Source organism: Rhinoderma darwinii, chromosome 3, assembly GCF_050947455.1.
Source record: "Rhinoderma darwinii isolate aRhiDar2 chromosome 3, aRhiDar2.hap1, whole genome shotgun sequence".
In the NCBI taxonomy this organism is placed as follows: Eukaryota; Metazoa; Chordata; class Amphibia; order Anura; family Rhinodermatidae; genus Rhinoderma; species Rhinoderma darwinii.
The window spans coordinates 159,784,724-159,856,812 of record NC_134689.1 but is presented as its reverse complement, the minus strand read 5'-3'; the positions used below and the strand labels follow the sequence as shown (position 1 = coordinate 159,856,812).

The following is a 72,089-nucleotide window of genomic DNA, read 5'->3' as shown; positions in this document are numbered from 1 at the left end:
ACACTTCTCTCCATTCATGTTCATTTGTACTCAGCACAGCGTGATATCGCAAGATCACGCTGTACTGTCAAATACACCCACATTAACTTTACTGAAGTATCTTGAGAGTGAATAGACATTGCCTCCAGCCAGGTCGCGATGTCTATTCACACTCCCGACACTTCGGTAAAGTTTGTGTGGGACTTAATAACAGCACAGCGTGATCTCGCGAGATCACGCTGTGAATGACAGCACAGCGTGCTGTGTTAGTAAGTCCCACAAAAACTTTAGCGAAGTGTCGGGAGTGTGAATAGACATCGCATCCTGGCTGGAGGCAATGCCTATTCAATATTCCTCTTTAACAATAACCCGTACTACATCAAGCTTACCATAAAGTAGAGCAAAAAGGAGATTCCATTCCTAGATATCAAGATTATGGTGGACAACAAAAATGAGATTCACACAGATATGTTCAGAAAAGAGACAGCCACAAACAGTATCTTAGACGCCAGGAGAATTCATCCTAAACGAACAGTTAATGGTATCCCAAAGGGAGAATAACCAACGCCTGAGAAGGAACTGTTCTACCTTCTAGAGCTTTCAATCAGGCGCAAAAAAACAAAAATAGCGCCTTTTGGACCGCCGTTATTCTGAGCGAATAATAAAAAGGGCGTATAACAACGCGCTTCGTACAGATTAAATTAAACTTCTGTTAGTAAAAGAAAAAATAAAGGACAACACAACTCATTTTATCAACACCTATCACGATCAATGGAATGAGATGAATCAAATCATAAATCGTCATTGGGGTATCCTACTAACGGACACAGATCTAAAAAAGCACCTGAATGAAAAAGCGTCATCAAGCTATAGAAAGGGTAGCACCATGGGTAGTCATATTGTAAGGAGTCATTTCTTTAGAGACGCCAACAACAGACCCAAATACTCAGGGTTCTTTCCATGCGGTCTCTGTACAGCATGTAGAGTTTTGATTAAAAATAAATCTTTTAATGAGAGTTCCGGAAATATCTATCATATTAGCTGTACTACAACAGGAGTTGTCTACTGCTTACAATGCTCATGTGGAATATATTACATTGGTAAGACAAGCCGAGAGTCAGAATATGTGAACATATGAACAACATTAAAAATTATGATAGAATGTTTACGGAATCAAAACGAAGTGGTAAAATCTTGCGAAACACTTTAAGTCCAAACATAACTCCAACCTGAAAGATCTCAAGGGCTGGGCGATCTGCCATTTGAATTTGGGCATACGAAGAGGAGACCTAGACAATGCGCTCTTGAGAACAGAGAGCAACTACTGTAGATCTTCCGGATGAACAGCTTGTACCCAGGAGGTCTGAATGAAACGTTCCATTTTGGATGCTTCTTGTAAACATTTCTCTGCAATTCACCCACAACATATAAGAATATTACATTCAAGCATAAAAATTTAATTTTCTAATTTGTATTTTTGATGCCTGTAAGCACTGAACTTACTTAGACCACTCCAGATTCTATTCCTCTTAAGAGTCACCCATCATAACCCCCTTTTTTGAGATCTGATGACTCGGTGTCCTATGCTATCGCAATCTGCACATGTATATAAAATACTGAAAATATTAATATATACCTTGCTTGCATTCAAATGCTCTCAAATATATTCTCAAAAAGGCTAAAAAGACTGATTATTATTATGAGCACAATATAATATATAACTATCTTTTATATCCTGGCGTTGCTCGGGAGGTTGACTTACGCTATAGATGGCGTCCGTCAAAGCGCCATGCTCATGCGTCAGACACCGTCAGACACATGTTGCTTGATGCGGGACTCCGCACACACCCAGTGCAGCACGAGAACACCCCCGCCTGTGCACAACGCGCACGCGCCAGGGCCGCCCCACATCGCGGGCCTCCGCGCATGCTCAATGCGAAGGCCGGGGGCGGGGCCAAGCACCACACCTCCCGTATCCAGTGGGCATGCGACGGGGCCAACACCAGGAGAAACACGGTGCGGGTCCCTGCGCATGCGCAGTACGACAGGCGCCGGACACCTCAAGTCCAATAACAGAGGAATGATGCAGCTCCAGGTAAAGTGAATGTATGTAGTGGTGTATGCGATAACCGCAATGTGTGCCACGTTATAATAATAATAAATGGTACATAAGAAGTGTGTATTATTAGAGGTTGGAGATGATAGAAAGAATCCATAACCATCAATATTATGTAGGAATAAATACAACTTCTCCCTTGCACATCCTGTTAGTATGATCCATTTTAAACCAGTGAAAAATTGGGCTTCAAACAAACTTTCGAAAATATATATAAGATAACCTACTTATTCTCAATATTAGGAAATTAATTTAATAAAAGCACTTTACATGGAATTGAGCCAATGAACAACAATTCATGGTACAATATAAATATGTAAATACATTATTTTTATATTAACAATGCAGGCTTAGCTTATATTGGAATTAAATTAGGTAAAATAACAGTCCTAATTATTATATTGATTTAAAAAAAAGATGTCTTCTATACTAACAATGATACAATAATATTTACAATAAATATTCAGAGTACAATTTCAATCTTCAAATTTATAAATGAATGGACTGGGCACCTGCCACTCAATTGCCCATGCCCTATCCCCACTCACACAGAATTCTTAGCATCTGATTGGCTACCTGATCTGCCAATCTATCTAGATGCTCTGTGGTAGGCCAGCACACACATGTCAATCATGAGTGGTCAATAAAAGACGCCTGTTTACACCGCGTCCCGCCCCTAGAAGAGGCCGATACACTCGGCGAAATGCGCGTCGGGACGAGCCTGGCTGTTAGGTAGGGAAGATTTTTATTGAGGAATTTTTAGACTTAGCCCTTCCACACCCGGTCCACTGAATTCAGTGGCCAGACTGACAATGTAGCCCAGCGGAGCGGCATCTTTGCATGCCGCTTACGCTGGACTACTTACTCTCTCTGTCAGCGTCCCCATCCGGTTCACTGAATTCAGTGACCGGACCTATAGCTTAGCTGAGTGTGGCAGCAGTACCCCACACTGCTTACGCTGAGCTACGATATATCTCTCTGTTGGCAATCACACAGCTGACAGGCAGTACACTCAACAAATAGAGCGTATATGGATCAAATCGGCAGTAATACATGCCATTAGGATTGTAGTGTTTACTCTGAGTCAGCTATGTCATTGCACAGCAATCTAACAGTATGCTCTCCAACTAGAGCGTTTAATATACTTTAACTGTTGACAATCACAGCACAACATTGTTACGCTACACCACCGAGCTCGCAACTTTGCCTGTCTATATCCCCCTAATCCCACTTGACTAACTTAAAACATAGTTCCTTTAAATTTTGGAACATCGGTTAACCAGTGGGATGTGTCTTAATATATAGGGTGCACTTAAGGGACCGTTCACCCTATCCCTCCATGGTATAATTTACCTTTACAGCCGGGCTAATTTCTTACCATCCGATCTCACACTTCCTGCCCTCATGCTCCCTCCTTTTTTCCCCCCTTCAAATGACTCACGTATGTGATTCACACCAGGGCAAGGCTCACCAGAAGAAGTGTTTTGATCCTAATATTTTATTCACTTAGGTTGTCCAAATAAGGGGACACACAACCTACACTCCCTAGGGTTATCAATTCATCCCTATGTACTCTCTCATTTTTTTACATATACTTAATAAAAGTAATATTTTAATTTAATGTTATACCAGCTTTGCTCTCTCTCCCACCTTCACACACAACTTGTATGACTTTTTGGTGGTGTACACCAGGTATAACTCTTCCAATAATCTAGTACCATTTATATATTGTCTCTCATGTGTAACAGCGCCTTCTATAGTCCTTATATATTTTTCTCTTTTTAATTTTGCACTGTTGGAAAAATCCCTATTGTTAAGAGTGGCAAGGAAAAATAAATGTCCCTGGGTAAAATAAATAACCTACTGAGTGTCCAGCATACTATTAAAAATGCATGTAATATTAGGTGGGAAAAAAAATCTAATAGCATTGTATAAACATATGCTTTAAAGGATAACATCAATTGCATGTTATACATATCCAAGTTCCCCTAAGACATTTTCTTTTATAAATATCTCTATAAAATGATGTGAGTACATAAAACAAATCTGTCACTAGAATATGCAGCATATTATTAAAAAAAAAATGGAAAGAGTGCATCACTCCTAATAAAAATAGATGTTAGTCCATTATTCACTTCAAAATATGTTGCCATGGAAACATGTTTTGGAGTGAATAAAGCACTCAACTTTATTTTCTTTTGGAGTGATGCACTCTTTCCATTTTTTGTATACGCAAGAAATCTGATAGACCCAGACTTTAAATGTATTTGCAACCTTTGCTACTTTGATGAGATCAATTTGGTGGTGGTGCTGATCTTTTACATATTGGTGATCTCTCACCAATAATTGACGACCAGTGTATACAGGCAAATACACCGTAAGGCTGGGTTCACACGACCTATTTTCAGACGTAAACGAGGCGTATTATGCCTCGTTTTACGTCTGAAAATAGGGCTACAATACATCGGCAAACATCTGCCCATTCATTTGAATGGGTTTGCCGACGTACTGTGCAGACGACCTGTCATTTACGCGTCGTCGTTTGACAGCTGTCAAACGACGACGCGTAAAAATACAGCCTCGTCAAAAGAAGTGCAGGACACTTCTTTGGACGTTTTTGGAGCTGTTTTCTCATAGACTCCAATGAAAACAGCTCCAAAAACGGACGTAAAAAACGCTGCGAAAACGGCACGAAAAACGCAGCGAAAAATGCGAGTTGCTCAAAAAACGTCTGAAAATCAGGGGCTGTTTTCCCTTGAAAACAGCTATGTATTTTCAGACGTTTTTGGTCACTACGTGTGCACATACCCTAACTTCAAATCATAGGTGAGAGGGCGGTAGGATTTAGGGAAAGGCAGGGAAAGCACTCTACCTAAGAGTACAGTGGAGTCATAACTATGTATACTTTCTTAGTTGCTATTAACCAAATGACCCAATATTTTTTTTGTGCCGTTTGATCTAGTACTTCTGTGGACATGTCACTATATTACGCTGCCCTTAAATATTGCAGCATATTATGGTGATAGATCACTTTAAGACCTTATACTAGGTTGCAGAAATATAGATCTATTGCAGCTATCTAAGATATAGTCCAGGATCATTGACCAGTCCAGAGGCGTAGCTAGGTTCTCCTGCACCCGGGGCCCAGATTCAGTTTGGTGACCGCCCCCCCCCAACTTCCATCTCGACATCTCTTTCCCCCTCCCCATGTTTGCTTTCTCTACCAATCAATGAGGTGCAATTTTTTTTTTTTACTTAACTGGAGCATAAAACTATAAAATATGAAGTTCACAGTGTACATTTTGCTAGAAATATAGTTCTATAAGGTAGTTAACATAACAATAAATTAAAGAGGTCAGTGTGCCTGACTAAAACAGATTGTATAACTGAGGCTAATGAGACTATATGGTGACATAATAAACATCCTCCTCTTGTAGATGCCACACATCCCCCTTCATAGATAGTGCCACACAGAGCCCCTTGTAGATAGTGCTACACAGTCCCCCTGAAGGTATTGCCACACCCTCCTAGTAGATAGTGCCGCACACACCTACTTGTAGATAGTGCCAAACACACACACACACCCCTGTAGCTAGTGCCACACCCCCCCTTGTAGATGAAGCCACACAGCCCTCCCTTGTAGATAGCGATACAAAGAACCCAAACAATAAAAACATTTGTACTCACCTAGGCCCGTTCCCCCGACGAACAGCTCCACAGCCTCTTCAGCAGCCTATGAGACAGGATCCTTGCATTGGCTGGCGTGATCCATTGACGTCATCGCGCTGGCCTGCGCAGAAATCCAGTCGCAGCATCTTAGTCAATTGCAGAGCAGGGAGCTAGCTCCTTGCTCTGCCATAGTATCCAATTGCATCTGCATCTTAAGGATGCAGATACAAATGAATGTGACAGTCGCCCGGGGCCCTGGATGCCCGGTGCAGGCGACGCCACCGGCACCTGGTCAGTAGCAGCGCCCTCCTTCCTTCTCTCCTAGTTGCACCTGGGCACATGCCCCACCTGCCTCCCCTAGCTATGCCCCTGGACCAGTGTAATGCAGTACAGTACAGAAACAAAATATGAAGTTCACAGTGCACAAAGTACACATGTCCACAATTGTTAAGATGCAAACAATAGGAAGAAAAAACAGGGCAATCGTAGCGCTGCTAACCCTCACAAACGGACTTCCAGGTAAAGATAGTGGTATTTATTGGGAAATAATGTACAACGCATTTCAGCTCCAAAGCTGAGCCTTCATCAGGTCCTAGTTGTCCCTTATTTCCCAATAAATAATGCTATCTTTACCTGTAAGTCCATTTGTGATGTTTAGCAGAGCTATAATAGCCCTGTTTTTTCTTCCTATTGTTTGCAGCTGATTACGGCTATTAGGCCTCATGCACACGACCGTATTTTTTCCCACCCGTAAATACTGGCATAAATACGGGTCCGGTGTCACACGTATTCCACCCGTTTTGCACCAGTATTTACGAACCCGTGCTCGTAAATATGGGTCCGGTGTCACACGTATTCCACCCGTATTTACGAGCACGTTTTTGGCGGCAAAATAGCACTGCACTAATCGGCAGCCCCTTCTCTCTATCAGTGCAGGATAGAGAGAAGGGACAGCCTTTTCTGTAATAAAAGTTAAAGAAATTCATACTTACCCGGCCGTTGTCTTGGTGACGCGTCCCTCTCTTCACATCCAGCCCGACATCCCTGGATGACGCGGCAGTCCATGTGACCGCTGCAGCCTGTGATTGACCTGTGATTGGCTGCAGCGGTCACATGGCCTGAAACGTCATCCAGGACGTCGGGCCGGATGTCGAGAGAGACGCTTCACCAAGGCAACGGGCGGGAGACCGGACTGGAGGAAGCAGGAAGTTGTCGGTAAGTATGAACGTCTTTTATTTTTATTTTTTACAGGTTTATACTGATCGGTAGTCACTGTCCAGGGTGCTGAAAGAGTTACTGCCGATCAGTTAACTCTTTCAGCTCCCTGGACAGTGACTATTTACTGACGTCGCTTAGCAACGCTGCCGTAATGACGGGTGCACACATGTAGCCACCCGTCATTACGAGAGCTCCATAGACTTCTATGGACTGTCCGTGCCGTTATTACGGCCTGAAATAGGACATGTTCTATCTTTTTCAACGGCACGGGCACCTTCCCGTGAGAAAACGGGAAGGCACCCGTCGCCAATAGAAGTCTATGAGCCCGTTATTAGGGGTCGTAATTACGACCCGTAATAACGGGAGTTTTTACGGTCGTGTGCATGAGGCCTCAGTCACAGATCCAGTATCTGAGAAAGTAGCAGCAGCATACATCATTTCACAAAGTTCTGCCTGCTCAGCACATCCTGACCAGGTGAGATGTTCTGCTTTTACTTATGGTCATCCAAACCCACTAAGGTTCCATGCTATGGAGCGCCATCTTTTTCCCTTTTAATCCACAACTGTTAAAAGGCAGGTAACAGTTTTCAAATGTATCCAAGTAATAGGTAGGGGTAAAAAGGTAAGTGATGAGCAACTGCCATCAATCCTCTTAAATTATCCTAGGTAAAACAGGCAGATAGAAGTAAATTTGTCAAATTAGAGTAATTGTCAGAAATGGGATGTTGTTTCTAATCTAATTTGCTATTATAGTAAACTTTTGGACACCCCTCCTAATTATTGGTGTTTCAGACACACCCATTGTAAATCGGTGCATAAAATAAAACACACAGTCATGCAATCTCCATAGACAAACTTTAAACGTGGCACTGTCATAGAATAACACAAAGAAAAAATATTCCGCTCACCGTGCTTCCTATACTATCAGGGGTTATTTCATTCAGATGGTGCTTGAATAAATCCGCATCGGCAGACTGTATAATCCACGAAGAAAGGCAATTCAAAAATCCAGCATTTTGTCCAATGAGATTAAAAACATCTTAATTTATTTCAATACATTAAAAAATTTATATAATAATAGCACATTCTAGGAATCAATGCATCTTACGTGTTTCAAGCCAATGTAGCGTGGCTCTTACTCATTGTGACTAAGGAATGAATGTAAAAATGCTTGTTATGTACACCTGTACAGCCTGACCACTTGAGGAAAAAACACAGTATAATGTTTAACCCCTGCATGTTGTAATAGAATATATGAAAGTATCTTTGTGAACAGAGATAAACAGAATATGCAATACATATCGCTGTTAATAGTACTAAAAAGAACCCTATCTATAGCCATCAAATAATATGTCTAGTTAGTGTTATAAGTACTTATGTATTTTTAAGAAATGTATATATTCAAAGTATCCCTATTTGGCCACTTAGTAAATACAACAGTATGAAAGTGGGACTATTCAGGGTTTAAATTATCAACATTGAATTCTTGATGCAAAGAACTATCAGGACCAGAGAACAGCAAAAAGCACAATGCAACAGTAAACATCAATGTGTCTGAACAAAGTACAATGGGGACTGTGTAATGTGTGTGAACAAGGTCTAATCAGGTTTATGTTATAATAGAATCCTAATTAGTTATAAAATATGAATAGTTTTATCCATTAACCCCTTAAGGTCTAAGCCTATTTTGGCCTTGTGGACACAGCCGATTTTTGCACATCTGATATGTGTTACTTTATGTGGTAATAACTCTGGAATGCTTTTACCTATCCAAGCGATTCTGAGATTGTTTTCTCGTGACATGTTGTACTTTATGATACTGAAAAAATGTTGTCGTTAAATTCAATATTTATTTGTAAAAAACACTAAAATTTAGAGAAAATTTGCAAAAATCTGCATTTTTCTAAATTGTAATGTATCTGCTTGTAAAACAGATAGTAATACCACACAAAATAGTTACTAGTTAACATTTCCTATATGTCTACTTTATGTTTGCATCGTTTTTTGAACGTGTTTTTATTTTTCTAGGACGTTACAAGGCTTAGAACTTTAGCTGCAATTTCTTGCATTTTCAAGAAAATTTCAAAAGGCTATTTTTTCAGGGACCAGTTCAGTTCTGAAGTGGCTTTGAGGGCCTTATATATTAGAAACCCCCTATAAAACACCCCATTTTAAAAGCTGCACACCTCAATGTATTCAAAACAGCATTCAGAAATTATTTGAACCCTTTAGGCATTTCACAAGAAATAAAGCAAAGTAGAGGTGAAATTTACAAATTTAAATTTTTCTTTACGAAATTCATTTGTAATACAGTTTTTTCTGTAACACAGAAGGTTTTACCAGAGAAATGCAACTCAATATTTATTGCCCCGATTCTGCAATTTTTAGAAATATCCCACATGTGGTCCTAGTGCGGTAAAGGACCGAAACACCGGCCTTAGAAGCAAAGGAGCACCTAGTGGATTTTGGGGCTTCTATTTTATTAGAATATATTTTAGGCACCATGTCAGGTTTGAAGAGGTCTTGTGGTGCCAAAACAGTGGAAACCCCCCAAAAGTGACCCCATCTGGAAACTACACGCCTCAAGGAATTTTTCTAGGGGTATAGTTAGCATTTTTAGCCCACAGGTTTTTTGCTAAATTTATTGGAACTTATCTGTGAAAATGAAAAATCTACTTTTTTTCTGAAAAAACATACGATGTTTTCGTTTTTACAAGGAATAAAGGAGAAAAAGCACCCCAACATTTGTAAAGCAATGTCTCCCGATTATGGCAATACCCCATATGTGGTAATAAACTGCTGTTTGGTCCCACGGCAGGGCTCAGAAGGGAACGAGGGCCATTTGGATTTTGGAGCTCAGATTTTGCTGGAATGGTTTTCGGTGCCATGTCGTGTTTGCAAAGCCCTGGAGGGACCATAACAGTGGAAACTCCCCAAAAGTGACCCCATTTTGGAAACTACACCCCTCAAGGAATTTTTATTGGGGTATAGTTAGCATTTTGACCCTACACGGTTTTTGCTGAATCTATGGGAATTATGCAGTGAAACTGAAAATCTAAATTTTTTCTAATAAAATTTAGTTTTAGCTCAGATTTTTTCATTTTTACAACAGATAAAGGAGAAAAAACACCCCAATATTTGTAAAGCAAACTCTTCTGAGCACAGCAATATGTGGTAATAAACTGCTGTTTGGACACATGGCGGAAGTTAGAAAGGACGGAGCGCCATTTGACTTTTGGAGCTCAAGTTTTGCTGGAATGGTTTGCGGCCCCATGTCACATTTGCAAAGCCACTGAGGGGCCAAAATAGTGCAAACCCGGCAAAAGTGACCCCATTTGGGAAACTATACCCCTCGTGGAATTTATATAGCGGTATAGTGAGCATTTTGACCCCACAGTTTTTTTGCTGAATTATTGGGATTATGCAGTGAAAATGAAAATCTACATTCTTTCCACTAAAATGTTGAATTGTTTTCATTTTCACAAGGAATAAAGGAGAAAAAGCGCCCCAATAATTGTAAAGCAATTTCTCCCGAGTACGGCAATACCCCATATGTGGTCATAAACTGCTGCTTGGACACACAGCAGGGCACCGAATGGCAGGAGTGCTACTTGGCATGTAGATTTTGGTTGATTGTTTTTTGGGCGCCATGTCGCATTTGCAGAGCCCCTGAGGTACCCGTACAGTAGAAACCCCTGAGAAGTGACTCCATTTTGGAAACTTTACCCTTCAGGGTAATCATGTAGCGGTGTACTGAGCATTTTGATCCCACAGGTGTTTCATAGATTGTATTAGAATCAGGCAGTGAAAATGAAAAAAAATAAAATTTTCCCAAAAATATGTCATTTTGCACCCAATTTTTTTCCCCACAAGGGGTAATAGGAGAAAAAACAACACATAATTTGTTACCCAATTTCTCCCGAGTACGGCAATACCCAATGTGTGGCCCTAAACTGCTGTTTGGGCACATGGCAGAGCTCAAAATAGAAGGAGTGCCATGTGGCTTTTAGAGCACAGATTTTGCTGGACTGGTGTATGGGCGCCATGTCGCATTTGCAGAGCGCTCTTAGGTACCAGAGTAGAGTGTAAAACCATGAGAAGTGACCCCATTTTGTAAACTACACCCCTCAATGCATTTATCATTTGCCTGGACATATGACAGGGCTTAGGAGTGAAAGGCGCATGTGAGACCTATTTTGGTGATTTTCGCAGCATTAACCTACAACGGCAGGGCTCTTTGTCAAATAGTAAAACAAACCCCCAAGTAGTGACCCCCATTTTGGAAACTGCACCCCTGAAGGCATTTTATTAACGGGTGTAGTGAGCATTTTGACCACACAGGTTTGTTTTTTCTATTAGAAATTAATGCTCAGTGGATGGTGCAAAGTGAAAATTTCAAATTTCCACAGGTATGTGCCATTTTAGTGCACAATATTTTGTGCCCAGTTCGTGCCGCTGAAGACAAATACCTCAAACTGTTAAGCGGGTTCTCCCGGGTATGGCGATGCCATATATGTGGACGTACACTGCTGCTTGGGCATGCTGCAGGGCTCAGAAGGGAGGGAGCGCCATTTGGCTTTTGGAGCGTGGATTTTGCTCGCTAGTTGTTCTGTTTGGGATTTTGCTGGTATTTCAGTTTATGATGTGGGGGCATATGTAATCTGTGCGGAGTACATCAGGGTATAATAAGAGAGTATGATAATGGTGTAAATAAATAATAATCCGTAGATATGTGGCCGGTGTCGCACTGATAAATGGCGCCTGATCTTATCCGCTTTTGGACACTTTGCACATTTTGCATCACCATATTCTGAGAGCCAAAACGTCTTTATTTTTTCTCCCCCGGAGCTGTGTGAGGGCTTATTTGTTGCGGGACAATCTCTAGATTTCATTGGTACCATTTTGGGGTACATGCGATTTTTTGATCACTTTGTATTTCATTTTTTTGGCAAGCCAGGTAACAAAAAACCTGCAAATCTGATGTTTTTTATTATTTATTTTTTTACGGTGTTCGCCATGCGCTATGAATGACAATTTTACGTTATTCTGTGGGTCGGTACGATTACGGTGATACCATATATATATAGTTTTTCTTATGTTTTGCAGCGACTGCGCAATAAAATCACTTTTGTTTCAAATAATTTATTTTTGGTGTCACCATATTCTGAGAGCCTTAACTTTTTTATTTTTCCGTCAAAAAAGCTGCGGGAGGGCTTGTTTTTTGCGGGACGGGCTGCGTTTTTTAATGGTATAATTTTGGGGTACATGCAACTTTTAGATCCCTTTTTTTATTCTGTTTTGCAAGGAGTAGTGACTAACAAACAGCGATTCTGGAATAGTTTTTTAGTTAATTTTTTTACGGTGTTCACCGTACAGGTAAAATAGCGTTATATTTTTATAGTTTGGGTCGTTACGGACGCGGGGATACCACATATGTGTACTTTTTTTATGTTTTTTGGTTTTTCCTATAATAAAAGACTTATTATAGGAAAAAAAGCTGTTATAGTGTTTTTTAACATGAAACTTATTTTTTTTTTATTTTTTACAACATTTTTATTAACTTGTTTTAACTTTTTTTTTGTGTCCCACTAGGGAACTTGAAGGCATGAAGCTCTGATCGCTATTCTAATACACTGCACTACCTACATAGTGCAGTGTATCAGAGCTGTCAGCTATTCACTGACAGCAAGCCTATTAGGCTTCGCCTCCCGGCGGGGCCTAATAGGGTTCCGTACTAGGAAGCTACTGTTAGGCTATGGTTGACATAGCAACTATCGGAACAATCGCGGGTGACGATGGTTGTTATTAGCAACCATAGGGTACGATCTAATCATTTAGATGCAGCGATAGCTGCATCTAAGGGGTTAATCGGCCGGATCGGAGCCTTGCTCCGGTCCTGGCCGTTAGGGCACGATGTCAGCTGTGACAAACCATCGTGGTTGCCGATAGGCTACAAGCCACTTCGATGCATCGATCACGTTGATCGATGCATCGAAGGGGTTAATCGGCCGGATCGGAGCCTAGCTCCGGTCCTGGCCGTTGCAGAGGGGCGTCGGACAGCTGATTCCCGGTGGTGATAACGCTGGCTCAGCTTCTGAGCCAGCGTCATCACATACACACGTCATAGAGCTGTGATTGGTCAGTCTGCTTTGACTGACCCATCACAGCGATCGCCGGCAGGAGACCGCTGTGAATGGTCCCCTGCCGTCTTACTGTGCCGGTCAACTGTCATAAACGGTTGACGGCACAGTTCTGTCACCTTGTCCTTTGACAGGGTGACAGTTTTTAGCCAGGACGCGCCGGTACGTCCCTGTGCCTTAAAGCACTTCAATGCAGGACATACCGGTGCGTCCTGGTGCGCTAAGGGGTTAATATGATAACCAGCATAAATTAATGCAAAACAAGTTGTGTCTATCCAACATGAGCGGTTTCGAAAAGGAGGTGAGTGCAAATCCTAGATGTTGGTAATGTAGCTGATGTGAGCTGTTTGAATTTTTCAAAAGCATTTGATTTTGTACCACATAACAGCCTTGTACTGAAGCTACAGAGGCAGGAACTGGGGGAACATGTTTGTAGATTAATAGAATTTTTTACCTATCTATTCAGATGACTTTTCAGAATAAGCTGTCATATGTGACATGAGGAATAACACTATTTATGGCCATTATATGACTTGTATTTGACATTGTATAGCAAATTTCCCAGTTTCTCTAAGGTAGGGGGCGGAGCCTTACGGCTTTCATGTTTTCTATACAACACACATAGAAAAGAGGAGAATTCTGCTGTCCTATCTCTAGTTATAACACCTATATATATATATATATATATATATATATACACAGTGAAGGAAATAAGTATTTGACACCTTGCTGATTTTGTAAGTTTGCCCACTGTCAAAGACATGAACAGTCTAGAATTTTTAGGCTAGGTTAATTTTACCAGTGAGAGATAGATTATATTTAAAAAAAACAGAAAATCACACGAGTTTTGCGGAGCGGATTCCGCTCCAAAAATCTTGTCAAAATACTCCGTGTGAACAGGCCCTTAATCCATTAAAGAAAGTAAAGAAAAAGGAATATTAGGCTGTTCAAAAAAAATAGCAGTGCCAGCATATTTCTTTAAAAACTCAAAGTGATGTATAAACGAAAAAAATAGTTCAGATTTCTCTTTACTGAACTAATATTTTGTGGCATAACCATCGTTTCTGAGAACTGCTTGACATCTGAGTTGTATGGAGTCGGCCAACTACTGTCACCTCTTGAACAGGTATTCCAGTCCAGGAAGATTGGCCTACATTCCACAGTTCTTCTGCATTTTTGGGTTTTGCCTCATAAACCAAATTTTTTAAGTCACCCCTCAAGTTCTCTATGGGATTGAGGTTAAGGAATTTGGCTGGCCTCTCCATCACCTCAATCATCTTTGTCTGTAACAGAGATGTTGTTGGCTTACTGCTGTGTTTTGGGTTATTGTTGTGTTGAGCAATTTAAAATTATATATTTAAAAAAAATATATGTTAAAAATTGGATATAGGAAAGCGCTACTCGGAAGGAAGGATAAACAGGGTAATAATAATCGGTAGATTTATTATGCAAAGGAAGGCAACGCGTTTCAACGCAGAATATGCGTCTTCATCAGGTCAAGGTTAAGTCAGAGATGTTGTTGGCTTACTGCTGTGTTTTGGGTTATTATCGTGTTGAAACACCCATTTCAAGGGTATTTCTCCTTCGGCATAGGGCATGATGATCTCCTCTAGTTTTTTTATATATTCAAACTGATCAAAGATCCCTTGTATGCGATAAATAGGCCCTATACCATGGTAAGAGAAACATCCCCATATTATGATTTTTGCAGCACCATGCTTTACTGTCTCCACAGTGCTTGGGGGTCATCTGATATACTGTCTGTGGCCACTAGACCCAAAAAGAACAATTTTGCTTTCATCAGTCCACAAAATGTTGCGCCATTTCTCTTTGGAATTCAATTGGTTTCCATTTTTTCAAAAAATACAATACAAAAGTATATAACATCCAAATGATATAGTCTCACAGTATTTTATATAGAACACAGAAACATCTTGAACAGTTAGATATCAGAAACATATCTCGGACACTAACATACTGATGTATTAACAAACAGACAAACATAAAAACAGACAAACAGAGTGGTGGTGAGAAATACAAGCAATTGTACATAGTGGATGCAAGAAAGGAACAGGATGGATCAGGATAATAAAGCATTATATTAGTTGTCACATGCAGATAAGTAGAAGTCCTTGCATATGTCACAAACAGACAGAGTTCTTATGGAGCAGAAGTTGGACATGAGGTAGCTCCATCCAAGGGTCCCAATTAGACAAACATTTCTGCCTATATCCTTCAGAGGTTGCAAAAGTGCAATTTGTAATGGAAGTGAAGAAAAACCCTGTTTAGCACCTCCGAGAGATTCAAGGCCTTAGCTGTTTTCCATGTATTAGCTATATAGAATCTGGAAGCAATAAGGATATGGCTTATTAGCCATCTATATTCTAAAGGGATCTCATCCATCTGCATATCCAATAAAGCCAATGCAGTGGAAGCTAAAAGTTCTGCTCCCATTAATTTGGATATGTAACGGAAGATATGATTCCAGAATGGGTAGACTGGTTTACATGTCCACCCTAAATGAAATAATGTGCCCCTTGCTCAACAATCCCTCCAACACAAAGGGTAAGCCCCGGCTCCGAGAACTCCCGTCCCATATCTGTCTGCCATTGAGACATGTATTTCAATTTGAGAAATGAACTGTGGGTGTTTAAGGCCAAGTAAGATGAGGCCATACCTTTCAGCGATGTAATATCCGAATCCAAGAATCTTTGAAACACTGAAGACGGCCCAAATGTCTGGAGAACTGCTGAACCTCTCTGAAGAAAGTGTCTAATTTGCAGAAACATAAACAAGTGATTATTTGAAATGTGGAATATAGCCTGTAAATCCGCAAACGAGCGTATTTGCAACCTGTCGTATGCCTGACTGGCTCCACACAGAAAGGTCCAGGTTAGGTATCCTTTGAGAAAGGTAGAGTAATGGACAGTTCAGTAATGATGAGTGATACACTTTATATACCTTAAGTGCTTTGCTCCATACCTGGATCATATGCCTTGTCGTAGGTGATGAGCAGGGGTCAGTTCGTGAACCAATTAAGACACCTAATAAGGCAGCTTTAATATCTGATCGAATGGTATAGACACTCTCGATTTGTTTCCAATGAGTCTTTACCTTTGGGTCCTAACAGTACCTAACAGCTGCCAGGGCAGAGGCCATAGCAAATTTGCAGGACGGCACCCTCAGCCGGATATTCTTTGAGGACAACCAGACCCTTGTACCTGAAAGAAGCTGAGAAGGATCCCGTCTTCTAGTATCTGCTTTTCTTTTCATGTGATCCACCACTAGCAGAATAGAAGATCGGGTCTGTTGCCATATTTGCAAAAAGTCCCTGAACGTCGAGTCAGCAGCAGGCACCTGGGACATAGTAGAGACAGGAAGAGGTATTCGAGGATGTTGGCCGTAGACTATGAAGAAAGGGCTGGAGGTGGTGGACTCATTAGTATGGTTATTATAAGAGAACTCTGCCCACGGGAGCAGCTGCACCCAGTCATCATGTCGTCTGGAAACAAAGTTCCGCAGATAGTTCTCCATAATTTAGTTAATCCTCTAGACTTGTCCATTGGACTGGGGATGATAGGGCGAAGAGAAGTCCAACTTTACACCAAGTAGACCGCAGAGTGCTCTCCAAAACTTTGAAGTGAACTGGACCCCTCGATCCGAAACAATATGCAGGGGCAAGCCATGCAGATGGAAGATGTGTTGTATGAAGAGGTCAGCCATTCGAGCAGCAGAGGGAAGTCCAGTAAGGGGAACAAAATTAGCCATTTTAGAGAATCAATCCACCACCCCCCAGATCACACTGCAACCCGCAGAGAGAGGGAGGTCTGTGATAAAGTCCATTGCAACATGCTGCCAGGGGGCATCGGGCATAGGCAGTGGCTGGAGCAGACCAGCTGGTCTGGAGTGGGCAACTTTATTTGCTGCGCATACCTTACATGAGGAGACGAAGTCCATGTTGTCTTTGGGCAGCGTGGGCCACCAGAACTGACGGGCAATTAGGATTTGGGTCTTACGAGTACCCGCGTGACCTTCCAGCTTGGAGCTGTGACCAGAGCGAAGGATTCTTCCTCTGTCTGCCAGACGTACAAAAGTTCTTCCTGGGGGAATGTCTCTAACCTGCCGAGGGTTAACAGAGAAGATGTAGGAAGGATCAATAATTATGTGGGGACTCCACAGTATCCTCTGTTTCAAATGACCTAGACAAGGCATTGGCCCTCACATTCTTGTCGGTAGGTCGGCAGTGGAATTCGAACCGGAGTCGAGCAAAGACCAACGACCACATGGCTTGACGAGGATTCAACCGTTGAGCCATCTGTAAACATCTCGACAAAAGAAGAAAGAACCTATGTTCTGAGCTCTGGTTAAGTGATCTTTTATTGTTCTGAAATTATTATTATGTTTTTCTCCTTCTTGTTACTCCACTTGTATTGGGAGAGGTGGGGAAGTTTATATGTCTGATGCAATATTTTACCTTTTCTCTGTTGTGATGTAAGAAAAAAAATTATAACAAAAAACCCACTTGGGTTTTGAGTATTAAAAAATAAAATACAAAAAAAAGACCACATCTCTAATATGGGGTTTAGTTTTGGGCTCTACATTATAAAAAGTATATAGAAGAGCTAGAGAGGGTTCAAAGGTGGGCAATTTGTTTATTAAATTTGATGGGAGGTCTCTGTTACAATGAGAGGATAAAAAAGATGGGCTTGTTCAGTCTGGAAAAAAGACATCTTAGGGTATGTTTACACGGCCTATTTTCAGACTTAATTCGGGTGTTTTACGCCTCGAATTATGCCTGAAAAGACGGCTCCATTACGCCTGCAAACATCTGCCCATTGCTTGCAATGGGTTTTACGATGTTCTGTTCAGACGAGGTATAAATTTACGTGTCGCTGTCAAAAGACGGCGCGTAAAAAGACGCCCGCGTCAAAGAAGTGCATGTCACTTCTTTGGACGTTTTTGGAGCCGTTTTTCATTGACTCCATTGAAAAACAGCTCCAATTACGTCCGTAATGAACGCCACGAGAAACGCGAGTACTTGCAAAAACGTCTGAAATTCAGGAGCTGTTTTCGCCTGAAAACAGCTCTGTAATTTCAGACGTATTTTGCGTTTGCGTGTGAACATACCCTTAGTGGTTATCTTATTAATATGTATAGATATATGTGTTGTCATTTCAAAGAACTAGCACATGATTTATTCATTCCAAGAACTGTACAAAGTATTCTTAATGTGTAGAGTAAAGGCTACTCAGTCATCAATGGAAAAAACTTTTCATGTGTCCCCTATTAGAAAAAAGCTGAACAAGAATGATGTTTATGGACAGACACTGTGAAGGAAGCTGTTACGATCCCAAAAAACGATTGCAGTCTGTCTCAAGTTTCCCAAGACCACCTGGATGTTCCACAATGGTTATGGGAGAATGTTCTATGGACAGATAAAACAAAGTGGAACTTTTTTGCACAAATGCAGAACACGATGTTTGGAGGAAAAATAATACTGCATCACCAACACCAAAACCTCATCCCATCTGTGCAGCATGGTAACGGTAGCAGAATGGTGAAGCATCATGTGACTGCTTTGCTGCCTCAGGGCCTAGACCCTTCGCAATCATTAAGGTAACAATGAATTTAAAGGTATATCAAAACATTTTTCAGGAGAATATAAGGACAGCAGTCAATAACCCCAAGCTGAAGAGATGTTAGATGATGCAACAAGACAATGACCCAAAGCACACAAGTAAATCAACTAAAGAATGGTTAAAAAAGAGGATTTCTGTTTTGGAATGGCCAATTGAGAGACCTGACCTTAACCCGATTTAGTCGTTGTGGCATGACCTCAAGAGGGCTGTGCATGCAAGGCATCCTAGAAATATTGGTAAACTGAAACACATTTGTAGGGGAGAATGGTCCAAAATTCCTCCTCACCGTTGTGCAGATCATATTTGCAGCTACAGGAAAAGTTATTAATTTCAAGGGTTCACTTACTTTTACTCCCTGCACTGTGGATGTTTACTTAACACTATAAAAGACATGAACAGTTCCACGGTTTGTGTTAGATTGTGTTTGTCTATAATTGTGAGCGACTTAGATAACTATCAGACCACATTTTATTAGTAATCAATGCAGAAGTCCAGGTAATTCCAAAGGGTTTACTTACATTTACATGCAACTGTATTATTTGCGCTTCACTCACAAAAAGTAAATTTGACAGCTATATTCACACCAGATAAGTGAAATTTGAAAGTTTTGCTCATCTCTATTAATCTGTTAGAAATGTTGCTCTAGGCTACATTTAGAACTTTTATATATAATCCTACAAAATCGTGCTGGATAGGCAACATTTAACAAAAGGACAATCATTTTATTATTTCATCCTTAAAAAAAGTCTAAAATATATTTAAATGCAGACAATCACATACGATGGGGCAGACAGTAAGCTGGCTGTACCAAGTTATAGATCAAGTCAAAGTGCAAATGTGCTTACTAGGATACATCATATCGTAATATCAAAACAGCCAGTAGGAATAATATTCACCTAAAAATATATAAATAGATATAAATAGAAAAAGTCTCTAGATGTAGCACAACATGGGGTAATGTATACAGACCAAACTACTGCCCACAAACCACTCGACGCGCGTTTCTCCATCGCTTCTTCCAAGGCTTATATATTTAGTGTATTTTTGCATGGCTATATAGTGGCTAATTGTCCATAGTTACTTTTACATTGAGAACTTTGATGAAGGTTCAGTATATGAGGTGGCCTGGTGCCATATTATAACATACATTTTAGAAATTCCAGGACTAGGACCAGACACCGTTCAGCCATTTTTAGCACGTGTTAGTTAAATGGCTATAACTTTTTTATTTGTTGGGCTAGCGACGTGATTTTTGCGATGTTTTTTTAGTAGACAATGCAGGTTTCTTTTTTTTATCAATTTTATTCACATCCTTTTTGCTATTTTAGAATTTTTAGGCTTTTTAGTTTGAAAATAATAGTAAAAAAATAAGCTTTTTTACATTTCAGCTATTTTTTTTGGGTAATAACATAGTTTTTCCCTAAAGTAGAACTATTATTTGTGATCATCATTGTCTACCGTAAATTTTAGTATATTACATGTGTTAATATATTAGTGTAATTGGGTCAACGCTAGCGTTACAACAATGATTGGCGCGGGGGGAACGTTTTTTTGGGGTGGTTATTTTCTGTGTATTTATTATTATTTTTTTTTGCAGTTTACTTTACTTTTATTTTTTTATTACTATGGTCTGTCCCTCAAAGGTCAGAAAGGACTGCCGCTGTCTCTATTCCTATACACAGCGTTCATTGAGTGCTGTGTAAAAGAGATCAGAGAAGACATAAGCAGCGAAAGCTGCTTCTATCTTCTCCTCAGGGTCCCCGGCAGTCACTGACAGCCGGAGACCTGACATTCAGCTGCCCGATCGCGCGGGCAGCAAGTTAAAACCTGCACCATAAATGGTCTATGGCGCGGGTTTTAAGGACCCTGACCGCTGGCCGTAAATACACCGTCAGCGGTCGGGAACCAGTTAAAAGTAATATAGTTGTGTACATTTGTACAGTTGTGGTCTGAGCATGTTAAAAAAAATATAGTTTATTGCTATCTACAATAACAGCTAGTAATCTAAAAGACCAGAGTATTGAATAAGATAAAAACCAGCAAAGCTTCTAAGGTCCAATGTAAGCATGAATCTGTTTTTAATGCAGTGAAAATGTGATTTACTCAAACGGTCAAATATTATATGATATCTGAGTTAGTTAGTGTAGCATAGTTAAAGGCATGTTGTAATAACATAAAAATTCATCCCCAAAAGGGTTTTCCCATAAACAACATTTATCATAAATATTTGATTTCTGGGGGTCAGACCGCAGGGACCCTCAGCGATCACGCAAACCAGGATCCTAATAAGGAGAAAACCGCAGCACTCCAATAGAAAAATATTCTTTTTATTCACCAAAACATCATTTATGTCAAGCATAAAATACATACTCAGGTGCATAATCCGTGTTCAGTGACATCACATCCTGTTCTCAATTAGTTTTACATAATAGTTAAAAAAACAATAGAAAAATACATATATATTTAAATAGTATATGTGACAAGCATATAAGGGTAAAGTGACAGTGCATTACAAAAAACATTCATAGAAAAATACTACATTTTGTATCGAAAAGTATCTCAGCGTCATGATTCACCTAATGCGCATGCTCTCAGCTTGTTAGTAACTAGATCAAGCATCCATAGTAACCCAGTAATAGTATCGTATAATAGTGCAATGCATATCTCAGCCCCTGCCCTTTGTCTTGAGTAATCCCCTACTAATGTGCGCATGTCCGGTTGCTGTAGGCAACCTGAGAACGCCTAGTTCCGACTACATAGATCGAGCCGGGCATATGTTCAGTTAGAACGTCAAGAGGGCTATGTATGTCAGTTCCGCAGCCCAAGCCATGTAGAAAAAGTTGATTAGAAGTATACATAGCTGTGCATGCGCAGTAGTACATGACGTCCATCTACCCGAATAGGAGAGTTGACCATGTTAGAATCTGTCAATCAATATTCCCAATGGTCTTTAAATCTTTATTAAAATTACATTGCAGTTACAAGACTTATAAATCACATGGTCGTCATCTGCAGAGCAACCAGGACCATCCAGCAGTGTAAAAAAATGTTTTCACAATTTATTTTTTTCTAAAAACAAAAAATTGTTATTTCGTAAAAAATTATTTTATATCTATTGCTAATGTTAGTAAAGAGATGAAGACTAATTATAAGATATAAAGTCGTCTGAGAATATACCTCAGTATGACAGTTCACAATGAAGTTAGTACTAATTTGCACTTTGTCCGTATACTTGCTGATAGATATATTTTTGCCGTGAGTATACGGTCCAAAACATTTTCTCTAAAGGTCTTATAAGGCATAAGAATGTACAAAATAGAATTCCATTCGTATCAACTTACGCTCCAGTATGTGGCAAGATTTCCAACATCCTGAGGGAATATTGGACAATCCTGAAGTTCCCGGGCACTACAGTATTTCAGATTCCACCTATGATGGCCTATAGGAAATCAACCAATTTAAAAGATAGACTTGTTAGGGCAGATATAGGCTAAGAAAAAAACAATATAAATACATGTTTAGCATGCTGTAGCTGCAATAGCCTTATAAAAGGTGACACCCGAATTACGTGTGAAAACAGTGCGTGTGAACATACTCTTATACCCTATGACAGGTAAACTGTATAAAATCGAACACTACTATACCTGTCAGTCGAGCTATGTTGTTTACACTATCCAATGCCCATGTGGTTTGCTCTATGTCGGAGAGACAACGCAAGAATGCAGATCTCGATTGAAGAAACACAAATATACAATAAAGGTATTATGGCCTATTTTCAGCCGTTTTTCAGGCCGTAAATACCCAGAAAAATGGCTGAAAAAACGAAAGCTGAACGCCTCCAAACATCTGCCCATTGATTTCAATGGAAAAAATGGCGTTTCCTTCCCATGGCACTTTTTTTTACGCGGCAGTTTTTAAAAACGGCTGATAAAAAAACGCCTCGTAAAAAGAAGTGCATGTTACTTCTTCAGCAGTTTTTACGGCATTCAAATAGGTGAATAGAAGATTCACAACATTAAAAATGTGTGTTTCAACACCTATAATTCAAGATTACTCAATAATCCACATCAATTCACGGGTCATAATTTGTTTAATCCTGACTTGCCAACTCTTCTGAGATGTCCAGGAGACCTTCCCGGGCGCTCCATATATTCATCTCTGCCCGTTCCTTAGCTCCTCTACACTCCTTGGCACTGCTGCAAACAACATCCTGACACTGACCCTAGCATAAAGACGATGTCCTGATGTTAAGGTCTGCGGCGGCATGACTGCAGAGGAGTGCAGGAGAGGTGAGTATCTGTAAATCTGATCTGGCATCTGTATAGGTTATAATCTGATCTGGGGTCTGAATAAGGGGTTAGTCTGATCTAGGTTTGTATAGGGATAGTCTGGTCTGGGTTTTATATAGTGAATAGTCTGGTCTGGGGTCTTTGTAGGGAGTAGTCTGGTGTGTGGTCTGTAGAAAGTGTCACACACAATGCCCCCTGTAGAGAGTGTTACACACAGTACTCCCTGTATAGTGTAGCACTCAGTATCCTATGTAGATAGTGCAACACACAGTCCCCCATGTAGATAGTGCCGCCGGGCCCCCAGTAGATAGTGGCACACACCCCTGTAGATAGTCACACAAAATTTCCCCTGTTTAGTTCCACAAAAAAACCATGTAGATAGTGCCACGCACAGTCCCCCCTGTGAATAGTGCCACACACAGTCCCCCCTGTAGATGGTGCCACACCCAGCTCCCCTGTAGATAGTGCCCCATTAAGTAATAGTGCCTCCCTAACAAATAATAAAACTTATACTCACCTAGCCTTGTTCCCACAACGAACGGAGCTACACAGTCTAACAGCTTCCTCAGTCACGTTAGGCCTGCAGCCCATGAGATTCTGAGGCGGGCCATTTCGTGGGCCGGTGCAAAGGAGTGACATCATCACGTCGGCCTATGCAGAGATCCTGTCCCAATGTCTTTATAGGCTGCAGGCCCAATGTGGCCTAGAGATTAGCAGAGCTGATAATTCCCTGCTCTGGCTGCTCTGGCATAGTATTTAATTGTATCTACATCCCGAAGCTAACAGATACAATTGAATGTGGCAGCCATTTGAAGATCCAGTAGTTGGGAAGTGAGGATTTAAAGACAAGCAAATGTAATATCAGATATTGTTTTATTTACGACACGTTTCAAGGCCGGTCGTAAATAAAACAATATCTGACATTATATTTGCTTGTTTTTAAATCCTCACTACTCAAGAAGGATTTTATCATTTAGCAGCACCAGGGAAAATCTGTCTAGCACAACCAACCAGGTCAACAGAACTGATCCCCTATCTGTGGCATTTTTCCTATATTATTTGATGCACTATGTGTGCCTTGTGCTGTTTTTTCTCCTCTACTATTTAGCGACTTGAAGATCCGGGCCCCGGGCCAAAAATCCTGGATGCGAGGTGCTAGCATCTCCTCTGGTTCTGGGGGTCTATATAAGGGAATAGTCTGGTCTGGGGACTTTATTTAGGGGGAGTCTGTTCTGGGGTTTTTATTTAGGGGGAGGCTGGGGTCCTTATTTAGGGTAAATTTGGTCTGGGGTCTTTATTTAGAGGAATTCCGGTCTGCGGCCTGTATTAGTTCAGGGATGCTGAAGGGTCTCAATTTATTTAGGGGTCTGGTCTGAGGTCTGTATTTATTAAGAGGGTCTGGGATATGTATTTATTTAAAGGGACACTATCACCTCCAAAAATCCCCCCAAACTACAATAAACAGTATATAGCTTAAAAGATGCTGATGCCGAATCTATACGTTTTATCTTTTTTTCTCACTTGCATTCCTTCGATAAATTTTAACGAATGGGCCGTGGCCGCTGCATGCTGATGAGGAGTTCTCTCCATTATATCGTCGAGCTTGGGAGTTGTCTTTATATATATAACAGCATGTAGCACACGGCCCGTTTCTGGACTTACAGCGGGGGAATGTAAGTGAGTAGAAGGATAAAAATTATAGATTCCGGAATCAGCGTCTTTTAAGCTATTTACTGATCATTGTAGATTAGTGGGGTTTTCGGAAGTGACTGCATCACTAAATGCTTCTAAAAACTCCAGAGTTATTAAAATGTCACAAGCATTTTTTCTGTTGTTTTTAGTGGATTATTTTGGTGGTGTTTCTCATTATCTATTATATTGTACATGCTTTTTTTTCAGGCGTTTTTGAAGTCCTATAAAGGAGTCCATGGAAAAAACGCCTTATAAAATGCATTACCCCGAACAAATGGGTATGGAAAAAATACCACTGACTACAAAATTGCTTCGAAATTGCTGCAAACCTACATGCAGTTTTATGTAGCACATTTTATATTTCACTATAGACTTTAATGCCTGTGAAAAACGCCATGAAAAACACACAAAATGCAGCAAAATGCCGTGTTTGAAACCAGCCTGAGGGGTCTATTGTCTTTAATTTGAAAAGTGCAGCATTTGCCCATAGTCAATTAGTTTTTACCTATCACAGCCCTGGAAAAGTACAGCTGTAATCTGATTTGTTTCTGCAATAATTCTTATAAATAAAGAAATACTGGGCACATTTATAATGTTTGCCTGAAAAAGTAGGACAGCAAGCCTTGTAAAAGGGGAGTGTTCTGAAAAAGGGGCGTGGATTATATGTAAAAAAAATTGTACAGGAAAGCCATTTCCAAAAGTATGGTTTAATCACAAAATTACAACAGTGGCCCCATTTGTCTTACAGAAAAAGTAGCCTTGTTGTCTGTAGTAACCAATCACAGTGCAGCTTTACTTTTACCAGAGCACTTTGAGAAATTGAAGCTCAGCTCTGGTTGGGCAACAATAAGACTTTCTGTTAGACGGTTTAGATAAATGAGGCCTAATATATATGGGATTTTATGAAAATACTATAAAATTGGTCTGCTACGAGCCCATGGTTGACTGATTGGCATGTTCAATTTTGGTTGTGTCAAAAGAAATCAAGTGTTGTTACATTATCATTAGTCTCACTATAGTGATCATCTACTACTAAGTGCATTTCCAAACAAAAATTAAAAATTTTACTTGCTCCTTACTCCTTATGTGTAGCAACGATATGCAGTCTTTATCGTACAATGGGCTATTGGTGATCTAGATTGTTATTGTCTTCATTTTCTGAGTCAGGAAATGTAATTGTTTGCGGAACTTCGGTTGCAGAATCCGCACCGAAATTCTGCAGCAAAGTACAGTATAATGTTGATGAAAGTTTAAAAAATTGATTGTAAAATTCCCAGCATGTGATGTGTGAAATCCGCGGCTTAATTCTGCATAAAAATAGATATATAATAATAAATTTCATTGCAGATTTTGTTACGGATTATAAACCGGTTCCACAGCATAATTTTTATGCGATGTCTGAATCTAGCCTAAAAGGGCTAATATCTGAGTCTTACAGTCAAAGAAGTCATCAGGTCTTATTCACACGAACGGTGAAAACGGCCATGTGACAAACATTTTCTTAACGGCTGTCACACGGCTGCATAAAAATCAAAGCGTTTCAATGGGGCTAATCACACGACCGTTTTAACGCCCTTTAAAAAAAATAGGGCATGCCCTATTTTTTAGCGTTTTTACAGATCCTCTAGTAGACTCAAGTCCATTAGGGATCTGTGAAGACGGGTCCTGCATTGATGAAATTCAGCTGTGAAAAATGTACTTTTTTTTCGGCCGATTTGACACATGTTCATGTGAATAAGGCCTCAGTCTGTGTCACTATGTTACACTACTCCTCCCTCTTGTTTCTGACACTTCCTCTATTTTCATTTTTGTTTTCCTATAACAGAACAGAAAAACAGAAATAACGACACAGATGTGAACGGAGCCCCCCTTTGTGTCCACTATCTGTACTCTAAAGTCGGCAGTTTAATTACTGATTATTTTTAATAACACACTGTGATTGCCGGGGACCTAGTTGTCATTGTGACAACTTGACCCTGCTAATGTGACATAGAACTGAAATAATAAAGTCCTTGCCACTAAAACGGCAAAAATGGCACTGAATGTAAGCACCAGCTTACTGAATTCAGAAGTATACGCTTTTCTCCGAGATATAAAAATAAAAATCAGAAAATGAAGCAAGAGACAATGAAAAAAAATCCAAGCTACACACTTTCCAGTGCAGGCACATTTATATCCTGCATTCTTCATAAACTGGATGCCCTATCTAACTGAATGGCGTTGCGACTCTCCCTGCTCCCCATATCTGGTCACCGTGCAGCCAGCTCCTTATGATGATGCTGCATCCCATGTGACCGCTGCAGCCTGTAATTGACAGCAGTAGTCACATGGGATGCAGCGTCATGCCAGGAACTCCGTAGCACAGAGAACAGAAAGGGGAACAAGTTGCCGTCACTTTGGCATCGCCAGGGGAGGTGAGTATGGACTGTTTTTTTTTTCCTATTTCCGAACTTTTGCTGCGAATTTGCAGCTTTTCTACTTCAAAAATTAAAATATTTTCAATTTGTTATGGATTTTCAATTCCCCATTGATCTCAGCGGCGAAAACCCATACCAATAATGCAGCGATTCCACAAAATAAACACATGTTGCAAATTAAAAATCCGCACTGCAGGTCAATTTATGTACGTTTTCTCTGCTGATTTTTTTATGCAGCTTGCGGATGAAATTTGTTACTGTATTATGCTGCAGATTTTCCCTCCACAAATCCTGGATGGAAAATTTGCAGCTAATCCACCCTGTGTGGACAGCCTAAAAGGGGTTTTCCGTAGAGAGAAAATTGATGGCCTATCCTCAGCGAGCGCTGATTCCCCTTGTATTCCATTTACTGCTCAATACTGTCAAACGTTACCTCACTGCCCCTTTAAAACAGCTTAATGGTTGAGGTGACAAGAGTTGGACCTCCACTGATCAGAAACTACTGACCTATCCTGAGGATTGGCCATCAATTTTTTCTCTCCTGAAAACTCCTTTAAGATGATATTTACGACGCACTAAGTTTTTGAATTTAAACACTTTTTGTGAAATAAAAGAAGAGTTCTTTTACATTTGTTAGAATGTTATTTTTTACCTTAAGTGTTTGATTTCCCAGCAAACACTACCTAAACTGCAAAGTTCGACATTTCTATTTTTATAGACGATGCTGAAACAAGATAATTGTCTCAGCAAACAGAATACATCTTCCTGCTTTCTTGTATTATCTTCTTACATTAAAAAATATATAAAAAAGCATTTAGCTAATTCAAGCAGCTATTGAATTTTGTTAGATAGTAGAAGATAGCATTTAAACTTATCCATGCCAAAAGGACTAGTCTTAAGAATGTGTCAAGGGGTATTCTGGATGTGTATAAACAATAAAACCATCAGTGCATTACCAGGAGTCAAATCTGAACATATTGTTTCGTTCCTGCAATAAACAAAATTTGTAGTTGATTGTGTGGGATTACAAGGACAAGCATTACATACAGTGGCGTAACTATAGGGGTCGCAATTGCGACTGGGACCCAAAATCAGTAGGGCCCGCGGCTCCCCACACCACATTAATGAAAAGTTACTATAGTAACTGGAGCCTATGTAATAAACTACACACACCCCCGTTACTATAGTAACTGACAGTACTTACATTCCTCCTTCCGGAGCACAGCGGCGGTCCTGACTTCACAGCGCTGTGCCTTTCCATTGAGGGGTTACCCAATGGAAACCTCAGACGGAAGGGCAGCGGTGATGTGAACATGCCCTTACTAAAGGTTTTTTTTTGTGTTTGTGTTTTTTTTAAAGGTTCGGTCATTGGACTACATTGGATTTGAGGACTACTTCAATGACGGCCTTTTTTTATTATCAATAAAATGGTTAATGAGGGTTGTGTCCGGGCTTTTAATTTCAATAAACCTGTTCTTTCTATGTCTTTGTATTTCTTTAAAACTTTATTACTACTGCCTTAGTAACAGCTGCTGGTTGATTGACAGCATCCATTAGTAAGGCAGGGCTTAGTGTTAGCCGCTGCAGAGGCTAACACTAATCCCCATTATTACCCCCGGGGTACCAGGAAGAGCCGAGTACGATCCAGTACCCGACCATCTGTAGTAATGGTAGGGCATAGGGGCGGCCGCAGGCTGTTATTATTATGCTGGGAAAGGCCAAACACAGTGGCCCTTCCAACCCTGGTAATGCTAGCCTGCTGCTGCTGTGTTGTATCTGGCTGGTTATCAAAAATAAAAATAAAATAATTGGAAAGAACGATGTGGGATTCCCCCATTTTTATAACCAGCCAAATACAAAATAGCAGCAGCAGGTTAGCATTGCCAGAGTGGGAAGGGCCACTGTTTTTGGGCTTTCCCAGCCTGATAATACCAGCCTGCAGCCGAGCCAATCCCCAAATGTCGCTACAGATGGTCGGCTACTGGATTGTACCCAGCTCTTCCAGATACCCCTGGTGGCGGTGGGTACCGGGGTAATAATGGGGGCTAATGTGTTAGCCTCTTCCCCCTAACATTAAGCCTCGCCTTAGTAATGGACGCTGTCAATCAGCCAGTGGCCATTACTAAGGTGGTATTAATAAAGTTTAGAAAAATACAAAAGACAAAGCAAAAATATTTTATTGAAGTAAAAATTCCACACAACCCTCGTTATCCATGTTATTGAAGTAGTCCTTGAATCCGACGTAGTCCTACAACCGAACTTGTAAAAAAACACAAACACACAAAAATAATTAGCAACACATAAAAAAGCAAAACAATTCTTATACTCACCTTTCCTGGGTCCAGCGCTGGAGCTGCAATGTCAGCGAGCTGGGCCCTATATCTAATCCTATCATGTGTGATACTGTCTGCTGAGCCACTGTATCTAATCCTATAATGTGTGATACTGTCTGCTGAGACACTGTATCTAATCCTATCATGTGTGATACTGTCTGCTGGGCCACTGTATCTAATCCCATCATGTGTGATTCTGTCTGCTGAGCCACTGTATCTAATCCCATCATGTGTGATACTGTCTGCTGAGCCACTCTATCTAATCCTATCCATAGCTATAGGGTCGTAGTGCTAAAGATATGCTTTCGCCTATATACAAACTCCCACAGAATTTTTTTTTGGGGGTATATGTTTTGGGGCTATTTTCCCTGATGTTTCAAGACCGTAGCGATGCCCCTGGCTGCTAGTGCTGCATCGCTGGGTCACGTAGGAGACCCAGCGAAGCAGCTGAAAGCTGCGGGCCGTCGGCCATGAGAAGTTTTGGGGGGGCCCAAGAAGAATCTTTGCATCGGGGCCGATGAGCCTTTGGCTACGCACCTGATTACATAACATGTGTGAAGAGACAGGAACACTTCACAGTTAAGGGATTGAAGGATGCTATTAAGCATGCTTTATTGTTACTGTTATACTTTATTGACGTATACAAAGTTATTGAAAATTTAAATTAGATGCTTCTTGCCTTTTTTTGTATTTTAATATGTCGGAGTAGCCTGGGTTTGGGAGAGCTAAATGTACTCTAAGAATCCAGCCTTGGTGTCCAAATCAGATAACGATGCATCGGAGAGATTGCAGAGACACAGACAAGAGTTTTAGTATCACATGTGGCATTCTCTGCTGCTTGAGGCCTTGGGTCATTTATTTATACAGAATAAGGCAATACTAAACATACAAGACCATTAGAAACATAAATGATTCAGTTCCAGCACAGTTATAGAGGTAACTTAACCAATCACATTAAGGGTATGTGCACACACACTAATTACGTCCGTAATTGACGGACGTATTTCGGCCGCAAGTACCGGACCGAACACAGTGCAGGGAGCCGGGCTCCTAGCATCATACTTATGTACGATGCAAGGAGTCCCTGCCTCGCTGCAGGACAACTGTCCCGTACTGTAATCATGTTTTCAGTATGGGACAGTTGTCCTGCAGCGAGGCAGGGACTCCTAGCATCGTACATAACTATGATGCTAGGAGCCCGGCTCCCTGCACTGTGTTCGGTCCGGTACTTGCGGCCGAAATACGTCCGTCAATTACGGACGTAATTAGTGTGTGTGCACATACCCTAAAGGTCACTTCATAGTATATTAATATATTACTTGCAAAAGATAGAACATGGGGAGAGAACCTCCAGCTCACCTGACACACTCCAGTGTGTCGTAGATAGCGCCCGGATCCTCGTGTCGGCACACGGACAGCAACGAGAGAAAAGGAAGGGAGGTAGGATCCAGCGCTGAGTAGCATTAAAATGGAAAAATATTTTCCAAGTTTAATTGGTTTAGATTAAAAGGAAAGTCCAGTTTTATTAGGTCCTGGGTGTGTAAGAAGTGGAGGGGTGGTATCCTCTAGGCCTACGCGTTTCGGACGACTGCCGCGTCCTTAAACTTGGCTGTGGTAGGTTTCAAAATGAGTGCGCTGTCAGATTTATACTTCGTTGATGGAACAGCTGATTTTTGGTGGTGATTGAGTGTCATGGTCATGACTACCTTTGGAACGCAAGCACCGGAAATGAGTGTCAGGTAATCGTGACTTGGTATTGTTTAGTGTGCTTTTGTATACAGGATTTATTCAAAATTCTGCTTTGTATTTTATTAATAAAACTTCTATGCAATGTAAAAATCGTATCAAATTGCGTGTTTGTAAAATTATTGGATTTTTTGCGTTTCAGGACTCGTTTTGAAGTATGAAGTGGGAGACAGTAGTCAGCTTGATTATACTTCTGTGCCGATTTTATTGGACGAAGACGAATCGTAGGCGTTCTTTGCTGCTGGTCAGTACTTATATCAAAAATGAGTCTTGTATCAATAGTGATAATGAGATGTTACGTATTGACACTGGTTTGAAAAGATCAAAAGAGTTATGTTGTTGTTAATAGAAGTAATTTGTCCAAAAAATTAATTTAGTCTCTTTGACTTTGAGGTTTATTATATACAGCTATTGTCCCATATATGTCATATGTTATTCTATATTTGTCATTTGTTTATTATGTTTTTTATTATTTATTATTTTTTATTGTTTTTTATTTTTTATTTTTTGTGTATTTTTGTGACATATGTATGATAACCAATAATTTAATAATATTTAGGCAGGGCGCTTTAAGTAATGGCGAGGATAAGATGTGGAAAGGTGTGGGTAGGACCGCAACTTTGACTAGTGGGGTGGAGAAACGTACATTGTTAAAACAACAAGGGCTGAGTGATGTGAGGGTTACTATGTACATAGCAATTAGCAAATATTATGCTTATACATAATGGGAATTTTGTGACATATAAATGGGATTATATGTATACCTTGAAGAAACTTGGAACATGGTAACCTAGTATGTGCTATGCACTCTCAGAAATATGCATTATGTTGAGATGCTGTTTTTTTATGGTTATTATTTCTATTATTATTGATGGATTAATAGAGGTACATTAGTTCTTTCTTTAAATTCAGACCTTCTGGATGTCTTGTATTTAACCTATAAATCCAATAGGCTTCTCTGAAATGCGTTTTATGTTTGATGTCGCCACCTCGCTTGGATGGGTGAATCTTTTCAATGGCATAGCAACGAAAGGTTTTGGTATTTCTATTGTGGTGAGAAATGAAATGTTTAGACGCATTAGATATGTTGAGAATGTTTGCATTTCTTATGTAGCTGAGATGTTCTAAAATTCTTATCTTAAATTTCCGATTTGTGCAGCCTACATATTTTAAGTGGCATTCTGTACACTCGATTAAGTAGATAACTGAAACAGAATTACAATTGATGTAACTCTGAATGTTGAAAGTGTCTGTTTGTGTAGAATTGCTGAAGTTTTTAGTTGGATATGCGTAAGAACAGACTTTGCAAGGATGGTGGCCACATCTGTAGAAGCCTTTGGTTTCCAACCACGTTGTTTTTGTATTTTCGTTAGATGTAAACAGAGATGGAGATAGAGTATTGCCCAAGGAAGGGGCTTTTTTTGCCACTATTCTACAGCCTCCAGACAAGATTGTACGCAAGGTGTCATCTTCCATAAGAATGGGTAAGTAGTTGTTAACTATATTTTTGATTTTTGTGAATTGGTTACTTTGTTGTAAAATCAGTGTGGGTTGGTTAACAACAGGTTGTGGTTCTTGTCTTTTATCAATAATTTTGTGGTGACCAAGAAGTTGGCTTCTGGGTTTCTTAGTCATGATATTTCGGGCTCTGCTTAGTGACCATTTAGGGTAGCCTCTTTCTTGGAGTCTAGTACTTATTTGTTTTTGTTCTATCTCAAATTGGTTCTGGGAGGTACAGTTTCTTTTTGCACGATGCATTTCACCCAGAGGTATGGCTTTGATGGTATGTTTTGTATGGTCACTTTCCGCATGGAGTATGTTATTTGAAGCTGTAGGTTTTCGATGGGTTTTGGTGGATATGACTTGGCCTTTATCACCTTTTAATTCCAAATCGAGGAATATGATGTGTGAGGTATCATGATGGTAAGTGAATTTGAGGTTGCACTGGTTGTCATTGAGAGCTTCCACGAATTTAGGGATGATGTCAGTATTCCCTTTCCAGATAATCAAAATGTCATCGATATATCTGCCATACCATTCTATGCAGTTGCTGTATGTATTGTCGGAAGAAAAAATGTAGAATTGTTCCCACCATGACATCACCAAGTTGGCTACTGATGGGGAAAACTTAGCCCCCATTGACACGCCTTTAAGTTGTAAATAATATTTAGTATCAAATTGGAAATAGTTATTAGTTAACAGGAACATAAGTACTTCTAGAATAAAAGATTGAATTTTTTTTTCATAAGTACTATGTTTCGACAGATGGTAATCAAGAGCAGTATAGGCTATTTCATGTGGGATTGATGTGTATAGTGATACAACATCGCATGTGAGCCAGGTAAAATTCTTTTCCCAGCATTTATTGTGTAATAAATTGAGAACATGTTTTGTGTCCTTTAAGAAGCCGGGTGTTTTTTGTGCTAGAGGCTGTAATAATGTATCCAGCCATTCTGACAGCCTTTCAAGTATTGATCCGATACCAGAGACAATTGGTCTCATTGGTGGAGGCACTGTTTGTTTGTGGATCTTTGGAAGCGCATGGATTATAGGAGTAATAGGTTGTTCGTTGTAAATGAAAACTTTTTGTTTCTGGGTAATGAAACCTCCTTGTTGCCCATCATCAAGTAATTTTTTCATCTGATGTTTGATTGGATCGACCGGATTTCTAGCCAGGATTTTATAGGTGGTTTCGTCAGATAACATGTTAATGATTGATTGTTCGTAATCTTTCTTATTCATCACCGTGACGTTGCCACCTTTGTCTGACATTTTGATAATTAAATCTTTATTGTCATGTAATGATTTTAATGCTTGATTAAGTTTGGTTGACATATTCGTTTTAGGACGTTGGTTTTTGAGGCTGTCGGCAAGATTATGCAGTTCTTTTTCTATAACAGTTTGGAATCGATCCATTGAATCCGTGCGTGAGCTGGTGGGATAGAATTTCGGATTTGATGTTGTAAATTTGTGAGCTGTCGTGACTGTTTGGTTGGAAGTTTCACTACGTAGATGGTCTAGGCATACCATAGTTGAAAGTTCTTGAAATGTAAAATCTGCTGGTGGAGATGCTACAGCTATTTCTGATCTTGTCTCTTCCACAGACGTGATTGTAGATAGTGTCTCTGCAGGAGTATTTTCAGGACTAATTTCGCATTGAAGAAAATGTTTTTTAACAGTTAGATCGCGAATGAATTTGTTAATATCTAATATTGTATTGAAAAGGTTGAAGTTTTTTTTGGGAGCGAAGTTGAGACCTAGTGTTAGTACTTCATTCTGCTCTGGAGTTAACGAGGTGGAGGATAAATTGGTGACATTAGTTATCGGTATTGTTGGTATTTCTTTGGGCGGAGGCGACGATTTTGTTCCTGGTTTATTCGGCTTGTGTTTCCTACCGCCCCTCCTTCCCCGTTTTTTGAAAGGTATGATGAATTTTCTAATCTGTGGTTAGAATGGGGACAAATTTTGCTGTTGTCATCCTCTGATATACCGTCAGCAGAGTCTGGTTCGGTCGAGCTGAAGCTGACTCTATTTGGAAGGTCCCTATATTGTTTAAATGGCTGATTTCTTTTCTTGAGAATAGGTCTCGGTCTGGTGTAATTTCTTGTTTTTTGACTCCAGTTATATACTTCATTACATGTGTAATCTTTTGTGTCCTGTTGAAATTTGCTTTTTTTTATTTCTGCAATAGCATGGTCGAGTTTGTCGATGGCCATTGACGTCCGGGTGTGAAGGAGAGCAAAGGAAGGTGAGTTGGAAAATGCTTCCAATGATTTCTTTGTGTCTAATATATGAGTGTCCAGTTCTTTTAATTTTACTTCTTATTGTTCAGTTATTAATTTCATCAAATTGATAGAGCATGTTGAAAGGATCTGATTCCATTCATTTTGGAACTCATCTGTGTAAATGAAACTGGGTGTCTTTCTAAGCCGTAAGCCCCTGGGGATCATGTTCTTAGCAATGTAGTTTTTTAAGGTGGTCAAGTCCCACCAGATTTTAGCTTGTTGGGCTAAGTGTTTTTCTAACATATGGAATAGCTCCTCCATATCCTGGTTATTTTCTGTAGGGTTATCATGATAACCAAATACTTTCTCAGCTAATTCAATGCGAGTATGCTGGGTATCTTGAGTCATAGTCTCAATATGAATTGTTTGATGTTCTAAATGATTCTCCGAGGTAGAAATGCAAAGTGAGTTGCGTTAAAATCAAATACAATGTTAATAAAGCCAACTTGTTTTTAGATGTGATATATATAATATATTTGATAGTGTATAGTTTCTTGATTGGTTGTGTCCCTTTTTTTTTTTTCCCCCCAAATAATCAGGTATGGGTGAGGCTTCACTTGGTACACACACTTGAGTATAAATAGTCATACATAGTAAGATATATGGTAGGACTCACTGGTATTGCTTGTAGTGCAATTGCAAGTTGGGAGCTCGTGAGGAAAACGCTCTGCCGAAATTTTGCAAAAAATAGAACATGGGGAGAGAACCTCCAGCTCACCTGACACACTCCAGTGTGTCGTAGATAGCGCCCGGATCCTCGTGTTGGCACACGGACAGCAACGAGAGAAAAGGAAGGGAGGTAGGATCCAGCGCTGAGTAGCGTTAAAATGGAAAAATATTTTCCAAGTTTAATTGGTTTAGATTAAAAGGAAAGTCCAGTTGTATTAGGTCCTGGGTGTGTAAGAAGTGGAGGGGTGGTATCCTCTAGGCCTACGCGTTTCGGACGACTGCAATATATTACTTGCATAGAAAAAACAACGGAAGCATATCTATATATGGCATCAGGAAATGCTCTCCATTGGGGTGACAGGTTTAGTTTCCTTAGTACTGAACCTCTTATCGTGTTTGTTGAAGATGAGAAACTTCAGCCTCATTAAGACTGAAAAATCATATTGTCTTGGGGTCGTAAAAACTTCAATCTGTTTTAATTGTTTCTTAACAATTAATCATCCTGAGACTTTCAAGGTCTAATAATTGTTTTCACATAATTAATAACTCTATATACTATGGATTTTTCTACTGAATGATGTACTGAAGAACCAACAGTTAATAATTACTCTAATAAACACCTCTTTTGTTTATCAGTTTATCATTCAATCGTCACAGGCAGTGGCACTTGACAGGGGTACTTCTACACAAGCCAGGGTTTAATTCCCAACCGGTGCAGGGAGACTTCACCTCCCAACTTCACTCCATTCCCCCAGAAATAGAACCTGCCCGATGTGCAATTTCACCCTCTTTGTATTGTATCAAATTCAGGAGCCCTTTGTCCCATCTTGTACGGACTCCTAGGTCAGGAGTTCTGTCCTGGTGGCTGGCCTGTGGGTGACTGTTGTCACAATATTTGATACACATGAAGGTATTTTACTTATTGCCCACATAGCCAACTTAAAAGCGAGATATAGCAGCAATAAGACTATAAGAAACTGGGCTGTGACATGTGGTAATCCAGAGATCCATCCACCTATCCCACTAAACCAGTTAGCTGGGTTCATAAATAAGAAAGTGTCCCCCACCATAAATCCTCTTTGTCTTGATGTTCAAGGAGCCATTTTCTTCTCATTTTTTCTACTATTTGGATCTCTGCTCTTACCTGCATGTTGCCTTTTGCATCTATATAGTGGCGGCAGGTAGGACCAATTACCTGGCACATTCCAACTTGTACAGCAGTGAGATAGTCAAAGACTATTATATGCTGGCTGGTTCCTAGGATTTACTGTACAATATATATTCAAAGCATCAGACATACATTCCGTTACATTACCAAACAATTCAGCAAGCTTTTCTTTATTATGTGCATTCTTAACTTCTAAACCTACAAGTGCTAAAGAAAAAATCATGTGCATACTGGCTAAAACAATCGCTATTTTTTAAAGGGGTTTTCCAATCCTTTTTTTTTTTTTTTTAAATCAATGCAATGTTCCTCTATTAATATATTAGTGCACTCTGACTAGCTTTTTCTTGATAATAAATGGTTTTAGTAACATTACTCCCTATTGTTTACCTTGAGAGGTTTGTTTTGCTCAGTAAGTTCATTCCTCTTCTCTTCCTGTGTTTCTCCTCCCTGCATGCACTGCTCTAGTCCCAGCATGCAATGTGCATGCAGCAGTGCACTTGCTCCGCCTACTACACCCAGCTCTACTAACTTCTGCAATCTCAGTCTTCATTTTGGTGCTCTCATTCTATTACTGATAGCACAAGCTGAAATCACTGGATATCTGCGTTTTTAACCTCTTAACGCCGAAGGGCGGATATATCAGTCCTCTGCAGCTGCTAGTTCGCGCAGGAGGAGGGATATATCCGTCCTGTGATGGCGCGGGTACTGCCAGTGTACCCACGCGATCAGCGGCAGGAGCACGGCTGTTATACACAGCCTGGCTCCTGCTGCAACTGCGGGAATCGAAGCGCGCTCCGATTCCGGCAGTTTAACCCATTAAATGCTGCTGTCAATAGTGACAGTGGCATCTAATGTGTTTGACAGAGGGAGGGAGCTCCCTCTGTCCCCCCCATCGGCGCCCCCGCAAAGAAATCGCGGGTCGCCGTCGGGTTTTCATGGCAGCGGGGGTCTAACAACGACCCCCAGGTCTGTCTTCAGCATCTGCCTGTTAGGCGATGCCGGAGGCATGACCTAACAGGTTGCCTGTCAGTCTTACACTGACAGGCAATAATGCTTCCGTATACTAAGTATACCAAAGCATTATATATGCGATCGGCAGATCGCATAGTGAAGTCCCCTGGTTGGACTAAAAAAAAATATGTCAATCCGTTAAATAAAGTTGGTGAAAAAAATAAATAAAAATTACAGTGAAAATCAAATAAAACTACTTTTTTTGCCCAAAAAGTGTTTTTTTTTAGTAAAAGTGTCAAAACAAATCACACATACACATATATGGTATCCCCGCGATCGTAACAACTTGAACAATAAAATTAACACATTAATTAAACCGCCGGATGAACGGCGTCCAAAAAAACAACGGCAAAATTCGCTCTTTTCTCCCATTCCCCCCATAAAAAATTAAATAAAAATGAATCTAAGTCCTATGTACCCCAAAATAGTACTAATGAAAACTACACATTGTCCCGCAAAAATCAAGCCCACGTACGGCCACATAGACGGAAAAATAAAAACGTTACGGCTCTTGGAATGCGGCGATGCAAAAACAAGTAATTTTTTTCTAAAAGGCTTTTTATTGTGCAAATGTAGGAAAACATATAAAACCTTTACATATCCCCGTAACCGTGCCGAGCCATAGAATAAAGTTAACATGTTATTTACGCTGCATAGTAAACGGCGTAAATTTATAACGTGAAAATCAATGCTGGAATAGCTGCTTATTTTCAATACTCTCCTAAACTAAAGTTAATAAAAGTTAATCAATATATTATAAGCATCTAAAAATGGTACAATTACAAAATACAACTCGTCCCGCAAAAAACAAGCCCTTATACGGCTATGTCGACAGAATAAAAAAAAAGTTACGACTCTTGGAATGTGACCGTGAAAAAAACAAAAATAATCCTTGGTCATTAACGTGCAAAATGGCCTGGTCATTAAGGGGTTAAACAGTTTCAAGAGGTCTTCTGGTACCAAAACAGTGGAAACCCCCAAAAGGTGACCCCATTTTGGAAACTAGACCCCTTAAGGAATTCATTGTAGTTTTCTTGGGGTGCATGCGGCTTTTTGATCAGTTTTTATTCTATTTTTAAGTGGCGCGGTGACTAATAAACAGCAATTCTACTATTGTTTTTTTATTCTATTTTTGTTACAGCGTTCACCGTGCGCTATAAATGACATATTCACTTAATTCTATGGGGCGATACGATTAGGGCTCATTTACACGAGCGTGTTATACGTCCGTGCAACGCGCGTCGCAGGGACCTATGTTAGTCTATGGGGCCGTGCAGCCAGGTGCGTGATTTTCACGCAGCATATGTCCGCTGCGTGAAACGCACGACGTCCTATATTTGTGCGCTGTTCGCATATCACGCACCCTTTGAAGTCAATGGGTGTGTGAAAACCACGCATGTCGCACTGAAGCAATTCCGTGGGACGCGTGTGATTCGCGCAACAGCACTGTAAAAGATGAATGAAAACAGAAAAGCACCACGTGCTTTTCTGTTTACAAACATCCAAACGGAGTGTCATAATGATGGTGGCTGCGCGAAAACCACGCAGCCGTGCATCATAAAGGGCTGACACACGGAGCTGTTAAGTGCCTTTTGCGCACGCAAAACGACGCGCTTTTTGCTTGCACAAAACGCACACGCTCGTGTAAACTCGGCCTTATGGTGACACCAGATGTTTATAGTTCTTTTATGTCTTATGGCGTTTGCACAATAAAATACGTTTTGTAAAAAATCATTTACTTTTTGTGTTACCTTATTCTAAGAGCCAGAACTTTATAATTTTTCCATCAATAAAGCCGTGCGAGGACTTATTTTTTGCGTAACGAACTGTAGTTTCGATCAGGACCATTTTTAGGTACATGCGACTTTTTGATCTATTTTAAATAAATTTTTTGGGAGGTGAAGTGACCAAACAATTGTGATTTTGGTATGGTTTATTATTATTTTCTTTTACGGCGTTCACCGCGCGGGATAAATAACGAAATAATTTTGTAGTTCAGGCCGTTACGGACGCGGCGATACCAATTATGTATAGTTTATTTATTTATATATTTTTATTAATAAAAAAGGACTGATAAGGGAAAAAAAGGGGATTTTTTTTAACTTTTATTTTCTTATTTTTACACATCTTTTTTTTTTTACTTTATTACTTTGTCCCACAAGGGGACTTGAGGGCAGGAGGCCCTGATCGCTATTCTAATACACTGCACTACATGCATAGTGCAGTGTATTAGAACTGTCAGCTATTCACTGACAGCAAGCATAGTGGGTCCTGACTTTGTCAGGACCCATTAGGCTTCCGTCGATGTCATAGCCGGACACCATTGTTTGGTGTCCGGTTGCCATAGTAACCATCGCCGGCCGCTATCGTGTAGCAGGCCGGCGATGGTAACTTAACCCCTAAAAAGCCGCGATCTCTATTGAACGCGGCTTTTAAGGGGTTAGACAGCGGGGACACAGCGATCGGTCCCCGCTGTAGGAGCTGCGGCAGCTGCTGTACGAGACAGCAGCTGTCACAGCTCCTGCACCTGTCGGGAAGACGGCAGAAACGGCCGTTATTCCCGCAACTTCATATTCCGTCGCTAATTTATAAGGGGTTATAATTTCACAGAGCATGCGCGGTGGAGTGCGTTAACCACGCATGCTCTAATGAGATAAAGAAGCACGTGGTACGGTTACGTCATTTGTGACGTAACCGTACAGTGTGAAAGCCGGAAACCGGAAGCAAGGCAGAAGACCAAATGGACGGGTCTGCACAGGAAGTGCAGATTTTGCATTACTAAGGGGGCGGTGACGGAGGAGGATATACGACGCTACAGCCATCTGATGAAACGTAAGTACATTGTAAAGTTATATATTTTTCATTGTTTTATTTAAATAAATGTAATTTTTTAGTTCCGGAAAACCCCTTTAATTTACAACTTGTAGTATCCCTTAACTTAAGTGCAGTCCCATTGACCCTTTTCCAATTTCATGGGGTCACTTGCCTATAGTCCATCATACTTGTATTCGCTCTTTTGGTAATATTGGCCACCCACCAATGGTCAAAAACATCCCTCACTATTGGAAAAGAGGGACTCTAACATTTGTCCACTTATTGTCCCGTTCATCTTTCAAATGTTCATTTAGGGTTGAGGCATGGGGTGTCATCAGGCAGAGGAGGATGACGTTCCAGGCTTCTGCCCCTGCTTGCAGTGGCTGGAGTGGACCCATTTAGGCTTCCCTCAAGCTTTACTAATATGACCATGGTCAGCTGGACATGTTAGGGCCCATCAAACCTTGGTTCAAGGCTTTTCCTGACGTGTCTTTTGAGGATGACCCAATCTCCGGGTTGTATTTTGTGTGTGTACCATCTGTGGAGTTAAGGTCTGGAATGGAAGAAAATACACAGTTATGCACTTGTTGTGAATGCTTCTTTATGGCCCTGACATACTGGGTAAGGTCCCCATGCATTGCCTGTAACTGCTGATGGAAGTACAAGCCTGTCTTGGGGGCACTTCCAAACAAAATGTCATAAGGGCTAAGGCTCAACTTCTGGTTTGGTATTATCCGGAAAGCATGGGGAAGGCATTCAGTCCAGGGCTTCCCTGTCTCTTTCATTGCCTTTTGTATCCTCAACTTCAGGGTACCATTCATCATTTCCACCCTACCACTGCTCTGTGGGTAGTAGGGAGTGTGGAAAGCCTGTTCTATCCCCACTGATCCCATGACCTCCTTCATAATTTCTCCAATAAAATGGGTTCCCCTGTCAATTTCTATGGTCTCCATGACCCCCCATATCCCCACACAACTTCACTGAGAATTTTCCTGAACGTGTTCTTTGCAGTGGGGGAATATACTGGCCGGGCTTCGGGCCACCTTGAGAACAGGTTAACACATACGAGCACATATTCATACACACCTACCTTGGGTAGTTGTATGTAGTCGATCTGCAGTCACTGGAACAAGTAATCTGGCCATGGTGCACTTTTCATAGGTACTTTTGGTGTTTTTCCTAAGTTATGCCGTGCACATATCATGCAGACTGCTACAAATTTAGTGTCGGCATTATTGAATCCAGGGGCAAGCCATTTTGCTGATACCTGGCTTCACATACTCTCCTTGGAGAGGTGCATACACCCGTGTGCCAGGTGTGTCATCATTGGGTATAGAAACCTGGGAAGACTTAGTCCCTACAGCCCAGAGGCCATCTTCATTCAGGGCAGCCCCTTTCTCTTGCCATTGGTGCTTCTCCACATTATCTACTTGTGACTGGAGGCCCTTCAACACCTGGAGGTCCACTCCTGTCTCTGGCAGGTGGGTGAATGTGCTAACCCCTCCTTCAACTTCCAGGCGCAGCCTCATCAGCCCTTTTATTGCCTACTGCCTTGGGCGTGGTCTCCTTGGTGTTGGCTTGCACCTTTAATGCAGCTACTTGGCAGGGTCCTAACAGGGCCTGTAATACTTTGGCTACTGCTCTTGCATTAATCCGCTTACCCGATGATCCAACAAAGTTCCTACTATGCCAGATGGGCCCATAATCGTGGGCAATGCCAAAAGCGTACCTAGAGTCAGTATAAATGTTGGCAGTCTTACCTTTTGCCAGGTTACAAGCCTCAGCGAGTGCCTCCAGCTCTGCTTTTTGGGCAGAAGAAGAAGGTGGGAGTGGTCTTTGGATGATTACCTCATGCATCGTGTCTACCGCGTATCCTATCTTGTAGGTGCCTTCACGGTGGAATCTGAAACCATCTGCAAAATGCTCAAAATCTAGGTTACTTATTGGTGTCTCATAGTAGCTCTGAGTACATTAAGTTGACACAATTGTGCGGTGTCTCACTGAGATGTAACTGATCAGTCTCATCACTACTTCCTTCTTTTGGAACTGCGGAAATAATATAGCAGGGTTCAAACCTGAACATCCCAGTATAGTGAGGTTGGGGAAGGATGAGCAGGGCAACCTCATACTTGGCTGCAGACAGGCATTTGGTCTGGACCAGTTGTCAGGGGCTGTAGGAGGCTGGACACCCCTGGTATACACTCCCTACAGTATTCCACTAGTCCCAGAAAAGCACAGAGTTGTCTGGGAGTGGATGGGACTGGAGTGTCTTGTATTGCTATCACTGCGACTTTCTCTTGACAAAATTGCATCTTATCTTTAGATGCCGTGCTGCCGTTTGCTGCCAAATACAACAGGAGACTTAGGGTATGTTCACACGGCCTATTTACGGACGTAATTCGGGCGTTTTTGCCCCGATTTACGTCCGAAAATAGCGCCGAAAATAGCGCTGACAACCATCTGCCCATTGAAAGCAATGGGCAGACGTTTGTCTGTTCACACGAGGCGTATATTTACGCGCCGCTGTCAAAAGACGGCGCGTAAATAGACGCCCGCGTCAAAGAAGTGACCTGTCACTTCTTTGGCCGTAAATAGAGCCGTTATTCATTGACTCCAATGAATAGCAGCGCTAATTACGCCCGTAATTGACGCGGCTTTCAAGCGCCTGCACATGCCGGTACGGCTGAAATTTCAGCCGTTACGGACGCCCTCGTGTGAACATACCCTTAGAGTGGCATCTAGGCAGTCCTGTTCTGACTCACAGGCCAGAAGTAAGTCATCAACATTCTGCAACAACTGGGTTCTAGCAGTGGGCGTGGCCCAGCCTTGCAATACTACAGCAAGGGCCATACTGAATTGGGTGGGCTGTTAATCGCACCCTAGTGTAGCACCACCCAACAGTATTGCTTACCTGCATGTGTAAAAGCAAATAGCTACTGTGTAAAGCAACAAGCTGTGTTTTGGATCTGAGTAAGCAAAGTGTGGGGGTTGGGAACAGTAGGGAACAGTAGGGGTCTGTACCACAGTGACTGCATTAGGAATTGGGTCTGTACATATGTTTTCAGGACCCTGTGTCTCACTCTTTATTAATCTTTAAGCAATCATGGGGAGGGTCACAATTTTCAATATCAATATTTTCTATCTGTATTTTAATTATCTTCCTCTCATACTTTTGGACCGAGCAGAAGCAATGTAGCTGGGTTCAAGATGCTACAATGTTAGATAATAACATGTGAAAATGCAGGGAGTGAGACTTCATACTTAGTGAGTCTAGTCTAGTGCAACCACTGGTGAAGACACCTCATCCCTGACTCTACATTTCCAGCAGTCCACATTTGTAGACTATCTTTTATGCAGACAAATACTTGGTCACAGTAGTATTTCACTATCAGCGTGTGGGACCATGATGATGAGATCATGGTTGAGACAATATCAGGGGCTTTATCTTTCAATCACAAGAGTTTTCTGCGCTATTGAGTCCGTCGAAAAAACGGAAACCTGCCAGAACGGTGACAAACGGAAACCATTAGCAATGTTTCCATCACCATTGATATCAATGGTGATGCAAACGGAAGCTGTGGTTTCCGTTTGATTCCACGATGGAAACCTCCGAAGGAACCCCTGAAAGGAAAGCCAAGACTGATGTGAACATGCCCTTACTAGCTGATACTTTTTCTAATCCTGCACAGTCTCTTTAAAATAACAAGGCGGTAGGATATCCTTTTCTCTGGTCTCTAGTAATCTTTATCATAAAACACAGTACAAACATAAAGAAACAACCTTCAAGCAAGACAATTCCAGACACACAGTCAAGGTCTACAAAAGACAAATTGTCACTACAGATTGTTACATTCAAACTGTTCCGCAGGCTGAAGTCTATGGGACTTAGCTTGGGACAGCCACCGGCTAATGCCACGGGCACAAGGGATGAGTGAAACGGTGTGAAAAGATTTTTACCACGGTGCTGTATTTTCGCCGATCCTTCAATTATCAGCAAACATCCGGTAAAACTGGCCCGTTGTGGGTCCCGGATTTCAGCACCAATGAAATGTCGGAGTAGCCTGGTGTCAAGGAAGCCCCCTTCAGGTAGACTGTGTTTGTCAGAAGCAAAATGGACTTCCCTTCTTTGTTGAGTGGTTTTCAAATTAGTGTCGGCCTTGAGAAATATATACGGGCCCTCTGTACATCAAATCAGGCACAGCAGTCATGATTGTCTGTCAGAATATCTCTCTGATTTATTGGCAAGCATAACACATATATATATAGGACAAAACCACAATTACTCAGCAAAACGTGGTCAAGCTGTTTGCTGAAATGTACAGATAAAGGCGGGGTCAGTCTAATATGTCTGACCACCCAAGATAAGGTAAGCAGAAATATTACACAAGTCACGCAATGTCAGATAAACATCGTCCTGACACGTAGGCATAAAAAGATATTACACATAGAATAATATGAAAATTAAATAATTGTTCATCCTTCCTTATTAAACCCTCCTGTTTTTCATATTCATTCTCATTGTCCAGCAACTTCACTTGGTGTTTCCATCAAATGGGACCTAGGTCCATTCACCGGTAAATGATCTTGAATATTACTTCAGGACATAGGGTATTGGTCGTCAAAACTTTTCGGCTTAGGTTTGTGATGAACAATCTTTTTGGTCTTCTTACATATCATTGGTACTAAATAAATGACTAGTTTAACAAGTATATATAATACTAATATAATGAGTAGTATGTGTAAAATCCCCTGTATTATTCCTGCAATCCATCCTCCTATACCCTTAAACCAATTTGCAGGGTTCAAGAATGAGAAGGTGTTTCCCCACCAGCTGTCCTCATTCTCTTTATGTTCCTTTAGCCATTTCTCTCTGAAGTCAGCTACTTTTGTTATGCTAGCTTTAATACGGAGGCTTCCTGCGGGATCAATATAATGACAACAGGCTGGTCCCACAATCTGACACATTCCTCCTTGAGAGGCAGTTAGGTAATCGAGTACTATGGTGTGTTGATTGGCTACCACGATCAATTGTCTTTGTATTATATTGGTGGCATTTAGTAAGTTGAGTATCTCAAATATTTGCTGATCCAGATAGTCTGTAGCCTCTACTAGTTTATCCCACATCTGCGTAATCATGGGATAGACTAACAGGGTGCTTACAATTGCATTTGCAGTTCCTATGCTCACCACATGGGGTCGTCCATCTGGCCGAGGCCTATTGTCTGCTTTCCTTTTATATAATGTGTGTCTGGGCACTGCATTAACATTTATATCTACATGTGGTATGATGAACGTGGCAGGTGTTAGATAAGCCAGTGTACATGTACCTGTAAAGTTACTTGGGAGCCATTTATACGCCTGGTGTTCGCATACGATATACATGTTCTTTGGTACTCCTACGACTGACCCGTTAAATAAGTTTGCCACCCATTTGGCTACCATGTTACCCTCTAGTGCAGAGGAGAAGGCTGTAATGTTGGTGGTATTGTTAACCTGTAATAGTAGGGCTTCCCTGATCATTTGTAAGGTGGTAGTTACGCAGGGGGGCATCTGACCTAACGTGGCATCAATTCCTACACACTGAGTATCGATGGAACTGGTACCATTGCATTCTGTGTAGTTCATTAATGAAAAAGGTATTCTGCCGGATTTAATGTGTATACAGCTGCAGGATGAGAAGCTGGGATAACAGGCAAGGTCCACTCGCGCAGAAGCCCAAGGCGTCTGTGCCATCTTTAGGGGTGGACCACTCCTGTTAAACAACATCCACGGCTCTTCCATCCATGCAGCTACTGGCAATGGTACATTTTTATCCTTATTTTTCTTTCCCTGTCAGGGTAGTAATTACAGTATTATTACACAGTTCTCTGATTTCATTCAAGGTGACAGGGATGGCAAGGTAGGGCATACTTTTGGAGTTAACAGGGCTATGAGTACAAATTCAACAATCAGTCAGGTTATCCTGGCCCTTCAAGGTCTGATATAAAACTTGGTGGTGCTTCATGAATGTATTGTCCCAATCGTCCTTATTTAGGTACGGTGGCAGTGTGTTGACTAGCATCAGGTTCAGGAGTGTCACTACCAGGTACCACATCTTGGGTCAGTATCTTCTTGCAGTGGCTAGCGTGTATCCAAGTGGCTCTTCCTTGGAGTTTTACTGAAGTAGCGGTCACCAGCTGCACTTGATGAGGTGCTGTATAGCGAGGCTGTAGGCTGGTGTGATCGTGGATCTTTACCACAACCCAATCTCCTGGTTGCAAGGAGTGGGTTCCTGCAAGAGAGTTAGGATCTGGAATAGAAGACAGTGTCAATTTGTGCACTCTTTCGAGTCGTTTATGTAAGGCCATCAGATATTGTGTCATCTTATCATAATTACTCTGCAATTGTTGGGGAAAATATAAACCAGTCTTTGGAGGACACCCAAAAAGAATCTCAAAAGGGGAGAGTTGATCCTTTCCCCTTGGGGTGCTTCTTACAGAAAACAGGGCCATAGGCAAGCATTTCGTCCATGGCAAGGAAGTCTCATCCATGGCTTTCTGAATTTTCAATTTCAATGTTCCATTTAACCTTTCTACTTTGCCGCTACTCTGCGGATGGTATGGGGTATGAAATGCTTGCTCTATTCCTAGGCTTTTTAAGATCTTCCCCAGTAACTCCTGAGTAAAATATGTTCCTCTATCGCTTTCTATGGTCTCTGGGACACCAGACCTGCATACTATTTCATTTAGTAGCTTATCCGCTGTGCTAGCAGCATTTGCTTTTGATACTGGAAAGGCTTCAGGCCATCCTGAAGACAAATCAATACAGACTAGGACATATTTATATGGCCCCACCTGAGGTAGCTGTATGTAATCCACCTGCAGTCTCTGAAAGGGGTAGTAGGACTTGGGTGTGTGTTTTGCTGGTGTTTTTACTACCTTTCCTGGGTTGTGCTGTGCACAGATCATGCAGCTTTGTACATATTTTGCTGCAGCATGCTGGAATCCCGGGGCGTGCCAGGTTCTAAGTACTAATTGACTCATGGCTCCTTTAGAGCAGTGTGTCAGGCCATGCGCCAGGGCACACATCATGGGAAACAAGCTTTGGGGCAGGCATACATTACCCTTTACACGCCATAGCCCTCCTTCACCTTTAACAGCCCCCACCTCCTGCCACAGTTTATGCTCCGGGGTCGGTGCTTGGGTTTGGAGAGCACATAGCAATTCCTCCGTGACAGGGGCCACCTGTTGGACCGTGAGCACGGGGAGGGTAGCAGCGGCGGCTACTTTTGCTGCTTGGTCGGCCAGTGCATTGCCTTCTGACTGGCTATCACCATTGTGGGTGTGCGCTTGTACCTTTATTATTGCTACCTTTTTAGGCAGCTGTGGGGACTCTAACAGTGCTTTCACTGCGTCTGCATTTTTTATAGCTTTACCAGCTGAGGTTAGGAAACCTCTAGTTCTCCATATAGTTCCAAAGTCATGAGCTACTCCAAAAGCGTACCTGGAGTCTGTATATATATTCACACACAACCCTTTGCCCAACTTACACGCTTCAGTGAGTGCTCTTAGTTCCACCTCCTGTGCAGAGCTACTGGAGGGTAGGGACTGTTGTGTGACTGGCTTACCATTGTGGACTACCGCATACCCGGTGAGAAAATGTCCTTTGTCTTCACTCCAGTATCGTGATCCATCTACAAAATACTCAGCATCAGGGTTAGTGAGTGCAACATCAAATACATTAGACATGCCTTTTGCTTCTATCTCAACTAAACTTTGACAGTCATGTTCATCACTATCTTTATCACTATCCCCATTTTGATACAAATTCAGCGGAAGTAGGGTAGCTGGATTTAGGACCACACAACGTTTTATGGTAATGTTTGGGGAAAGAAGAGTGAGCTCAATCTTTGTGAGTCGTGCAACAGACAAATGCTTGGTTTTTACAGTGCTCATGAGCTCATGTACGGCGTGGGGTACCTGTTTCCTGAGCGCATATTTCAACAGAGACACAACACAAAAGCAAATATTGCAATAGACAAGTGGTGGAGTGTTTGGGGGACCACTTATCCAGCAGCTCTTTCATTGTACGGGTGACAATATCAGGGGAATGTGATGTACCCTGGGGAAGCACCATCCAGAACAATCTGGAGGCAGAGGGATAGAGAAAAATACACACTTATCAGTTTCCTTCACAATAAATTAGCAAGGTCATTTATGCAGACCGTGCTAGTTGTATTTCATTTGAGGAAAAGAGAGCAGCAATTTACGTCCTTCTAACATTCTCACACACTGCTCCCCCCCCCCCTGTGTTTCATAACTTCCTTCATTTTTTTTTTTTTGTAGAACTAGAAGCCCCAGCAAGCCAAAATGCTGAAAGGCAACTAAGTCTCTGCTATATTTATAAGAGCTAACTTTAATTATTTAAACCTTATAGATAAGGTAAATTAAACGTCAGTCTATTTACACAATCTTGTACTTCAATTCAATGTTCTAGGACTTTTTACACAATATTTTTACATATAATAATAATAATAATAATGATTTAAAGTTCAATTAACTCAGTTCTCAATCTGGATTGAGAAAAACATCTCACATCAAACAGTACTCAATTTCATTTGCTCCTCAGACCAGTCTGCGACGCACACACTGTATACACGGACACACACTGTATACATGTCTACATCATACTTCTCATCATAATCCACATTATTCACTACAATATACCTAGCTGTATTAGTCTTAGTCACTCTTATCAAACTCTATATTAATCTAATAATTCTGCTTTTGCTATCAGTTCATTGTCTTTTACCAGCCAGCATTCTGTTTGATGAAAGTTTTTCATCTTGAACTATATAAACAACCTCCTTTTGACATTCCTGATCATTTTAACATTCTGTCAGAACCTTCTACCGCCTCCTATGATTGCCAATGCATTTAACGTACCATTACTTCCTATCTTCATTTGTTAAAACATTCTTTTACAGTTTTTGACCACTTCCTCACCTTTCTTCAAGCGTTCCACACAAACCCACTCCCATCATTTTAAACATCCTTTTGCAATCTTTCACAGCATTTTTTTTCCTTTCAAACCTTCTACTATATTGCAGGCTGATATCCATGCCACCGGATCACCCCGGTGGGCAGTCTTACTATCTCCTGACCCCATTTCCTAGGGATCACAGTTCCTTTCCGCAAAAAGAACTGACCTTGTGAGGACCTTACTGTCCTTCACGTTCCAGTGGTTTACCACTTATATATATACTCCTTATATATATACAATCTCCTACGCTGGGAGATTATTCCAAGCCCTTTTACTCAGGGACTTTGTGAGGACCTTACTGTCCATCACTTTCTAGTGGTTTACCTCATATATACATTCCCTTATATATATGCAATCTCCTACGCTGGGAGATTATTCCAAGCCCTTTTACTCAGGGACTTTATATCAACTGGGCCGCAGTTGAGTTATTTACCACTTCAATATCACTGTTGCTAGTAGTAAGACTACAAATCCTAACACCATGCCTTCTGTACAATTTATATCAACAAATCTCATACCATTCACACAGGAGTGGGTCTCATTCATAGGCATTTGAGTAAGGGCGTTTCTGGGACAGTGTGGTAATTATACTATTATGACACCTTTTTTAGCGGGAGGTTGGAAGTTATACTACTTCAGAACCTTTGGTTCCTAGGTTGTTATTTTACAACGAGGAGAATGTTCCCGGGCTAGAAGGAATTTTCCAGTATTGGCCGCTATTGACGTAGTGGAGGCAGTTATCAGAGGGAACGACGGGGAATGCCCCGAGGCTATCAGGTCTTTCCGTCCACCAGTCAATTCATGGGGCGTCCTCAATACTGTATTATTACCTTCTTTTTACTATTCATACTTGTTTCTCTAATTTGGGTTTGACAGAGTACTTGACTGTAATGTATATTGGGACTATAACAGCCTTTCACAATTATTTCCTCTAACTTTTGTCCCACAGAATCTGTCTGAGCATACAGATTAATAATGTATTTTTACAGTTAAGCCTTCTACTGACCCTCTCGTTTCCACATGTACACAACAAACACACACACTGCAGGAATTAGGTGTTAAATGCAGGTTTCTTGATACCAAAACACAACTCTAGGATAGTGTGCTGCCCATCCAAGATGGCCACAGCCGGGTGTATGAACTATCCCAACCTCACACTGCGCAACTGTACAAATGTTATACAAGTTTATCAACGCTCATACAATCATACCAGACCAACTCAACAAAGGACCTGACTCTTACTGGAATCTCTGTGCGGGGACACAATTACCCAGAGTCTTACCGGATATTCTGGCAGAGTATTTGAAACAGGTATTGTAACAAAAAGTAGTTACTTACCGCGCGGTTTTGGTTTCAATGACTCTTCCAGATGTTCCGGACTAGCAGACGCTAGGAAACGTTCCTCAGAGAGATCCCGGGTTTTCGGCACCATTTAAACTGTCAAGGAAGCCCCCTTCAGGTAGACTGTGTTTGTCAGAAGCAAAATGGACTTCCCTTCTTTGTTGAGTGGTGTTCAAATTAGTGTCGGCCTTGAAAAATATATACGGGCCCTCTGTACATCAAATCAGGCACAGCAGTCATGATTGTCTGTCAGAATATCTCTCTGATTTATTGGCAAGCATAACACATATATATATAGGACAAAACCACAATTACTCAGCAAAACGTGGTCAAGCTGTTTGCTGAAATGTACAGATAAAGGCGGGGTCAGTCTAATATGTCTGACCACCCAAGATAAGGTAAGCAGAAATATTACACAAGTCACGCAATGTCAGATAAACATCGTCCTGACACGTAGGCATAAAAAGATATTACACATAGAATAATATGAAAATTAAATAATTGTTCATCCTTCCTTATTACTGGGTTTGGGAGAGCTAAAGGTACTCTAAGAATCCAGCCTCGGAGTCAAAATCAGATAACGATTAATTGGAAAGATCACAGAGACACAGACAAGAGTTTCAGCATCATATGTGGCATTCTCTGCTGCTTGAGGCCTTGGGTCATTTATTTATACAGAATAAGGCAATATAAAAACATACAAGACCATTAGAAACATAAATTATTCAGTTCCAGCACAGTTATAGAGGTAGCTTAACCAATCACATTAAAGGTCACGTCATAGTATATGAATTAATTACTTGCATAGAAAAAACAACGGAAGCATATCTATATATGGTATCAGGAAATGCTCTTCTGCCTCTTCCATTGGGGTGACAGGTTCAGTTTCGTTAATACTAAACCTCTTATCGATTTCAGCCTCGTTAAGACTGAAAAATCATATTGTCTTGGGGTTGTAAAAACTTTAGTCTGTTATAATTGTTTCTGAACAATTAATCATCCTGAGACTTTCAAGGCTTAATAATTGTTTTCACATAATTATTAACTCTATACTACGGATTGTTCTACTGAATGTGTAAAGGATCTGCCAGGCACAGCTTCGGGGTTAACTCCCATAGGTAATCAGTCTGCACCTGAATCTACGTCTCTGAGACTGACTCCATCTTCCACCACTCAGGATGGCAGGCTTAGGAGTGGGAGAGCCTATCGCAGCCTGGCCAGACGGAGCTAGCTCCCGCCCTCTGTCTATTTATACCTGCCTTTCCTGTTCCTCCTTGCTTGTGATTCTTTTTGTGTGGTTTCCTGGCCCAGCTACAGCTCCTAACTATTTGATCCTGCTCCATAATGACCCTGGCTTACTGACTACTCTCCTTCTCTGCGTTTGGTACCTCGTGCTCTCCTGGTTTGATTTGGCTCGTTCACCACTCTGGTTGCTCACGGTGTTTCCGTGGGCAACTGCCCCTTTCCCTTTGCTTTGTATTCCCTTGTATGTTTGTCTCGTGCACTTACTGAGCGTAGGGACCGCCGCCCAGTTGTACCCTGTCGCCTAGGGCGGGTCGTTGCAAGTAGGCAGGGATAGAGTGGCGGGTAGATTAGGGCTCACTTGTTCGTTTCCCTACCCCCGTCGTTACAGAATGATATACTGATGAAAAATAGTTAACAATTACTCTCATAAATATTATGTTATTGTTTCTAATAATACCAGTAGAGAATAAGTCTTAGATAATATGTTGTGCATCATTCTAAATATTTTGGAATTTAGTAATGCAGGACAAATTCAGGGACATAGCAAATTAGGTGGACAGTGGTAACAGTCGCATCCAGAACCCAGGGCTTAATATTCCCTCTACCACATAAAGAGACACCAGCATTATAAATAATAAAAGGTAGGTGGGGGGCTTTGTAACAGATTTTATATTGCTGCCCAAAATACACCCCCGGAATGGAGCCCAAGAAGTTTCCTTGCAGCAGGACAAATACTAAAGAACTCCATTTATTGACCAGTCAATATTATTTTACAATACAATGTAGGTAAAGAAAAGTCACGGCACTCACCATTCAGTCAGGCTATTCGTATTTTATTCAGGCAAAAACAAATTAGGGCAGCATGGATGTGGAGCACAAACTTACGGCCGTTTCACTTGTACCCACGCTTTGTCAAGGCCTTGGCATTATCAAAGACTACGCTCCCTTATATACACATAAGAAAACTTTAATATAACGTAAAAAGGTATAAAAATTATTAAAAACAATTCAATCGTTGCGTGTGGTCTGTGCTAGGCACAGCAAATTTACAATGTTGCATTCAAAACATCAGTACAATGACTGGATACTATGCTCAAAACAAACATATACAGATCGTGGTAATGCATAAGACCGAGCGGTCCTAAAGTCCACCGCTAATCCTTCACTTTCTAAATAGAGTAACACATCTGAAACAGACTATCACAGGACATATACCATTAATGTTGTGGTCTATAATTACCCTGTATGGTGACATATAACATGTAATATATCACTACATCTCTATAGTGCTATATATTTAGATTAGAAATGAACTCATATCATTGCAGTCATTCATGCCCAATGGACCAAGAGCTTCTGCTCATAAGATCAATTCTAATTCTGCCTTGAGCAGCATATTATACTTTGTCTGATACATTTAAGGCTTGCAAAGGACATTGGTTTAGGATTACATTCATGATAAGTCAGAATATGGTCAATGAGACGTGGAGAACCCTCCACCATGACAATCGATTGTTTGTGTTCCCCGAATCTCTTATATAGAGATGAGCGAACCGGTACAACCGAACCCGGTTTCGGTCCGAACTTCCGGAAAAGTTCGGTTCGCAGCGAATCCGAACTTCACCGGGTTCGGCCGAACCCGTTTTGACCGAACCCGGCTACATTTTGGCGCCTGCCACATGTTACATCTAAAATGGAGGATTTCACAAGATCACCTGACATCAGGCTACCCCATAATGCCTTGCAAACGGCTCTCCCAGCCAATCGGGAGGCAGCATAGGGGCGGGCTCAAGCCTGCAATAAAAGTCTATGCACGGAGCTCAGCGGCCATTTTACAGACAGGAGCTGTAGGGATAGCATCTCTGTGCAGTAAGGGAAAGCTTTAGGAATCTAAAAGGCAGGAATCCAGCAATCGAAGGGGCTCATCCACTACTCACTACTCAGCCAGTGTGTGAATACGCTTTTATAGGGGGCTCATCCCCATTGCATCCAACTTGCAATACAGACAGGCTTTGTAGTACTACAACGCCTAGCATTCCCTGAGTGCATTGCGGCGTGGCTGATAGAAATTCTCATTCATTGCCATTTGCCAAGCCAGTGTCAGTGTGTGAATACGCTTTTAGAAGGGGCTCATCCCCGGCCGTTAACATAACAAACAAATAACAATACAACTTGCAATACAGGCAGCCTTTGTAGTAGTGGTAGTAGTACTACAAGGCCCAGCATTCCCTGAGTGCACTGCGGCGTGGCTGATAGAAATTCTCATTCATTGCCATTTGCCAAGCCAGTGTCAGGGTGTGAATACGCTTTTAGAAGGGGCTCATCCCCGGCCGTTAACATAACAAACAAATAACAATACAACTTGCAATACAGGCAGCCTTTGTAGTAGTGGTAGTAGTACTACAAGGCCCAGCATTCCCTGAGTGCACTGCGGCGTGGCTGATAGAAATTCTCATTCATTGCCATTTGCCAAGCCAGTGTCAGTGTGTGAATACGCTTTTAGAAGGGGCTCATCCCCGGCCGTTAACATAACAAACAAATAACAATACAACTTGCAATACAGGCAGCCTTTGTAGTAGTGGTAGTACTACAACGCCCAGCATTCCCTGAGTGCACTGCAGCGTGGCTGATAGAAATTCTCATTCATTGCCATTTGCCAAGCCAGTGTCAGTGTGTGAATACGCTTTTAGAAGGGGCTCATCCCCGGCCGTTAATATAACAAACAAATAACAATACAACTTGCAATACAGGCAGCCTTTGTAGTAGTAGTAGTAGTAGTACTACAAGGCCCAGCATTCCCTGAGTGCACTGCGGCGTGGCTGATAGAAATTCTCATTCATTGCCATTTGCCAAGCCAGTGTCAGTGTGTGAATACGCTTTTAGAAGGGGCTCATCCCCGGCCGTTAACATAACAAACAAATAACAATACAACTTGCAATACAGGCAGCCTTTGTAGTAGTGGTAGTAGTACTACAAGGCCCAGCATTCCCTGAGTGCACTGCGGCGTGGCTGATAGAAATTCTCATTCATTGCCATTTGCCAAGCCAGTGTCAGTGTGTGAATACGCTTTTAGAAGGGGCTCATCCCCGGCCGTTAACATAACAAACAAATAACAATACAACTTGCAATACAGGCAGCCTTTGTAATAGTGGTAGTACCGTGTTTCCCCGATAGTAAGACACCCCCGATTGTAAGACGTATCGGGGGTTTCAGGGGGGTCGGCTAATATAAGCCGTACCCCGAAAGTAAGACATATGTCTTACTTTCGGGGAAACACGGGGGTATTGCGGCCTCCTGCCCACTTCCGCGCCGCCCCCCTCTCCATACGTCACCGCGCCGTCCCCTGCACTTGCTCCTGCTGCAACTGCCGGAATCGAAGCGCTCGCCGATTCCGGCAGTTTAACCCATTAAATGCCGCTGTCAATAGTGACAGCGGCATTTAATGTGTTTGACAGAGGGGGGAGCTCCCTCTGTCACCCGATCGGCGCCCCCGCAAACAAATCGCGGGTCGCCGTCGGGTTTCCATGACAGCCGGGGGTCTAACAAAGACCCCCAGGTCTGCCTTCAGCATCTGCCTGTTAGGCGATGCCGGAGGCATGACCTAATAGGTTGCCTGTCAGTTTTACACTGACAGGCAATAATGCTTCGGTATACTAAGTATACCAAAGCATTATATATGCGATCGGCACATCGCATAGTGAAGTCCCCTGGTGGGACTAAAAAAAAAAATGTAAAACAGTTAAATAAAGTTTGTGAAAAAAAAAAATAAATAAATTCGACAATTTTTTTACAATATAAGACATACCCCGAAAGTAAGACATAGTGGGGCTTTTGGGGATAAAAAGAAAGTAAGACACTGTCTTACTTTCGGGGAAACACGGTAGTACTACAAGGCCCAGCATTCCCTGAGTGCACTGCGGCGTGGCTGATAGAAATTCTCATTCATTGCCATTTGCCAAGCCAGTGTCAGTGTGTGAATACGCTTTTAGAAGGGGCTCATCCCCGGCCGTTAATATAACAAACAAATAACAATACAACTTGCAATACAGGCAGCCTTTGTAGTAGTACTACAAGGCCCAGCATTCCCTGAGTGCACTGCGGCGTGGCTGATAGAAATTCTCATTCATTGCCATTTGCCAAGCCAGTGTCAGTGTGTGAATACGCTTTTAGAAGGGGCTCATCCCCGGCCGTTAACATAACAAACAAATAACAATACAACTTGCAATACAGCAGCCTTTGTAGTAGTGGTAGTAGTACTACAAGGCCCAGCATTCCCTGAGTGCACTGCGGCGTGGCTGATAGAAATTCTCATTCATTGCCATTTGCCAAGCCAGTGTCAGTGTGTGAATACGCTTTTAGAAGGGGCTCATCCCCGGCCGTTAACATAACAAACAAATAACAATACAACTTGCAATACAGGCAGCCTTTGTAGTAGTGGTAGTAGTACTACAAGGCCCAGCATTCCCTGAGTGCACTGCGGCGTGGCTGATAGAAATTCTCATTCATTGCCATTTGCCAAGCCAGTGTCTGTGTGTGAATACGCTTTTAGAAGGGGCTCATCCCCGGCCGTTAACATAACAAACAAATAACAATACAACTTGCAATACAGGCAGCCTTTGTAGTAGTGGTAGTAGTACTACAAGGCCCAGCATTCCCTGAGTGCACTGCGGCGTGGCTGATAGAAATTCTCATTCATTGCCATTTGCCAAGCCAGTGTCAGTGTGTGAATACGCTTTTAGAAGAAGAAAAAACACCCATGCCGTCTCCTCTTCCAGTCCAAATGTTGGATCTGTTGGTGCCAGACCCAGTACCAGCATTTGTGGCACAAGACATGTGCCCAGTTCCACTAGTAGCAGCTGCCATGTGCCTGCTGGTTGTAGTATCAGCAAGCCAGACTTGTCCATCTCCTCCGGTGGGCGGGTTACTTTAGACAATACGGCCATTGTGGACTGGTTGGCTGGCTCACGGTCATCTCAGCAGGAAGACTCTGACGATCTGGCTTCAAGCCAGATTTCGTTGGATTCCAGATCCTCTACAGTTCCTTGGCACAGTGACAGTAGTAATATAGGTATTTCTAGCGTTTCCATTCCATCATCTATGTCTTCGCTCCCCCTTCCTAGCGGGAAGCTATCTTTCCTGAGAGTCCTAAGAGACATCTCCTCGGGTGCGAAGGAAGATACTGAACAACATAGTGATGATGATGATTTGTTATCCGCGAGTCAGCCAACGGAGTGTGTTGCGGCGGTGGTGGAGGTGGGAGCGGTGTCCGAGACGCATAGCTGCGGTAGTGGGGGGGTTGGTGGTGGTAGCCGTGGTGGCAGACGCAGTAATGAGGGGGGGCATGGAGCCCGCCATGATGTCACATCACATTCACAACACAGTGACAGAAGTGGCGGGGATGATGAGGAAGGCTATGATGATGATGTTGTTTTAGACAGGACGTGGGAACCAGGTGACGAGGTGATGACGGCGTCAGAGGAGGAGGGTAGTAGTAGCGGCACTGGCCATGATAAACAGCCAAGCCGAGGTAGGGGCAGAAGTCAATCTGCAAAACGTTGCAGCGGTAGGGTCAGCTCAGGAGCCAGTGACGGCGACACTGATGCTGGTGTAGGCTCCCGAAAAAAGCCTGCCAGACAAGGGGCAAGCTCGGGTGGTGGTGGTGGACGTGGTACTACCTCTTTACGGTACTCTGCCGTGTGGCAATTTGTCTGTACCTTCCCGGAGGACGAAAACATGGCACAGTGCCGTATCTGCAAGCAGAAAGTAAGGCGTGGGCAGGGCAGCAATGTAGGAACTACCGCTCTATGTAAACACATGGAGCGACATCACAAGGCCAAGTGGGACAATCGACATGCCCCACCATCATCATGTACATCTAATGAAGACCCCTCTGCAGCTGCTGCTGCTGCTCCGAGTTTCTGTCATCTAAGTAGTAGCCAGGCCTTATCCACCATGTCGTTGTCATCATCATCATCATCACTGTCATCTAGTGCTCCTCCTACGTCCCGTCAGTTATCCATTACGGAATCGTCCAATAAGCAACAATATATACCCAGTCATCCACTTGTCGTGCGGCTTAATTCACACCTGGCTAAGTTGTTGGTGGTGCAGTCGCTGCCGTACCACCTGGTCGACTCCGCCGGCTTCAAGCAATTGATGGCGTGCGCTCAGCCTAGGTGGCGAATACCTAGTCGACATTACTTCTCCAAAACAGCTGTCCCTGCCTTGACAAGCATATGGAGGAAAAGGTGTGCCAGTCCTTGCAATTATCCGTGAGCAGCAGGGTACATGCCACCGTCGACACGTGGAGCAACAACTATGGGCAGGGACAGTACATGTCTTTCACGGCCCACCGGGTCAATATTTTGCAGTCCGATGCACCACCGCAGCAATGCAAGGCATTACCACCTGCACGCTTGTATCTTTCTGGTTCAACTCCGGACACCAGGCGCCTACCATCCTCCTCCTCCTACTCCTCCTCCTTGCCTTCCTCCTTGGAGGTCTTCCCGTCCCCGACAGGACACAGCGTATCTTCCACTCCTCCTCCCTCCTCTTTTCATAGGTGCAAGTTGAAGCACCACAACGCTGTCTTACACCTGCTGAGCCTGGGCGAGAAAAGCTACACAGGGCAGGAGCTGCTGCTGTGCATCAAGGAGGAAATCGCACGCTGGCTGTCTCCTCTGAAACTCACACTGGGCAATGTTGTCTCTGATAACGGCAAGAACGTTGTGGCTGCACTGCGTCTAGGTCACCTGACACACGCTCCTTGCATGGCACATGTGATCAATCTGGTCATAACACGCTTCTTAAAGTCATATGTTGGTTTGAAGGGTGTGCTGGCCATGTCCAGGAGGGTTTGCGTTCGCTTTAGACATTCATATGCATTTAAGCACGCCCTCCTGGACTTGCAGCGTCAAAACAATCTCACAGAACACAGCCTGATTTGCGACGTTCCAACACGCTGGAATTCCACCCTGCACATGTTGGACCGTCTGTACGAACAGCGGAAAGCCGTGAATGATTTCCTGATGCAGCAGACGGGCAGCGTTTGGAGCCAGTGTAATTTCGAGCTCAGGCACTGGCAGCTGGTTAGAGACGCATGTCGTGTTTTGAGGCCCTTTGAAGAGGCCACACGATTTGTGAGCCGTGACGCTAGCGGAATGAACGATGTTATGCCGCTGATATTCATTATGGAGCAAACGCTCACAGCGATGATTCAGCAAAGGATGGAGGAAGGATCACATCTGGCTATGGATGTTGAGGAGGAGGAGGAGGATGAGGATGAGGAAACAGGACCTGAAGAGGAGCTGGATTTGTAGATGGAATCACAGGAAGGGATAGGGAACGAGGCAGCCGCACAACATGAAAGTGATGGTGGTGATGACGAGTCTGACGACGACCTTGATGATGGACAACCATGGCAGTATGGGGCGGAGATGGAACCAACCGGGCCCTCTGAAACGCTGGCCAGGATGGCGAGCTGTATGCTTCGTTACTTGCGCGCTGACTGTCGTATTGTTAGCATGAAGCAAAGAGATGAGTACTGGATAGCCACACTTTTAGACCCTCGGTATAAAGCCAGAATGGGTGAGTTTTTTGCGCCTTCCGAGAGGGAGGCAAAATTGGCTTATTATCGAGAGAAGCTATGCAGCCAGCTTGTCACGGCTTTCAAACGGCAAACACCTGCTGCAAGCATGTCTGACCGGGGGGCCACTCTCCGCTCCCCACTGTCTCATCGTTCCACCGCCTCTGGCAGAGCTACCTCTGCAATAGGCGGCAGCTGCGGCAGCAGCAGCAGCCAATTCAGAAAGGAAAATATGATGACAACATTTTTACATCCAATACCCCGACCTGACACACATCGTAGTCACCAAAGGGATGTTCACCATCACCAGGTGCAGCACCTAAACAACCAGGTTCACTCGTACCTGGACTGTGCCCTTTCTCCGTCAGAAATGCTGATCCCAGACCCCATGGACTTCTGGGTCAGCATATTGGATCATTGGCAAGAACTGGCCCAGTTTGCTATGGGTGTACTGTCTTGTCCACCCTCCAGTGTAGCGTCAGAGAGGGTATTCTGCGCGGCAGGGGGCTTCGTCACCCCTAAGCGAACAAGATTGTCCGCCAACAGCTTGGAAAATCTCACGTTTCTGAAAATGAATCAAGCGTGGATCGGTGAGGATTTTAAAACCCCTATGCCTGATGCAACTGATTAGATCTGACATTGCTGCTGCTGCCGCTGCCGCCTGCCACTGCCGCCTGCTACTATGGGATTCTGTCCTGTCCACTCTTTTTTTAATGTGCTGCTGCTACTACTACCACCCATGCTGTCTGTGTTGGCTACCTCTACCACCACGAATACACCTCCACTGCCGCCTGTCTGCTACAAGCAGGCCTGCCCCACCACAGGGCTTTGTCCTGTGACTGTCGTCCAGTCTCTTTTTTTAATGTGCTGCTACTACTACTACCACCCTTGCTGTCTGTGTTGGCTACCTCTACTACCACCAATACACCTCCACTGCCGCCCGTCTGCTACAAGCAGGCCTGCCCCACCACAGGGCTTTGTCCTGTGACTGTCGTCCAGTCTCTTTTTTTAATGTGCTGCTACTACTACTACCACCCTTGCTGTCTGTGTTGGCTACCTCTACTACCACCAATACACCTCCACTGCCGCCCGTCTGCTACAAGCAGGCCTGCCCCACCACAGGGCTTTGTCCTGTGACTGTCGTCCAGTCTCTTTTTTTAATGTGCTGCTGCTACTACTACCACCCTTGCTGTCTGTGTTGGCTACCTCTACTACCACCAATACACCTCCACTGCCGTCTGCTACAAGCAGGCCTGCCCCACCACAGGGCTTTGTCCTGTGACTGTTGTCCAGTCTCTTTTTTTAATGTGCTGCTACTACTACTACCACCCTTGCTGTCTGTGTTGGCTACCTCTACTACCACCAATACACCTCCACTGCCGCCCGTCTGCTACAAGCAGGCCTGAGGCCTGCCCCACCACAGGGCTTTGTCCTGTGACTGTCCAGTGTCTTTTAATGTGCTGCTACTACTCACCCTTGCCAAAAAAAGGGTCAATTTTTGGGGGGCTTGTGAAAAGCCATTGCTTGTTGCTTTTACATCCATGTATGGAAGAACCCCGGCAGGCATCTGACAAAAAAAAGGGTCAATTTTTGGAGGGCTTGTGAAAAGCCATTGCTTGTTGCTTTTACATCCATGTATGGAACTCTTTTATTATAAAAGTAAAAAAACATAACAACAACATCAGCCGATGTAAACCATAACCAAAATAAAACATATACAAACATAAACATAAGACATTATATACATACTTTTAAATACATCACTGTATTCCTCCATGTTCCTGGACTTGGCCAATTCCTCATCCAGCTACACTCATCCGCATTCAACCTTTATCGTTTCCCCCCGCCACCTCCCCGTATCCATTCGCCCCCACTCACTCCCTTCCGTACTCATTTGAAACAATCAGCCGGAATGTGTCAAACCCCCCGACATACCTACCCATATTTATATACAACACACTTTAATATACACCCACATATACACAAAAATATATACACACCTATATACACTTCCACCTATATACCTTTATATTTTTTTATTTATTTATTTTTTACATTTTTCTTATATATATCTACTAACCCTAACTCTAACTAAACTAACCCTTCACCCCTCCAGGCCAACACCCCGCCTCATGTCCTCTCATGTCCGCTTAGTCCTGATGTTGGCCTCCGCCACCACACCGTAAACCTCCCACTCAGACCCTCACCCCATGTCCTCTCATGTTCTGCATAGTCCGGGCCTGAGCGGGAGAAAAAGGAAGAATCAATATAATCCTCCCCACACCCCCCAATTCCCCCACCCAACCTATCTAAACCCCTGACACTCTCCCTCACATATACATAACAACAAAAACACAACCCGAAAGCACCAAGTTCGGTTCCTGTAAGCCTTTATACTGCCTTTATGTACTGAAAACAAAACACTCTGCCGTGCACAATCCCAGCCTACCACCAGAAAGAGGAGAAAGAGACCCACCCGACCCCCCCCAGGACAGAATCCACCCACGCCGACAGCTTCCCTATCGCTTCCCCTACCGCTTTCCCCTAATGTTGTCCCTTCTCTTACCCTATGTTTGATCTAGCCCTAAACTCGTCCTCCTTTCCCTATTGTTTTCCCTATCGCTTAATTTTTTTTGTGCCTAAGCGAGGGCGGACCCCCCCAGACGAGCCGGATCAGCCCCCCCCCCCCCCGAAGGTCAATACCCTAAGGCACCCCAAAAGAAAAGCCCCTCCATAGGCGAGAGGCTTTGGATGCTCCCAGTCTATCAACCTCCAAAGAACGTACCTTCACCAGGCCACCGATGATGTTCCCTACAACCTCTTCCACCAGAAGGATTTTGCTCTGCGTAGATACTAAACACCGTGCGTTCCAGGTAAAGTGCTTAACCACTATGCTAACTAAAAAAGAAGTGTTACGGCCCCTTCCACCCAGGTCTCCGAACATCCCATAAGCCCACCCGGCATAGGAGAGGTTGGCTAAGCCGAGCCAGCCAATGGAGGCACCCACCCTTTTGTACACCTCTGCGTTAAAGGGGCAATGAAGCAGGAAATGCTCCATACTCTCCAGTGTATCGCTACACTCCTCCCGAGGACATCCTCTGTCGTCAGTGTTTCTGTACTTCAAATTGCCCCTTACATACAGTCTCCCGTGGAAGCAGCGCCAAGCCAGATCCCAAAACTTCTGGGGAATCCTCACTGAATTTAAAAGTTTTAATCCCTCCCCGAGGTCACTACTTGGGCAGTCTTTGAGTGCCAGGGGCTTCCGGAAGTGGGTCATCAGAACCCTTCTGTCGAGGAATTTCCTCGGCATGGTCCTGATCTCCCACACCTCCAGACCCCACCGGCGCACCATATTCAAGACCAGGGCGGCATAAGCCGGGAGATGTCCGTAAGGTGTACGCAGGTCTTTCACTTGGCCTCCTCTCTCTCATTCCTGGAAGAAGGGCTGAAACCACTCCCTGTAGGAGAGAATCCACCAAGGAGCCCTCTCCTGCCAGAGGTTTGCCATATTGATCTTAATAAAGGTGTTCACTAGGAACACCACTGGGTTAACCATACCTAACCCTCCTAGTTTCCTTGGTCGATACGTAACTTCTCTCTTAATTAGGTTAAGCCTGTTCCCCCATAACAGTTGGAAGAACAGGCTAAAGACCCGAGCCCAGTGAGGTTCTGGCAGGATGCACACACTGCCAAGGTAGAGCAACATGGGCACCAGGTAAGCTTTGGCCAAGTGAACTCTTTCTCTAAGGGTTAAGGACCAACCCTTCCATTGGTCGACCTTCTGGGCAACTAACTTTAACCTGCCATCCCAGTTTTTCTTGGGATAATCACCCGGGCCAAATTCCACTCCTAAGATCTTTGCAGACCCCTGAGGCTCTGGAAGGGTGTCCAGGAGACCAAAACTAGGATCTCCTCCTCCCAGCCAGAGACTCACGCACTTGTCACGGTTAACCTTGGACCCAGATGCCCGTGAGTAACATTCTACTTCTGACATCACCCACTCCGCCTCCCCTTGCGAGGAGACGAAAATGGAGACGTCATCCGCGTATGCAACCACCCTCTGAGTGGCTTCCTGCCCTTCCAAGCCAACCCTGACCCCCGCCAATGGTCCACTGTCAACCCTTCTTAAAAAAGGGTCAATCGCAAACACATACTCAGAGGACAGCCCTGGCGGACACCAGACCCAACCTCAAAGGGGGTTCCAACCCAACCGTTAACCAGTGCGAAAGTCTCTGCCCCAGCATATAAGGTCTGGAGCCAATTGACAAACCCTCCCGGCAGACCATACCTCAGAAGGACCGACCATAGATACTCGTGATTCACTCGGTCAAACGCTTTGGCCTGGTCCAAGGACAGAACGTACCCCTTCCACTGGCCAGAATTTCCCCGCTCCACTGCCTCTCTGACACTGAGGACAGCACTAAAAGTGCTGTGGCCTGGAACGGAACAATGCTGGACCGGTGAAAGAAGCCGGGGTGCAAATTTCACCAACCGATTAAACAGCACCTTTGCGAGAACCTTTCTGTCCGTATTGAGGAGCGCTATGGGACGCCAATTCTCAATACGAGTCGAATCCTTACCTTTTGATAGAACAATCAAAGCTGACCTCCTCTTTGACCTCGGCAGAGTGCCAGAGGATAGACACTCTGATGTCAAGAGGGGAACTAGGGTTCCTTTAAAGGTCTTGTAGAACTCGGATGTTAAGCCATCCGGCCCTGGTGATTTTTTCAGACCTAGTCCATCAATCGCCAGCATTACTTCCTCTTCTTTGATTGGATCTATCAAGACATTAAGGGAGGAATCCTCTCCTGGCTCAGGGATAGTTTCAGCCAGGAAAGCCGACATCTCCTCTCGGTCTGGATCCTGCCTACCCAAAAGGTGAGAGTAGAAGGATCTAACAACCTCCAGAATCCCTGACTTGGATCTCCTCAGGGACCCTGTACTGTCTATTAGTCCTGTCACTATTTTACGACTCACTGACATCTTACAGTTCCTGTAGGGGTCGGGCGAGCGGTACCTCCCGAAATCCCTCTCAAGAACCAAAGATGCGTGCCTATTATACTGACACCTTTTGAGCAACGCTTTCACCCCGGAGATCTCCTCCTGACTACCTCCGTCCGAGACCAGACGTTCGAGTTTCCTCCTCAGTTCCTGATACAGGCGGTACCTGCTCATGGACCTGAGGCCTGAAAGCCGGCGGAAAAATCCTGCTACCCGATATTTGAACAACTCCCACCACTCAGACTTAGTGCCACCTAGATCCAACAAAGGTACCTGGTCCTGGAGAAAATCTTCAAAGGCCTGTCTTATTTCTGCTTCTTCCAGGAGAGTAGAATTCAGCCTCCATATACCTCGACCCATCCGAAGGGATTCTGCAATGTTCAGAGAAAACAAAATCATACAGTGGTCGGAGAATTCCACCTCAACAACGGACACCGGTGAAGAGATGGCTTCCTCCTTCAAAAAAAACCTATCTATCCTAGACCTACAGCTTCCTCTTTGATAGGTGAACCCGGGGTGACCTGGGGTATGCCTGATGTGGATATCCACCAGGCGAGCCTCGCTAGCTATGCTATTTAAGGCTACACTATCGTAGGCCAGTCTGTCTATGGAACCTCCTCTATAGCGGGGTCTAACGACAGTGTTAAAATCCCCTCCAAAGATGACCTGTCGCCTAGAAAAAAGGAAAGGCTTAATCCTCATAAAGAGACTTTTCCAGTCCCACTTAGTTTGGGGACCATAGATGTTGATTAATCGCAATTCTTGTCCCTTTATGAGAACATCTAAAATCAGGCACCTTCCCATTTCTAATTCTATCATCCGTCGGCATTTTACCGGTGCGGTGAAAAGAACCGCCACACCGCTATATGGCTCGGCCGCAAGAGACCAGTAGGAGGGCCCGCGTCGCCAATCCCTCCTGGCTTTTACGACATCTGCCAAAAGTGACAGCCTGGTCTCTTGCAAAAACAAAATGTCAGCTTCAACTTGGCTGAGAAAATCAAAGGCCATACATTTAGCCATATCTGACTTAATGCTGGCGACATTAATGGAAGCCAGCGTCAACGGTGTGGGTACCGCCATCCTGGATGATAAAATTACATGGCTTTCTTCTTCCCACCCCTGTCATGGTCTGAGGAGCACCCCCCAGACTCTCTTCCTTTTTTTGCATGTTTTTTGGAGGTGGTGGAGTCCATTCCCTCCTGGCGGACCTCCCCCTCACTCACACTCCCATCCTCGACCCCCTGCCCTAGGTTGACCCCTGCCCCAGAGGCCTTTGCACCTCTCGGGGGAAGGGGTTCAGCGCCCTCTGAGACCCCTACCTCACCCTCCTCTTCACTTTGCTGAAGAGCTGGAAAATCCATGAGAGCTTGGTAGCGGTTGGGGGAGAGCACCAGAGGGGTGCAGATGTTGCCTTCCGTGGCCGGGGCATGGCCAGATGACTTTGGCCCGCTCAAGATCTTGCCCTGTGTCCCAGGTGTTTTTTTAGGCTGTACCCTCTCTTCCTCACCAACACTTTCATATTGGGAGGATTTAGAGTCTTCAGCCGCTTGCTCCCTCTGGATCCTCCTGACCTCCTCATCGAATTCAGCGTCCCCAAGGGCATTCGTCCTCAGGGCAGGCTCCGGGTTCAGGCCAGAGGTCCGCCCAGTTGCCTGGGTTTCCCTCAGCTCCCTCTCCTTTTGCCTCTTCTCCAGCCTTCGATGGTAGGAAGGCTGGAGCCCTTTCCTTGATGTCTTCACTTGCCCTTTTGCTCCGCCATCTCTGCACGCCTCCTCACCCACAGGAGCCATCCCACTCTCTCCTCCTGCAGGCCCGGCGACGGCATTGACCACGGAGCGGGGACACCTACTGAATGGGTGACCTAAGTCACCACACAGGTGACACCTAATCTGGTCACACGATGCGGCTAGATGACCTATCCCCCCACAATGAGCGCACTTCCGCACAGTGCAGGCTGCACTCAAATGCGAGGGGTCGCCACACCGGTGACACAGCCTCGGTTGCCCCTGGTAGAAGACCAGGATACGATCCCTCCCAAGGAAAGCAGAAGATGGGATGTGGCACACAGTTTGCCCCAGACGTTTAAGTTTCACCATAAACATCCAGGCCCCCGACCAGATGCCAAACTCGTCCAGGTTCTTCCTGGGCATCTCCGCTACTTCCCCATACCGACTTAGCCAGGTCATGATGTCAACGCAAGAAAGTGACTCGTTACGGGTGAGAAAGGTCACCCTCTTGAGACCATTCTGACGGGATATTGCTTGTGCAGCAAAATCCCGCCAGCCGGGCTCATCCCTCACCAGCTCATAATTCCCCCAGAAGACCTCTAGGCCTCCCGGTTGAACAAAGCTGATGTCGAACTCAGCTGAGCCATGAGGATGTATCAGGGCGAAGATGTCACGCGCCCTGAAGCCCATCCCCAGCAGCAGCTCCACCACCATTTTTCTGGGGGGACAGATTTCATTGCCATGCAACCGGAGACGGACCACATTCCTCCTGACCACAGCCTGCCCGGTTGTCGGGAGTGACCACTGATCTCCTCTTTTCTCTCGGAAGGCCTCTAACCCGTACCTATCTATCCAGAAGGATAGATCCCTCTGCACACCCTCTATGGTTAGGGACTGCTTCCCCTCCCTTAAGGCCTGCAGGTGGCGCTGTTGCAAGTTACCCTCCCCAGGGCCCGAGGACGAGGGCGGACGGGCCGACGGTCCCCCCCCCCACTACCCCGGCATAAGTCCTGCTCGGGGCACTGGGCAGGGGAGCGCCAGGCCCCCCCACACTTCCAGCTGAAACATCCTCCCGTGATCCTAACACCCTTTTGGCCAAGCCAGGTTCCACATTATTACGTTTTTCCTTCGCCTTCCCTGCCCTGACCCCAACCCCCACCTCTGCATCATCAGGCGCAACTTTGGAGGGGCCGCCAGATGACATAAGCGGCACCTCCACGCAACCCTCCGCATCATTGGTGTCCATGTCACTTGCCAGGGCAGGGAGAGGCACTTCTTCATTTATATTTTCATTATTGAATTTTTTTTTTACACTTGCATTTTCATTAGTATTTTTATTTACATTTACATTTTTATTCACTCTATTATTAACTTTATTCTTCACCATGTTGTTTTCTGCTTTAATCAGCATTTCACTTGCCGACCTGCATAGCAGCGGCCGCTCCGTGTGTTTACTAGCCAGGCCACTCCTCTCCTCCATACAGGAGTGGCTGGCTCCGCCTCCAGCAGAGGCTTCGGCCCTTATCCGAGGCGTCGGGTGCCCGCTGGCCTATCACGCTGGCCGGTCCCGGCGCGACCGGACCGGCCACGTTGCAGGCACCCGGCCCGCGGGACTGCGGTGCCCCCGACTTCCAGTCCGCCCCCTCCTCCGGTATGCGGCTCACACCGCACACCGGTCTCTGGGGCTCGCCGTCAGACGGGACTGGGGCCACGCCCCCTGCAGCGCTCTGACAGCCAGCGCCGCCCACTTCACAGTGAGCGGCGTCCGGCGCCATCTTGCCCGCCCTCGATGTTATCTCCCCGCTTTCCCGCCCCGACTCCACTGCAGAAGCCGGGGCTGGGGGGTTTGCGGGTCCTGCACGTCGGACCAGAATCTCTTCTGGCCCGGAGTGCAGGGGAGACCCGTGCACATATACCAGCCCCACCTCTTTCCGCCGTTCTTCCATCTGTTTCTGTTTTAGTTTTTTCCTCCGTCTCCGCTCCGATGCCGCACTCCTCTCTTCCTCTTCCGGGGGCAGCTCCGATCCAAAACTAAACCCCTCCAGCGACATGGGGGACTCCTGGTCGCAGATTTGGGTCATCAGACCAGGGGGGTGATCCCCCTCGGACCTGGAGCTGCTCCCCGAATCTAGTGGCCGCACAGCATTTGGCATGATCCCGCTGATGGAGGCTTCCCCCGCATGGCTTGGTGTCTCTGCACCCGCCTCGTTGCGTGTAGGGACCGGCATTGGTATGTCAGGAGTTTCCTCCTCTGAAGTACCTCTGCTTGCTTGTTTACTTCCTCTGCTTGCTGTCAGTTTTTTTGGTTGTTTTTTTTTCTTCCTGGCTTAATCCAGCCATTTGCAGAAACCTGTCGTCGTTGCACAGTTTTTCAGAGAAAGCTCCTCCCCCTTCCAAGATTGCGGCTCTCCTGTCTTCTACCTCCTTTACCTCCCGCAGCAGGGAGCGGACCTGTGCCGAGTATTTGGCCCTCCTGCTGCCGGAGGATTTTGCCGCTCTCTGCCGGGCCACTGTTAGGTCTCCTCGGAGCCGCTGCAGGGACCTCCCCAGGTCTTTATATTCCTCGAAGTGGGCCACCAGGCTGGAGCCAAAAGTAGTGGCCTCCTCTCCCGGCCTCAGTGACCCCCACTCCACGAGGTCCCTGCAGCCATGGTGTTCCGGTCCTGCTTCTCCATGCTCCGTTACCTCTGCTCTCCTTGCGGCATGCTGCGATGCCCCAGCCGCTTGGGGGGATGAGGCCACATTGCTGCAGCCCCGTGATGTCCTCCTCTCCCCTGGGGCTGGCTGAGCTTTCCCAGCCGGCTGGGATGTCCCTCCACCCCCCACCGGCCTACTCTGGAGGGTGGAGGACCGGGACTCCATCTCCAGATGGAGCCCCCCTCGGGGCACTCTGCTAGCCCAGGCAGGTGTAATAAACCTGGGCAGGTAATAAGGCAGAGTCCCCGGGAAGGTATACACAAAAAAACACCACACCCAAAAACAAAGCACCTCCTCTCTCCTCAGAGAGCAAGCCGCATCTGCCAATAAACAGGGTCAATTTTTGGAGGGCTTGTCAAAAGCCATTGCTTCTTCTTTTACCACCTTATATGTATGAACCCTGGCAGGCATCTGCCGCCAAAAATGGTTAATTTTTGTACCTTTTTTAACAATGCATTAAGCATACAACATGCACAAGTGCAGTGGTTTCTGTTAGTTATCACCGTGTCCCATCCGTTTTCCTATAGCCATACATGTTGGCGTAACTTTGACACTAACTTTGCCTTAAAGACAGCTCAAAAGTACTTGGATACACTCATGGGTGAACTAAGAGTGTTATACAGGGCTTCTAGGGCTTTTAAACAGTGTTATACACGATTTTTAGGGGCTTTCTTGTATTACAGGTTCGGTCAGAACTAGTTCGGTCCGAATCTAACTTTTTCACGAAATTCGGTGAACCTGCCGAACCGAACTTTTCATAAGTTCGCTCATCTCTACTCTTATACATCGGGCGAATATTCTGCCCGATGTAGAAGAGGCTGCAGGAACACATAACGACATATACCACAAATTTGGTTCTACAAGTAAAAATACTGTTTACAGGCACGGTCAAGACCCCTAACCTTAGGTATCTTGACCATATAATCTCGTTACAAAACCTATGGCCACACCTATAATTCCCTCTCGGGATAACTTCACTGAGCCATGTTGTCTTGGGAGGATTTGGTGTGAAGTGCCCTTTCACAAGAATGTCTCTCAAATTGGTGCACCTTCTAAATAATATAATAGGTAGTCTTGCCACTGCTTCAGAAAGAACATAATTTTCAATCATATACCAATTTTTCCTAATTGCCGAGCTTATAATGTTTCCCATAGGGCCATGACAGAATGAGAAGATACATATTTTATCTCTTTTGGTATTTTTAATTTTAATATCCCGTTTAATTCCCAATAGGTCCTCCCTGTTTTGGTTTCTTGATTTTAACAAAACAGTATTAAGAATTGCATTCAGATAACCTCTAGCTTTTAGTTTCTCAAATAGCTCTTCGGTTTGAAGTTCAAATACAGTCTCATCACTATTTTTTATTTATTTTTTGAAAAATTTCTTTTTATTAGAAAGGAAAAGGTACAAGATGATATCAATGACAGATCTTCAACATGAAATAAACATTTTTCAGGTACACAATGACATATTGAAATAAAGTGCCTTTTCGGCAATGCTTGGGCCACAGTGTCCCAACAAGACCGAGGGTACCATATTTGTGGGCATACCAAGAGCATCTGTCAGAGGTAGTGATATGCAACATGGAAAAACAATATATAATAGAATAAAGGAACAAAAGAGGAAAAACAAAGATGTGGACTCAGACCGGAATTTCAGCTGATATATAGCGTAAATAATAGAGTAAAGTATGCCTTGTAGATATTAGCTATTAGGTACATTGTGAAGGTTAAGAGTATTCAGGTATATACATATCACATCAGGGAGAATGACAGTAGCACAGGAGGATATAACACCATTCCAATGAACAAGAAAGGGCACATACAAGCAGGATTACAAAGTGATATCAAGAACTACTAATGTCACCGCCTTCATGAATCAGCCAGGGTCCCCACACCTTCAAATATGGAGCTCTAGAGTTCTTCACCCAGGCTGCAAGTTCTTCAAGTTTGCAAAGCTGCCTTAATTTATCCAACTAAAGTACTATAGTAGGAAGATCTTGTTGTCTCCAAAGATTAGAGATAAGTAACTTTGCTGCTGATATCATCAGCGTAGGAAGATTGTTGTATGAGGGGATAAGCCCAGACTGAGGCAACCAAATCAGAATCAGTTCAGCAGTCAATTAGATATTAGTTGAACAAATGGTATTATTGTATCGTTCAACATCTTTCCAAAAGTTATGTACTCTGGGGCAAGACCACCAAATGTGCAAAATAGAACCTACCTCTTCCTGACATCTACATCAGGAACTATCTGCTACTAGACCTATTGAATGGGGGAAGGTCAGAGCACGATACCAATGCATGACTAGCTTATAGGAATTCTCCTGTATACGGATGCAAGTGGAGAAACCATAGGTATGCCCTAAAACAAAGTCCAATTCCTGTTGCGAAAAAGGAGATCTGGAGGCCCCTTTCCCAACACCTTATATAGTGGGGCTTCTGTGTTGCTACATCTAAAAGGAGTTCCTTATATAGTTTTGACAGTATCTTATTTGGGGGAGCAGACAGCAGCACATAGTTCTCCAGCCAGGTTGGATCAACTGGAGGTGTTGGGGAAGTACTCTTGCAATAGTTTGAAGTTTTTTTTAAATCTGCCAATTGTATAGCATTGGGTTGTCCCTTTCCTAAGTCCTGGAATATGGATAAAAGGGAGGGAGGACACTGCGACCGCAGAAGTACGGAAACCTTCACAGAATACAATTTTTTCCAGAAATCTGCAGTTCGACTAGGCTTCTACCGAGGAAAGGGGACAAAACACTTAGTGGGACTAACGGAGAAATTGAG

General features: G+C 43.3%; 1 protein-coding gene across 1 annotated transcript; it reads right to left on the bottom strand.

Annotated features, from left to right (window-relative positions):
* Window positions 1-45,227: 45,227 nt before the first annotated feature.
* Window positions 45,228-46,892, bottom strand: LOC142747906 (syncytin-1-like). The gene has a single exon (XM_075855018.1). The coding sequence runs from the start codon at window positions 46,464-46,466 to the stop codon at window positions 45,282-45,284; it is 1,185 nt and encodes a 394-aa protein (XP_075711133.1). The 5' UTR covers window positions 46,467-46,892; the 3' UTR covers window positions 45,228-45,281.
* Window positions 46,893-72,089: the final 25,197 nt, after the last annotated feature.

Coding starts and splice junctions, on each gene's coding strand:
- LOC142747906 (XM_075855018.1), bottom strand. CDS start 46,466: ATGGAAGAGCCGTGGATGTTGTTTAACAGGAGTGGTCCACCCCTAAAG.